At 45.1% G+C, this 71,531-nt stretch overlaps 4 protein-coding genes and 1 non-coding gene across 5 annotated transcripts; all 5 read right to left on the bottom strand.

Annotated features, from left to right (window-relative positions):
• Positions 1-20,542: 20,542 nt before the first annotated feature.
• LOC135390192 (uncharacterized) lies at positions 20,543-22,204 on the bottom strand. Its single transcript, XM_064620158.1, has 3 exons — positions 21,598-22,204; positions 21,127-21,163; positions 20,543-20,843 (listed from the first exon to the last, which is right to left on the bottom strand). The coding sequence occupies exons 1-3, from the start codon at positions 21,940-21,942 to the stop codon at positions 20,713-20,715; spliced, it is 513 nt and encodes a 170-aa protein (XP_064476228.1). The 5' UTR covers positions 21,943-22,204; the 3' UTR covers positions 20,543-20,712.
• A 2,601-nt stretch (positions 22,205-24,805) lies between these two features.
• On the bottom strand, positions 24,806-26,474 carry LOC135388403 (uncharacterized). The gene is made up of 3 exons (XM_064617963.1): positions 25,868-26,474; positions 25,397-25,433; positions 24,806-25,113 (listed from the first exon to the last, which is right to left on the bottom strand). Exons 1-3 carry the CDS (start codon positions 26,210-26,212, stop codon positions 24,983-24,985), a joined length of 513 nt encoding a protein of 170 aa, XP_064474033.1. The 5' UTR covers positions 26,213-26,474; the 3' UTR covers positions 24,806-24,982.
• A 550-nt stretch (positions 26,475-27,024) lies between these two features.
• LOC135388402 (uncharacterized) lies at positions 27,025-47,060 on the bottom strand. Its single transcript, XM_064617962.1, has 4 exons — positions 47,008-47,060; positions 36,489-36,584; positions 29,257-29,471; positions 27,025-27,544 (listed from the first exon to the last, which is right to left on the bottom strand). Exons 2-4 carry the CDS (start codon positions 36,568-36,570, stop codon positions 27,287-27,289), a joined length of 555 nt encoding a protein of 184 aa, XP_064474032.1. The 5' UTR covers positions 36,571-36,584; positions 47,008-47,060; the 3' UTR covers positions 27,025-27,286.
• On the bottom strand, positions 44,407-44,479 carry Trnai-gau (transfer RNA isoleucine (anticodon GAU)). The gene has a single exon. It is a non-coding gene; the product is annotated as a tRNA-Ile (tRNA).
• Positions 47,061-60,456: 13,396 nt separating the features above from the next.
• LOC135389283 (uncharacterized) lies at positions 60,457-67,468 on the bottom strand. Its single transcript, XM_064619346.1, has 4 exons — positions 67,127-67,468; positions 66,513-66,665; positions 65,893-66,103; positions 60,457-62,751 (listed from the first exon to the last, which is right to left on the bottom strand). The coding sequence occupies exon 4, from the start codon at positions 61,735-61,737 to the stop codon at positions 60,457-60,459; it is 1,281 nt and encodes a 426-aa protein (XP_064475416.1). The 5' UTR covers positions 61,738-62,751; positions 65,893-66,103; positions 66,513-66,665; positions 67,127-67,468.
• Positions 67,469-71,531: the final 4,063 nt, after the last annotated feature.

The following is a 71,531-nucleotide window of genomic DNA, read 5'->3' as shown; positions in this document are numbered from 1 at the left end:
TACGTTCACAAAGCATATGCACAAATGAAGTTTACTTTGCTGTAGATCACTGATGATAGATTTCTTAACAAAATTTGTTTGCTTCGCTTTCACATGAGTCGAGGAACGCATGCAATTAAGAAATCTGTGCAGCAGTAAAAGATGAGTAAATGGTTTGTCTTACACGTTACTAACATCTGCAAAATTCATATTCACCCACCCATATGCTTGTTGCTTTTTCCACACAAACGCTTCATGCTTGATAGAAGTGAAATGTGGAACACAGTCATTGCGTACACAAGATGTGTGCACAAGTAGTGCCATTACTTTGCTGGACGTAACTACTTATTTCTTTGAAGTAAAATTTGTTTATATATGGACGTGTACAACATATCTGGCCTGAGCTCTGTCATGTACCATGATCGTTACCTGTGTCTGAATGGCACGTCGTTCCGAGGAACTTTGAAATCACGTGCACTGTGCCTTCAGTAAAATATCTGAGTTGTGCACTTCCAAAGCGCTGTCTCTATGCGAAGATCTAAAATGCACAGGTGACAAGTGGTTGCAAAGCAACATATTCACTTTACCTGTATGTATGCTCATCACAGCGAAGAAGATTTTCTCCAATAAGGAGGGATAAGCTATATTGAGACTGCTTTCCATAAGCAGAAGTATGCTGTTCCCACTGTGGTCAACCATCATACCAATATACGCTTAGTGTAGGCTACTCGTTTTGGTGCAGGAAAGGGCAGGCTACTCACCAGCGTGCTGTGAGAGTTCGTCACGGCTGTACCTTAGAAATGAGCTGCTTGAGTAATCACGATAGAGGAAAAGAGGAAGCATCAAGTCATTGATCTGTAACATTTTGGTAGACGTCTTCTGTTTTTCTTTTTTTTGCTATGCCTTCCCCTCTTGTCCATGGAGGCTTTACATCAGGATTATGCCATCGAGGTATGGTCCAAATTTCGTGATGTATGGTCGTCTGAATTTATCAATTAGGTTTTACCCTTAGCAGTATTGTAATGCGGAGTGTTTAACGTTCCATCCTCCCCCTCCTTTGCAAATATATCAAAAATATTTCAGTAAGATTTTGACTCAACATGTAGTTCCAGAAGTGCCTGCATATGATAGATATGTTTCACGCCAACACCCGCAAACAGGAAACCGAGACTGTCATCCTAGCTTGTGCATGCGTTACAATGCGAGCGTTACGACAATCGCTAAGAATGTCAAAGACAAAAATTATTACAAATTTTTACCCGTTTACTGCATCATTTTTCAATAAATTCGTTTGTTTAAGGAAATATGACAAAAAGACAACAGCGGCGTTTTGTGCCGCCGTAACGGGCGAACTTCGGGTTTCCGGGTCTGGCAACTGCGTTCCACAAGATGGCAGCCTCCGCTGTTTGACGCTGATTTAACGGCAGCTTGACCCACCTGCTTTCATGAGCTGCGGAGCAGTCACAACAGCCTTGAATTTCAGGTGTGCTGGAGAATCTAAGACAGCAAAGAATTTGGTCTTGTCTGTCTTCTTTGATGTACTACTACAGCATATGTTACAGTTTTCTTCTTCAAACTACCACGTTTGAGCCATGTGGATTCTTGGTTGGGCTTGTGAAGGCACCGAGGGTGGTTCGGTGAATGGCCCTCGTGAACATCCACTACGTCGTTTACTCAGCTTCTCCACATATATGAGAACAAGCCAGCATTACCACCACTTACAACAGCGCACCAGTACATGTGGTTCACTGTGGCAGCAAAGGCTCATCATGGTCATTAGAATCACAACACCAGTAAACTACCATTGCTCTTTAAAATAATAAGTGAGACCACTCAACATCATCACCCGGCTTATGTAATACATGACCTTTTCTATGCTCATACATTCGTTGTCTGAGGCTACACCTGCGAGCAAAAAGGCGCGAAAGCCTGGGGGCAAAGTTCCATTCGCGCTCGACGGAGGACTAGACAGAACGCCATTACGGGAACATGATTGCACCGCTACTACATTAATGATTATTGCATTGCAGTTTAGAAAGACTATCACAAAAAATCCGTACTACGCTCAGCTATAATTTAGGAGCCTTAAAATTCTACTTTCTAGGGAAACTATAATTGTCCTGTTACTTGGATCACTATTAATCAAGCGCTCCAATTTTTTCTCTGTTCCCATTTCAGCCTTGTCATGCAGTGAAGCAGACTCACAACCGAAATAATTAATTTACACTGAGGGTGGCGTGCTAGGAATCTCTGTCCTGCGCTCAGATGCAAGCATTTCTGCACAAATACCCATAACAGCTGACTTCCTCAACACACCGTGCTCCTAATTACATCTAACAAACAAAAATCATACAAACCCTCTTCTCACGAATTCAGCTGTACCATGCGACTTTCTTCTGCGTAAAATCGGTGAAAAAGGGAAAGGACAACAAAAAATTGTGCGCACTTGTGCTTGAATTGCAATGACTTCAAAAACCGAAGCACACGCTAATAAACTAAGAAAAAGACACCCATTTCTGCTATCAGGTAATTCTTGCATAATGCTACATGCACAGACGCATTGCCCTTGCGTAAAGAAGCACAGGACAAGGGCACACAAATTCCTTTAAGTGAGGAAAAGGCTTAAAACGGAGCGCTCAGGAATAATAGCAGAGTCACCACACACCGCTACGAAACTCAACGGCTAACACAAGATAACAACAAGACACTAGCGGCGGGTAAAATTGTAACAAGAAAGACACTGCTAAACAAGCCCCAACATGTCATGATGACGTCACAATCCAGGAAAAAAGCACACACACACAGACAGCAGCTCGGGAATGCACAAGGAGAGGTGCTTTATAGGAATTTCTCCTCCACGCTCAGATACCAGCGCTTCTGCACAAATACTTATAACTGCAAACAGCTTACTCCATCAACATATCACACAAATTGAATACTGACACTCAACAACATCTAACACAAAACAAACAACAAAGAAATTCAATTCTCATGTACTCAGCTATATGCCATTTTATTTCTTGGCTTCACCAGCAACAGAGCTGACATTGTAGTACCCTCGCGATAAATTGTTTATTCCAGCGACAGCAGAATATATTCAAAAAGGCTTCGGGTGTGTAAGGTCAGCCCAAGGCGTGTCGATGGGAGCGCACTGCTCTGTTGGGTACCCAAACTTGCAGCCAGCGATGGTGGATTGATTGTTTTATTTTATTTTATTTTGAGTTATTAGCGGCTCACCTATTTAGTGAAGGCCTATGAACACATGTTAAGCGGTTTGGTTTAACAATGATGAGAGCTACAGTGTGTATCGAATGATGTTCACATTTACCCGTTCCACTCTATAGTTATTCTTGTAAAATATATGGGTGCAAGGAAATAAAAGCAAAAAGAAGTGAATTCCCTTCTGTACCATAACTATATAACTGTACTATAGCTATATGCCAAGCGGCTTTCTTCTGCTCTGCCTGGATGCTGACTGTTTCCCCTCATCTACATTTTGAGTAAAAACAGTGAAAGAAGAAAGAGTCGTGAAAAATTACACGCACTTGCGCTCCAAAAGCTGTAACTGCAAGAAACAGTAGCGCACGTTAATAAACTGAGAAAAAGGCACTCACTTCTGATATCAGAAAACTATTGCATAATGCGATACACACAGCTACGTTGTCCCTGGGTAAAGAAAGCACAGGACAAAGGTATACACAAAACGAACAGGGAAAATCACTTCTACTCGCAGCACATAATACGATATATGCCGAATTTTTTACGGGTGGAAATTGCAACCCACTGTTGAGCAATTACACACACACACACGCACGCGTTACCGCACATCGCTACGAAGCTCAACGGCTAACACAAGAGGACAACAACAAGATATTAGCGAAGGGTAAAAATTGCAGCAAAAAAGACACTACTGAACAAGTCTAGACATGCGACATCGCATACAAAATACAGCTCATCGGGGAAAAGGCCTAAGCCTGCGACATAACATCATAGAGCATACACAACTTCATTTTTCTATTTCGCGTAAACTAAACGCGGGTTGCTTGGAAAACGACGTACAAATTTTCTTAGGGAGCAGAGAAATATAGGAATTTCTACTCCGTGCTCAAATACCAGCATTTCTACTCAAAAACCCATAACTGCAAAATTAAGCACTGCTTACTTCATCAACATATCGAGCACCCAACAAATCAAACAAACAACCCCACTTCCACTGATAGAACACTATTCAGCTTTTACCAGGAGGCTTTCTTGTGCGTAAAAATAGAGAAAATAAGAAAAGGCAGCGAAACATTACACGCACTTTTGCTCGCATAGCTATAAGAGAAAAAATAATATAACGAGGCACACGCTAATAAACTGTGACAAAGACACCCATTTCTGCTATCAGATAATTATTGCATAATGCTAAATACACAATTGCATTTTCCCTGCGTGAAGAAAGCACAGAAAAAGGACACACAATTTATCTTACGCGAGCAGGGAAAGTCAGTTCTTCTCGGACAGCTTAATACCATAAGTCTGAATTTTTGCAAAGACAACAAAGCTTGAACAGCGCTACGAACGTGACAGACACATACTAACAAACAAACAAACACTCCTATTCATTTCTACTGTTAGAATTGGAGCTAAAGGCGTGAACCACACTACAAGAACAAAGCACACTGTTTCAGGAAAGCATATCAAATGCACCGCAACAGGACCGGCGTCGGGCACTCATAAAATAGCCTGCCCAAAACAAAGACTTCACCAGGTTCGCGAGGCAATTCCATTAAAAACGCTCGGCCTATCCTACAGATAACAATGCAAATGTGACTACCCTTATTTTTTTAAAACCACTATTTCACGCAATAGTACATAAATGTATCACTCGTGTCACACGAAAAGGCAAACACATAGCATTTACTTGTCAAGTGGGGTCCCTGGTTCAGAAAAAGCGCCCGCGCACACACACAGACACAGACACGCACTCACATTTTCACACTCACAAACGCAAAGTCTATTTTCACAACCACATAAATCCATATTATTCCTCAGGTCAATAATTACCCTACCATCGTCAAAAGACGGTACAGACATGTATGCGAACGCAAAACAATAGGTCTTCGTTCCGGGTGTAATAGGATATCGTCACTTGGCCGGCACGAGCCAAAAAAAGGAAGGAATGCATGTTCGCTATACATCCAAGAGAAAATGGTGCCGCGCTTTAGCGCAGCAGTTATGGTACAGAAGGGAATTCACTTATTTTTGCTTTTATTTCCTTGCACCCATATATTTTGCAATAATCTATAGAGTGGAACGGGTAAATGTGAACATCATTCGATACACACTGTAGCTCTCATCATTTTTAAACCAAACCGCTTAACATGTGTTCATAGGCCTCCACTAAATAGGTGAGCCGCTAATAACTCAAAATAAAATAAAACAATCAATCCACCATCGCTGGCTGCAAGTTTGGGTACCCAACAGAGCAGTGCGCTCCCATCGACACGCCTTGGGCTGACCTTACACACCCGAAGCATTTTTGAATATATTCTGCTGTCGCTGGAATAAACGATTTATCGCGAGGGCACTACAATGTCAGCTCTGTTGCTGGTGAAGCCAAGAAATAAAATAGCATATAGCTCAGTACATGAGAATTGAATTTCTTTGTTGTTTGTTTTGTGTTAGATGTTGTTGAGTGTCAGTATTCAATTTGCGTGATATGTTGATGGAGTAAGCTGTTTGCAGTTATAAGTATTTGTGCAGAAACGCTGGTATCTGAGCGTGGAGGAGAAATTCCTATAAAGCACCTCTCCTTGTGCATTCCCGAGCTGCTGTCTGTGTGTGTGTGCTTTTTTCCTGGATTGTGACGTCATCATGACATGTTGGGGCTTGTTTAGCAGTGTCTTTCTTGTTACAATTTTACCCGCCGCTAGTATCTTGTTGTTATCTTGTGTTAGCCGTTGAGTTTCGTAGCGGTGTGTGGTGACTCTGCTATTATTCCTGAGCGCTCCGTTTTAAGCCTTTTCCCTGCTCGCTTAAAGGAATTTGTGTGCCCTTGTCCTTCTTTACGCAAGGGCAATGCGTCTGTGCATGTAGCATTATGCAAGAATTACCTGATAGCAGAAATGGGTGTCTTTTTCTTAGTTTATTAGCGTGTGCTTCGGTTTTTGAAGTCATTGCAATTCAAGCACAAGTGCGCACAATTTTTTGTTGTCCTTTCCCTTTTTCACCGATTTTACGCAGAAGAAAGTCGCATGGTACAGCTGAATTCGTGAGAAGGGGGTTTGTATGATTTTTGTTTGTTAGATGTAATTAGGAGCACGGTGTGTTGAGGAAGTCAGCTGTTATAGTTATTTGTGCAGAAATGCTTACATCTGAGCGCAGGACAGAAATTCCTAGCACGCCACCCTCAGTGTAAATTAATTATTTTGGTTGTGAGACTGCTTCACTGCATGACAAGGCTGAAATGGGAAGAGAGAAAAAATTGGAGCGCTTGATTAATAGTGATCTAAGTAACAGGACAATTATAGTTTCCCTAGAAAGTAGAATTTTAAGGCTCCTAAATTATAGCTGAGCGTAGTACGCATTTTTTGTGATAGTCTTTCTAAACTGCAATGCAATAATCATTAATATAGTAGGAGTGCAATCATGTTCCCGTAATGGCGTTCTGTCTAGTCCTCCGTCGAGCGCGAATGGAACTTTGCCCCCAGGCTTTCGCGCCTTTTTGCTCGCAGGTGTAGCCTCAGACAACGAATGTATGAGCATAGAAAAGGTCATGTATTACAGAAGCCGGGTGATGATGTTGAGTGGTCTCACTTATTATTTTAAAGAGCAATGGTAGTTTACTGGTGTTGTGATTCTAATGACCATGATGAGCCTTTGGGGTGAAAATCGCTAATATGCACGGTGCTTTTTTAATTTTAATGTAAGAATGAATATCATTAAGAGTCGGATACAATAAATAATAGGAGTCTTTGTCTTTGCCGCTGTCTTCTTCAGACAGGATGTGATGATGTCACGCGGTGTTTCAGGTGTCTGTAGCAATGCATTGACCGTTACTGGAAAAAAGTGTAGCAATAGAAAAATGGAGGATGGTGTGCATTGTCCGGGACGGATTTATGATGAGCACTGTTTTTGAATAAGGGGAGTGTGTGTGTGTTTAGAATAGTTGGATGCTGGTTTTCTGCTTTGTTCAAGTGTTTCTCTTCGCTTTTTTCCCCCTTGTTGTCCGACAAACATGCGCTGACATGCCCTGACCTGTTCTGTCATGCTTTCCTTCTGCATATAGTTTTTTTCTATTTGTCAAGGAACATTATTGTCTTGACGATAGTGCTACCCTGAATGGGAGTAGAGCTAGAACGATTCTTAATAATTTTGCGATTCATTTAGTTCAGAGAGTAACCGCAAGGGGGGCAGGTGTGTGACTTTATTCAGGAGGAACAAAGCGTCATTATTCAGTTTTCTGCCTGGCTCTCGGATGGGACGGGCATGTCTCGATTAGCTCGTCGTATTTAGCCATTGATGGTGTTAGGATATTTTGTTCTTTTGCGAGTCTCATTTAGTAAGACTTTGGGAATGAAATGCTTAATTCCTACAATCAGCTTTCATGCATGGTGTTTTTCTGCAATAGTTTCATATGCAATCGTTATAGTAGAATAAATGAAATAATCTTGGGATAGTGATTAAATAAATAACAGGTCCCCTGTCTAGAGCGTACGCGTCCTTGAGCCACGGAGGTGCATGCCTAGGTGATGACGTCATACCGCGACTCTATTGTTTCAGGTCGACCTTGTCCAGTTCAGCATTAGTGGAAAAAACGGTGTGGCCCTGAGACAATAGGATGACGTCACGACCAATGAGAAAGGTCTGCAGAGGGCGCAAGGAATCACTGCTCTCTTGGACACTGGCGGGTGTGGACGCCTTAATTCTGTTCCTAGCAATTGTGTTGGCCATTAGTGGAAAAGCGCAGCTTCGGTGGGATTCCGTTTGCGTCTGATGGGGTGCGGATGTGTGGTTCGTCACTGGTGAATGGTGGATTTTGTGACGAGCGGATTTACAATGGAGGAATGCAGTGTACGTGTCCGATGATGGTGAGTGTCTTTTCGGGTGTTGTTTCCAATGCAGCCCCCAATAGACAGATTATCTCCGATGAATAGAAGGATTACCCATTGTGTAGGGTACACCACTAGAGGGCGCTACGAGCGACGCCTCACCACTAGGGGCCGCTGCTGTCGCATTCCGCGGATGACGTCATTGCTCCTTCGGGGAGCATGGTGAGAGATAGCGGGAGGCATTGGATGGCGATGCGAAATAGAGCGCCCCCTGGTGCGAGGCTGTGGTGGCGCTGCGGGCGACAGGACAGACGCTCTCGGTGGCGGCTCTCCACGGCGTTGTTATGGTCTCGTGACCGCGATACGCGGCGTCGGCGGCGAAAGGGTTTCGGGTCCAGCGTTGTGTACGAGTCTTTGAGCGAGTTTATATTAATCTCACTCCGTTTATTGTTCAACTGATGGTTGTTGTTTGAGAGCTCAATTGCTATGCTGTAAGATTGTGGTGTACGACACGCATATACGGCATACGACAATATAAATAAATACGTATAAACAAAAGGACGTGCACGATAAATTACGCCACATTATTATAGCTTCCCGTGTTGCTACACTTTGCATTATAAAGGCGCTTTCGCGAACCAGTCCGTTCACAAACAGCCGTGTGCGCCCCGTCGTGTGTATATTAGACTTGGATACTTTCCTTTTAATTGCCTAATAACGCTTTTGCGACTCGAGCGCGTATATTAGCAGGCTCCAGACTCGCGCAATATTATTTTGGTGGTGGTGCATATGTTCAGACAAGAGCGGAGGAAAGTGGTTCCCCCTATTTGCTTTATGTATTTATTCACTTCAGTATATCATTCTCACATACTAGTTTAAATTTAATTAGCGATTAGTAATACTGCAGTATATGCAATTTAGCACACTACAGTGCTGTCAGACATATTGTAAGCACCTTGGCTGCAGAATCACTGGGTGGATATCTGTAAAATTTTAGTGCCTTCTTTTCTGTGGTGGGCACTGTCACTAATAGTGATCCAGTTAAGTGTTGTGGCAATTCCAATGTAAACAGTCATCTGCTATAGTGGAAAGTGAGTGATTATGGTCAAACAAGTCTCAATAAACATGATATCTTCTACAATAATAGAAATTTCAAAAACATGTGGTCTGCCTTATTGTTCTCATGTTACACCGGTGTGTTCGTGACCCCATACTGGCTCAGATTTTGATTCGATATCAGGTGGTGCACACTAGATGTCCAGCACATTGAATATAAAAGATATGGAAATGTTTGAGAAATTTTAAAAATACCTAGATGAGCATGACAAATGTGCAAGATGGAACAGCGGTTTGCAACTTGTTGACATGTGGTCTGCCTTTTTGTTGCTCATGTTACACCGGTGTGTTCGTGACCCCATACTGGCTCAGATTTTGATTCGATATCAGGTGGTGCACACTAGATGTCCAGCACATTGAATATAAAAGATATGGAAATGTTTGAGAAATTTTAAAAATACCTAGATGAGCATGACAAATGTGCAAGATGGAACAGCGGTTTGCAACTTGTTGACATGTGGTCTGCCTTTTTGTTGCTCATGTTACACCGGTGTGTTCGTGACCCCATACTGGCTCAGATTTTGATTCGATATCAGGTGGTGCACACTAGATGTCTAGCACATTGAATATAAAAGATATGCAAATGTTTGAGAAATTTTAAAAATAGCTAGATGAGCATGACAAATGTGCAAGATGGAACAGCGGTTTGCAACTTGTTGACATGCCGTCTACCTTATTCTTGCTCAGGATACACCGGTGTGTTCGTGACCCCATACTGGCTCAGATTTTGATTCGATATCAGGTGGTGCACACTAGATGTCCAGCACATTGAATATAAAAGATATGGAAATGTTTGAGAAATTTTAAAAATACCTAGATGAGGCATGACAAATGTGCAAGATGGAACAGCGGTTTGCAACTTGTTGACATGCCGTCTACCTTATTCTTGCTCAGGATACACCGGTGTGTTCGTGACCCCATACTGGCTCAGATTTTGATTCGATATCAGGTGGTGCACACTAGATGTCCAGCACATTGAATATAAAAGATATGGAAATGTTTGAGAAATTTTAAAAATACCTAGATGAGCATGACAAATGTGCAAGATGGAACAGCGGTTTGCAACTTGTTGACATGCCGTCTACCTTATTCTTGCTCAGGATACACCGGTGTGTTCGTGACCCCATACTGGCTCAGATTTTGATTCGATATCAGGTGGTGCACACTAGATGTCCAGCACATTGAATATAAAAGATATGGAAATGTTTGAGAAATTTTAAAAATACCTAGATGAGGCATGACAAATGTGCAAGATGGAACAGCGGTTTGCAACTTGTTGACATGCCGTCTACCTTATTCTTGCTCAGGATACACCGGTGTGTTCGTGACCCCATACTGGCTCAGATTTTGATTCGATATCAGGTGGTGCACACTAGATGTCCAGCACATTGAATATAAAAGATATGGAAATGTTTGAGAAATTTTAAAAATACCTAGATGAGCATGACAAATGTGCAAGATGGAACAGCGGTTTGCAACTTGTTGACATGCCGTCTACCTTATTCTTGCTCAGGTTACACCGGTGTGTTCGTGACCCCATACTGGCTCAGATTTTGATTCGATATCAGGTGGTGCACACTAGATGTCCAGCACATTGAATATAAAAGATATGGAAATGTTTGAGAAATTTCAAAAATACCAAGATGTACATGACCTACTGACATGATCGTTGCAACTGCAATAATCTTCATGCTTTCCTTATTGCAAATGTGTTTGACTGCACATATCTGCATTTGTGTAGTTAAATTATGTTACCAGAGGCAAACCCAAGACCCATTTTTTTGCTTTTGTTTTCTGGGTGTTTGTAGATGGGGGGGGGGGGGGCGACGTGGAAGAACTTGCTTTGAATAGCATGCACTACGTTAACATTTCTTCATACCTTGTCATACCGACATTTAGGAACCACAGATGGTATTGTAGAAGGTATCATGTTTATTGAGACTTGTTTGACCATAGTCACTCACTTTCCAATATAGCAGATGACTGTTTACATTGGAATTGCCACAACACTTAACTGAATCACTATTAGTGACAGTGACCACCACAGAAAAGAAGGCACTAAAATTTTACAGATATCTACCCAGTGATTCTGCAGCCAACGTGCTTACAATATGTCTGACAGCACTGTAGTGTGCTAAATTGCATATACTGCAGTATTACTAATCGCTAATTAAATTTAAACTGTGAGAATGATACACTGAAGTGAATAAATACATAAAGCAAATAGGGGGAACCACTTTCCTCCGCTCTTGTCTGAACATATGCACCACCACCAAAATAATATTGCGCGAGTCTGGAGCCTGCTAATATACGCGCTCGAGTCGCAAAAGCGTTATTAGGCAATTAAAAGGAAAGTATCCAAGTCTAATATATACACGATGGGATGCACACGGCTGTTTGTGAACGGATTGGTTCGCGAAAGCGCCTTTATAATGCAAAGTGTAGCAACACGGGAAGCCATAATAATGTGGCGTAATTTATCGTGCACGTCCTTTTGGTTATATTTATTTATTTATATTGTCGTATGCCGTATGCGTGCCGTACACCCCAATCTCACAGCATAGCAATTGAGCTCTCAAACAACAACCATCAGTTGAACAATAAACGGAGTGAGATTAATATAAACTCGCTCAAAGGCTCGTACACAACGCTGGACCCGAAACCCTTTCGCCGCCGACGCCGCGTATCGCGGTCACGAGACCATAACAACGCCGTGGAGAGCCGCCACCGAGAGCGTCTGTCCTGTCGCCCGCAGCGCCACCACAGCCTCGCACCAGGGGGCGCTCTATTTCGCATCGCCATCCAATGCCTCCCGCTATCTCTCACCATGCTCCCCGAAAGAGCAATGACGTCATCCGCGGAATGCGACAGCAGCGGCCCCTAGTGGTGAGGCGTCGCTCGTAGCGCCCTCTAGTGGTGTACCCTACACAATGGGTAATCCTTCTATTCATCGGAGATAATCGGTCTATTGGGGGCTGCATTGGAAACAACACCCGTCTTTTCACTCTGTTCAAGTGTTTTTCTGTGTTTGCTTTCCTCTGTTGCCCAGCGCTCGTGCGATTTGTTCTCGTGTAATAGCGCTCCTGACATGCCCCGACATGCATGCTTTCCTCTGTTGACGCATCTAGCTTTGTATTTTTTCTTTTTTGGATGAGAAGAGATTCATGTTGATTATTCTTGTCTTGACGATGACGCTAGTGCTGCCCTGAATGGGAATAGTGGTAGAACAATTCTTAATAATTTTGCGATTAAATTAGTTCAGAAATCAACCGCAAGAGGGACAGATGCATGACTTTATAGAGGAGAAAAAAGCATTACAATTCAGTTCTATGCCTGGCTCTCGGATGGAAAGGACGTAGCGTTCTGCGCTCCTGCGACTGCCGTTGTGGTGGGCCGATTTGTTGTGTAAGCTCGTTCATGCCCGTGCATGTCGGGTGCTGGTTGCTGTTGTCCAGGCATCCCCGCCATTTTCTATCTTCTTCTGCCTTGGAAACGAGAGTAGTGCTGGCCTGATTCTTAATAATTTTGTCATGAAATTAGTTGAGAAAGTAACCGCTAGGGGGTTGCAGTTGCATGACTATATAGAGGAGAAAAAACCATTACGAGTCAGTTCTCTGCCTGGCTGAGGGATGGAGCAGTCGCATCGTTCTGCGCTCCTGTTGTGGTGGGCTGATTTGTTGTGTAACTAATTATTTTTGTTGTTAGCTATTGATGGTTAGCATATTTACTCTTGCTTTCACAGCCTCTGTATTGAGGCGGGGTCCCATAGCCTCGATTTGAGCACCAGCAGCAGAGCAGCAGCAGAGCTGCAGCGACACCAACGGTCCCATAGCACTGGGCGAGAGCAGCAGCGCTGCCGAGCTGCAGAAATTCCCTGCTGCTGTCGTATCCGAATTTTTGGTTGCTGTGCTGCCCTGTTGCTCTGCAGCCTGAGCAGCCGGTCTCGAAGGCCAATCAGGAGGCTGGTTGGTATTGTATTGTTTTCGTTCGACGGTGTTTAGGGTTAGCATGGCGGTGAGTGACGGCAGAAGGTTTGTTTCTGGTTGTTCTGTGATTTGATTCTGAAGACCTGGATACACTTGTGATTGCCAGTAGTTTGGAGCGAGTGTTCAATCATCGGGACTGCGTGAAGTGCGCTTTCAGGACATAATTCAGTTCATAAAGTGTTCGACCGAACCTACGTGATACATATGTTGTGTACCAGTTGTAGCTACATGTTCGCTTGTTTTCTGGAAAGTACTTCAAAACCCGTGACCTGATAACGTACAAGCAAATTACTTTCACGTCCATGCCGTGTGAAAACCAAACCGAACAAATTTCTTGTGGTCGGTATTCCAAGACCTTGCTAGGTAGTTGTAAATGAAACTGACCATTGAAAAGGGTTATATGGAGATAGACAACGTTCAGACAACAAAAAAAGGTTCGATAGAGATAGATAATGAACCCATTCCTTGTGAAAACAGGCAGAAAGCAGTGAGTACTAGCAGAAGGGGCCTTTGTTTTCGTTACAGTTTTATTTCACTATGAGCAACGTACGCATTTGACAGTCACCGTAAATCAAAATATCGAATACTATAGTAGCGAGGCAATATTTATACGACAAAATCCCGTAGAAGAATCTCCACACCACACAGCAAGGACTGTTCTGCACAGCAGTAGGACGAACCTACGTTGAATATGTCATGAAACTGACTACACATCAACGAAGAGCCAGGTAATACGTAGCTCAGACCACCACTACACTCATCTCAAAGTTCACTTATGAGCTCCAAATCCACAATATATCTCTCACACAAACGCCTTTCACCTAGGATTGCGTTCCTAGGTGTGTGCACTAAAACGCTTAGCCGCTGCGTACGCCTTCGGAATGTGCGAAATATAAACAATGCCACAGTTGCCAACCCGTTTTGTGTTTCCTAAGCCGCTGCTGCCGCTAATTCAAAACGAAGCTATGGGACGCCTCCAGCAGCAGAGCAGCGGCAGCAGAAAGCTGTTCTGCTGCCATGTTGCCGTGCTGCTGCTGCCGCACCGCTGCTGCTATGCTGCTGCTGCTCGCATAAAGCTATGGGACCCGGCCCTTATGAGTGTTTCTCTCCTTGCATGTCCAGAGCTGTCCTAACCTGCCCAGACATGCCATGATGACGTCACAGGATGTCTAGAACTGGTGGGTCACAGCTGTGATGCTTTCCAACCTGCCTCTGTGCTCCGTCGCCCAGCGATGGTCAGCGGCCGTTCCGTACCCCTTTCTTCAAAATGGCGTCGTTGATCTTCAACTAAACTCCTTCTCTCCACTCTATTTCTATCTTTTTATCTTATTTTCTACCTATTTTTTATTTTTTATCAGCTCAAGTAGCCGGCAACTCGCACTGTGGTCTGGACACGTCTTAGATGCTCCCCAATTAGTGTAATGACTCACTGAATGATCCTAATTATTGTGGGGGTCCCAAATTGCTCTAATTGCTAATTAATGGCGTCCAGGCTACTGTGTGCGTTGCCGGCTTCTTGAGCTGATCATATTCTACTAGAAAACTCACGCTATCTATCACATTTATCAAATAAATTGGTCCCCTACCTGACAGACAACAGTTGTGACCATTTCAGATGAGTCTACCTCTACTGTTCCTTCCCCATCCATGAAGTCATCACCCTAACATTGTTTTAAAAAGCCATACAAATTGATGAAGGTCTCTATTTTTGATTCAGTTCATTTTGATTTTGCATGTCATACGAGGGGTGTTCAAGTCAAACCGGGACTTTCTGTCTCCTGAGTGGACAAATGTGTCGCGCTACTTCTTTTTCGTCATTTTCACACGCGACAGGCCTCCGCGTTCACCACGTGGTGGTCCAATGTTTGTGCAAAACAGAAGACACGTGCTGGACAAGATGGCCGACAACGAGGTGAGCGCGCACATCGAACAGCGAATTGTCATGAAGTTTCTCGTGAATGAAGGAGTAAAGTCATCTGAAATTCACAGAAGACTTCAGGCTCAGTATGGCCACGATACACTTAGCCGCAGCAAAGCGTTTGAGTGGTGCAAACGCTTCCGAGACGGCCGTAGATCAGTGCAGGACGATCCCGGCCGGGGCGGCTCAGAGCCCAGTGTAAGAGTTGCTGAGAACATCCAGCTTGTGGAGCGCCTGATCCTCAAGAACCGACGGATAACATGTCTCGAACTTGCCTTTCTGTGGGAACGTTGAACGCTATCATTCATGAACACCTCCAGTTTCGGAAAGTTAGTGCCCGTTGGGTCCCGAGGCAGCTCTCCGTGTTTGACCGGCAGAGAAGACTGGAAATCTTCCAAGAGCTAAGGTACCGTTTCGACACTGACGACAGCCGTTCCTTGATCGGATCATCACGTGTGATGAAACGTGGGTTCACCATTTCACTCCTGAGTCTAAACGTGGTACCACCATGAATAGTGCATATTACTGCCAGGTTCTCAGGGATGTGCATAAGGCGCTGAAGCAAAAGCGGCCGGGCCTCATCACCAAAGGAGTCCTCCTACTACAGGATAATGCACGCCCGCATACCGCGCATCTCTCGACACGCACCTTACAGAAACTTGGCTGGCAGTTGCTGCCCCATCCCTCTTACAGTCCAGACCTCGCCCCCAGCGATTTCCATCTCTTCCGGCCACTGAAGGCGTTCCTTGGGGGCCGCCACTTCAGCTGCGACGACGAGGTCAAGAATGCGGTCCGATCATGGCTGCTATGCGCCGGTAATGATTTCTACGCTGCTGGCATCCAAGCCCTCATGAAACGCTGGGACAAGTGCATTACTGCAGCTGGAGATTACGTTGAAAAATAAAACTAATTTCTCGCCTGTAAGTTCATTTTGCTTTTGCGAAAAATGAAAAGTCCCGGTTTGACTTGAACACCCCTCGTAGAAAATGAAATGAGGCTACTAGGCATACGAAGCGTTAGCCTGAGGAGCGAGGTGCAATGCCTGGCACCAATGCAGTGTGCGATAACTGAGATATTGCCACCATGAGCCTATAGCAAGTCACAATCACATAAATAAAATACACAATTGCACGAAAGTGTACACCTATTCACACGGATATACAAAAAATTGATATAACATAGTGGCCTATCCTTAATAAGACTCCAACAAGTTTATGTAACTCTGTTTTGAAACTGGACACAGGAGGGGATTTCCAATCACCTGACCAAATTTGTTCGGAAAAGTCTGAATGAGGAAGGGTGTCCCCTGACTTCCATAGTTGGTCTGGAGCAGTAGGACTTTGTAAGGGGCACAGTTTCGGATTTCATACCGTAATGACAGTGTTTGGGATGGTGCTCGAAGATCCTGATTTTACAAGGCGATTTTGTGTAAATGCCTAATTTCCAAGTCAACACTTTGTCTACTCTAAGTATTTGCATGACTTGAAGGAGCTGATGGGCATGTGCATCTATAGACGTGATTGTGATACGCCAGGCTATTTTTTTTTTGTTCACAGCAATTATATCGTAGTAGCCCTCTCCCCAGATTAGACAACACTAGTACAGTTTGGGGTAAACTAAGGATTTCAGTTGGGCTAAACTGGTTTAGAATCTTGAACCCTCCTTTACTATGTACAGCATGCTGCATATTACAACGAGAACAAACAAAATGAAACTTGTACCCGATCCCTCCTTTCTATTTCCTACATTTGGTTCCACATCCTTCCCAAAAAAAAGTCACGAACTACATTGGTGCACACTGCTGTGACAACAATTAAAAACTACACCTGCACGCAGAGTACACAACTTCATTGTACGTACTGTGGGTATTGCTTACTGCACTGGCATAGCTGCATTGTGAACAACACACAGAGTTGTACAATGTTTTGATTTAGTGCATAAACTGCAATTGACATATATCCTTGTTTTTCTTTGTTGCATAAATGATCTTATAACATCTGCATGCCGCAACGTAGTTCTCACAACCAGAGTAATCATAGTATCCATTATACAGAAGCCACTAACTTCGTCACGTCCAGATGCAACACTCCTGGAAGGTAGATTCAAGGAAGGCAAGGAACTAGTGCGGACTTTCGTAGGCGGAGGTTCTTTGTACTCAAACCCAGTTGTTGCACAACTGACGGGTCCTTCTGATAGTCTGCACTCTTAAAATGGAATTGGCAAAAGCTGCGCCTCTCTACATCACTGCCAGCACACCCTCCAATAATGTCAAGCCATAGCTGCCGCTGCGGTTGATAGTGCGGTATCGGATGTAACCGTCGCCAAGAACTCTCCGTGCGTACACCAGTGATTTTCCCAGAAATTCACTGCTGTGGGGGGTGGGGGAGTATGCTTGGTGAAGGTTCCACTTAAGGAATTTTTCTTAGACACGGAAATAATCGTGGCCCAATGGTGACATCTCTGCACAGCTTTCCCGTTTTATTTGTACATGTTATTACGTTAGAACACAGTACATTAGAATACAGGTTCATTATGAACGGCATTTCAACATTAAGATGCATAATCAAACGACCGACAAAGAAGACGATCATCTGCATGGCTGTGGTCCTACAGCCCAAGTTTGACAGTACAGGATGTAATTCGCTGCGCGAGACTCTCTACCAGAACGTGGGGGGTGTTTGGACATCCCTGGCGGGCACCCTTCGACGACACAACCGAGAGGCATGTCGAATGAAATCCAAGAGTGTAACTCGATAAATTGGTCGGTTGTTCCAAAAGATATTAAAATAGAAGCTTGGAAATACAAACACGAACTCTAGTGAAAGAGCTCGCTCGATCCCGAAAGTTGTCGTAGCTATAGTTTCGCTTTCCACAAAAGTTGCCAATTGGATTATCGCAGTCATAAAATATGACGCAGATGTTGAAGTTTGTGTAAACTTTTTATTTCCAGACATTGTGACAACACTATATTGACGTAGAAATGTCGATTCTTGCAGAAAGTTCTTGTTGTAGTGCTTGATCGCGTGACGGAATTCTGCGCGTTGGTAGCATGGGCGTCTGACGTCATTTCAGCGCTGTGCCCAGATGAGTTTTCTATACATGCGTAAGTTTTCTCGGTTTGACACCAGGTGTGCCAGTGTCGGAGCGAACCGTGATGTTTAAAATTCGAGTTTACGAAAACTACCAAGTGTTAAAGGGACAGTCGCATTATCCGAGGTCAATTTCGAAACTAATGCGAATTCTAATTCCTTGCCGACCACTGAAATGGGCCCGAAAATACCATTTCGATCCGCGGCGTACTTTCCGCGCAATCCGATGAAAAGGAAACCGGAATCCTTGCGCCCTCGCTCTCTAAAAGTGGAAGCAAACGTCACCCGGATAAGGCCAATCAGCGCGCGCCCTGGGTAAATGCGAGCCGCGCGCCTGTTTGGCGATCGCGAAGCGAAGGCGAAGGTAGCAAACATGGAGTCTGAAAACGAGAGTGATGTTTCTCTGTCTGGGGGAGATTCTGACGAACATGTAAGCGGTAGCGGCGACGAGTTAATGCTGGATGATGACCCATACTCTACGGACCCAATGCCTCTGGAACCCGCCGACCATGCACGAGATGTGGCTGCCGCTAACCCGCGGGATGACATTTTCAGGTGACGTATCTCTTTGCATGGTTGCCGTCGGATGTGCGAAACAGTTTAGAATGTTGAAATTGTTGTCGGCAGGTGTCTGTGTGGAGTCTGCGACCCACAGGAGCCCGACGAGCGCCTGTGTTGCCATTCTGTTGCCAGGGTGGTAGAAATGTGCAACAGTGCCGCCGTGCAGTGCATAACACAACACCCATTACTCAGGGACATCTGCCTCCGTAGGGAGTTTCTAGTGGTGTACGCGCCCCAATTCTGCCGCTATGATCAACATTTTAGGCGACTCAATCCCCAGGACCACAGGTAAGCCTGCTGCAGTGCTCTTCCGTTTGCTATGATTACGACCGTAATGATTTTTTCGGTAAATGACCTCCCATCAAGATTCGGAAGGGTAAACTCGGGTGCTAGTCGGGTGTTGTTGGTTACGCAAATTGTCGAACCTAAATTGGACAGGGGTTGTATACAAAAGGGCGGCTATTCTCAGCAGCTTTTTGGCCTACGCAAGTTTGCCCCCCATAAATCATACGCGTGGCCGACAGCCGTGGAACGACCCAGAATCCTGGTCCAACAATTCCATTAGGAAAGGTGATGCAACACAGTCGCCTCAGCTAGTCTCGACATGCTCTCAAAATGCCAGTTAGCCATGGCCTGATTGGCAACACAAAACCCTGATTGACAGATATCCAGTGGGAATTCCGAAGGATAGTCTTACAAGTCTGAAAACAGAAGCATTTGAGGTGCCATTAAAGGGGGGGGGGGAGCATGTTACTGAAGAATGTAAGAGTAATATATTTTGGGAGAAATTGTATTTTGCCGGAATTGGAGGGAAGCTGGTTCGGGAGGGAGTTAGCTGTTGGAATCGGGTTCATCCTGAAATAGGCGGACCATTTTTCTGTTGTACTATGTTGCACACCTGCCAACCTTCCACATTCAAAATGCGGGAGACCCCGGAACTAAGAAAGGAATGCACAGGCTTTGAACTCCAAGGTTGGGATAGTGTCTGTTCTTCTGTTCTGGACATCGTCTTCCCAACACTGTGGGAGATTTGGCAGGTATGCAAATGCCCACAAGATATAATGCTAAACAAAAAGAAATGTCATGTGGATTTGTCTTTTCCAGCTGCCTGAGGTTCACGGCATACTCGTCATTCACGAGATGGGTCTGGGGATACCTTGGTCCAAGGAACAGACGACAGGTTCCTGGATGCGTTGTCCGAGCCATCAGGAGGGAGTTCCCATCTACGTCCTATCAAGGCTATCAGCGTTAGGACCATCGAAGCAAGGGTGTCTTGACAAGAGAGACAAGCTGGTGCATACTGATGGCTGGAACTGGAGACATGTAGTGGCAAGACAAAAATTTTGCTGACATAGGCACACTTTGTGTAAATGAGCCCTTGGTCATCCCCCTTGCCTCCCATCAGAGGTTTAGGAGGATACTATTGGTGTCTGGTGTACGGATAAACCTATCCGTACACCACACACCTATAGTATCCTCCAAAACCTCTGATGGGAGGCAAGGGGGATGGCCAAGGGCTCATTTACACAAAGTGTGCCTATGTCAGCAAAATTTTCGACTTGCTGCAATTTTCGTCTTTTCGTCATTGCAGTGTGGGGGATGTTTTGTCTTGTCACTCTGTATCTCCAGTTGCAGTCAACAGACTGTCTACCCATCTGTACAGCAAAAACTACTACACGTGGCAGTATTAGCTCCTGCATCAAATCCAGACTGTACTGCACTAAGTTAGTGCCAAGGTGGGAATATTTTGAATTCTGTGCAGATTTTCAATGCGGTGTAGTGACGGGAATAAAGAATGACCCTATAATTTATCGATTTATTGTACTGTGGAGTATGACGGAGTGGGAATAACGAAATAGCTTAGGTTTATTTGCCTCCCATTATGTATGGGAGGCAAATAAACCTAAGCTATTTTATTATGTTGTGCTGTGGTTCTACATTAATGTGGTGTGAAGTCTGGGCGGTTACAGGTACGCTGCCACAGGGATGTTAGGAGGGTTCATGTTGGCAGATCCATATCTGGTGTACTAGTACGCTATGCAAGTCTGTGTCCATTGTTTTCCTCTTCCTGGAATCAGGGGATGACAACCCCCTTGTGAGATGCGCCGTGAAGTGGGAAGTGGGTCCCCAGCACTTGCTTCAGCCATGACCTCCACATCTGAAATATGGCCTTGAGTGTTAACACTCAAAAGAATATGTTGAGGGCCTAGCAGGTACAATAACAAATATAAAAATGACTATGCAAATAAATCTTCCCCTTTGCGGTCCCTATTTCACTGGCACAGTTATTTTCCTGTCGACATTACGTTATAAACGCTGGCAGCCGCATCACACAAGATTCCTTTCACAGAACTCTACAATTTTCAGGACTCGTACATATCCATTATTTTGTGGGACGTGCAAAAAGAATTGCAATATTTTCGTGGCTTGACAAAACATACCAAATCCAGTTGATTCCGTTGACGTGCTTGCTGCCGCCTGAAATAGAGCCAGAAATTAGCAACAAGGCTGCAGTAGAATACTGATGCAAGTGTCTCGGACGTAGCCAAACACAGGTTGCGATGCTTTCACATCCCTGAATGCTGCCATCAGGCTTACACTATGAACTGTAGAAACATCCACTAGCTGCAATATGATTAAAATAATGCTGTCATGTGGGAGTGTTACGTTACTCCTGCATAATACTGGCGACAATTAGCACCGCAACAACACACCAATCTTTTTTCTCTAGAGTACGCGTACTATTGCGTCAGAATGCTGCAATCATTGTAATAATTTGTGTACATTAGTAGCCGATGTGACTGTGACGTTACAATCGGCGGCGAGGCCAGGTGTTCGCGATGATGTTTACTGTGACAACTGATATTTTTCATCGCAGCGTATAGCTGTGACCACGCAAAATTGTCACTTACCTCCGTTACTGGTTCCTGCCCTTGTTCCTGATCGAATGTGGTAGGGGTGGTAGGCACGGCGTCAATCTTCAGCCGCTTCTGTTTCTGCCGTAGCCCAACTTGCTCCATCTCCAACTCCGGAATTTGCAATACATCTTCATCAAAATAGGCGTCGTCGGCGAAATGACAGGAACAGACGCGTGAAACATTCAATCCTTGGGCCACACCACAGTAGTGGCTGGCGATCGCTGCCTCCCACTTTCGTTTCGTTTCGCCATTGCGAGGTCGGTGAAATCTAAGCTCGGGATTCGCGTTATAAGTCTTTCTGCACCCGAGCACGTAGCACCGGTTTCCTGGCTGTGACATCGCACGTCAACGGCGTGAAATCCTAGGCCACACGCTGTGGTTCAAAGTACTTCAAAGCAAACGCGACAAGACAACAAGAAAAAGGGGCAGCCGCACGCTCAGACACACACAGAATCTGCGGCGGGAAGGAGCGCCTCCTGATGGTTGGTTTATCCGGGTGACGTCATCCAGTGTCGGCGCCTTGCGGGGATTGCCGTGCGCGCCGGAAGCGCGAACATTTAAAAATCGTTTCTGAGTCAACCAAGTGGATTTGTGGGGAGAAAATTTGCCGGCGCACATTATGAACGACAGGGAACATGACCATAATAGTTCCGGAACACGCTTCCGGATGCGACTATCCCTTTAACACATACATTTTCGCATGTGAAGTTGCTTTCGTGTAGTCTATCGGCGGCAGCTGCGGAAAGGTCACTCCAGCTTCTGGTCAGAGACCCTTTAAAGAACGTACCTCTATAGATCAAACGCAGAATGACATCAACCGAACCAACTACGGGCGATTTTGCATTCGTTAATGGATTGCGCCTATGGGAGTATGCGGGTGAAGCACACTTTAAGTTTATGTCACATAAATAAATAATGACCGACCCATTGGTCATGCGTCCAATGGGGCGGCCATTTGTCCTCGAAGAAAGTTAAATTAGGCCGACCATAGGTTGGAACCCTTTGCACTCAATTTGTCTCCCAATTGGTGGCTTCTGGCAGTGGTCGTGGTCCCTGTAGTCACCCCTTCAACGGGATAAAACTGGGCATTGGTATAGACGCCCTTTCTGCTCGGTGTGCTTCTCAGGTAGCAAGAAACCAAAGCGAGTCTGTTGTAGTTCACATATGGCTATTTATTTGAAAATCGACTCATTTATTAATAAACCAGGCTGCATTGTGCTTTTCATTTACATTCAGTTTGAGCAGCAGAGACACAGCTGAGGGGTTACTTTGCCGAGCAATATTCATTATTATGAGCAACACCGATGGGTTCTCATTGTGGATAACATCAGTGATCAGGGGATGTTCATATTGGTTCGATGGAGTTTCTCTGCGCCATGAGCGTTGTGGCTTCTTATCGCACCGTCATAAGGTTTACTTCACAAGCTGGACAATAGGCCACACCAGCACCTCGTACTCGCTGTGACAGTATTCTTTCCCAAAGTACCCGATGGAGACACATCCCAGAGAGGTCTGCAATTTGCCCACAGTGAGGGTGCCATTGTGATGTACGCGACCAATGTAGAGAAGCTCGCCCGTTGACGTGTTTCCACCCTGAAGGGCACCAGTGGGTAACTTCCCGTCGGCTGCTTTAATCCAAGTGAGCTGAGTGCCGCTTGTACACTCCAGAGCCTGTGTTAAAACAAAGCGTGCAGCAAAAAGTTGTCGAGGTCATAACTTAGAGCACATAATAGTATGTACAACCAAAGCCACGCATCGTCATATCTTCAAAGCCCTCCTCGTGCTAAAAAGGCTGCGGAGTTCATCTTTCTCACAGAGTGTATGAGAAGCAAAAAAAAAAAAAAGTTTTGCTCACTTTGTTTGAGAAGCATTACTGCACGAGTGTTTAAAGCCTCCCACGTGGTCTCACACGCGCTTCAAGGCCCACCATCATGTAGCATCACCCACACAGCCCATCTTATCGCGCTGATTTACAGGCCCGAATGCTGATGGTGCTTAACACACCCGACATTATTTCTCACGTCGCCTCACTTTGGATACCTTGGTTTAGGCTTTTCAAGTGAATCAATTTGCATGCAAACAAACTACTCGGGTTTTTATAAAAGCACGCTTAAATAGCACAAAATCCGGTTATTTAGATAGCAATTAGAATCACGTAATCACAATTTAAATCAGTGACCGATGCTGTAACTACCCTGTATAGAACCTTTAAATTTCAATTGCCATTAAAATTGAATTGAAATTGGGGAGCTCACAAGTGCGATAATTATATTCCAGTTTTGATGAATGCGTATAAAGTGTGGAATAAGGTGGGCATCACATTACTAATATGTAACACTTTTTATGCTCAGGTATTTTGGTACGTAATACTAATGCTTGGTTGTATAGTACAAGCAACACTAATACTAGTAATAATTTTATGCTCAAACCTAAAAAAGTAACAAAAAATAAAAGGATTGACTAGACTTTAAGTAAGAGTAAGGTAATTACATGTTAACGCCTGAAACCTATGTTGCTTATCACGCTTTCATTCGGAGTATTCGAGACTTTGCTCTCTGTGCAGAAGTGTAATGACTCGCCATTGCCTAAACAGCAAAATGTAGCCGTCGAGGGCTGGGTCATGAGTTCATGGCATAAATTCTTGAAAGGGCATACCCCATGACAGGCAAGCCTGAGCTATGGGAAAGACAGTAAACAACACAACACGAAGGCTCAAATGAAGCACACCCTTTCGGACATCCTTGTCGTCGGCAAGTAAAGGAATAATTGAACAGAGTTTTTGAAAACCGGGGTGACGCCATGAATGGGCTAACTTAGGAAATTATGGACGTTTACCTAATGCGGTTTACAGAGGCTGAGAGAGTGTTCTTAAAAGTCAATGTAGGGTGCCTATGTCAGCAAAATTTTCGTCTTGCTGCAATTTTCGTCTTTTCGTCATTGCAGTGTGGGGGATGTTTTGTCTTGTCACTCTGTATCTCCAGTTGCAGTCAACAGACTGTCTACCCATCTGTACAGCAAAAACTACTACACGTGGCAGTATTAGCTCCTGCATCAAATCCAGACTGTACTGCACTAAGTTAGTGCCAAGGTGGGAATATTTTGAATTCTGTGCAGATTTTCAATGCGGTGTAGTGACGGGAATAAAGAATGACCCTATAATTTATCGATTTATTGTACAGTGGAGTATGACGGAGTGGGAATAACGAAATAGCTTAGGTTTATTTGCCTCCCATTATGTATGGGAGGCAAATAAACCTAAGCTATTTTATTATGTTGTGCTGTGGTTCTACATTAATGTGGTGTGAAGTCTGGGCGGTTACAGGTACGCTGCCACAGGGATGTTAGGAGGGTTCATGTTGGCAGATCCATATCTGGTGTACTAGTACGCTATGCAAGTCTGTGTCCATTGTTTTCCTCTTCCTGGAATCAGGGGATGACAACCCCCTTGTGAGATGCGCCGTGAAGTGGGAAGTGGGTCCCCAGCACTTGCTTCAGCCATGACCTCCACATCTGAAATATGGCCTTGAGTGTTAACACTCAAAAGAATATGTTGAGGGCCTAGCAGGTACAATAACAAATATAAAAATGACTATGCAAATAAATCTTCCCCTTTGCGGTCCCTATTTCACTGGCACAGTTATTTTCCTGTCGACATTACGTTATAAACGCTGGCAGCCGCATCACACAAGATTCCTTTCACAGAACTCTACAATTTTCAGGACTCGTACATATCCATTATTTTGTGGGACGTGCAAAAAGAATTGCAATATTTTCGTGGCTTGACAAAACATACCAAATCCAGTTGATTCCGTTGACGTGCTTGCTGCCGCCTGAAATAGAGCCAGAAGTTAGCAACAAGGCTGCAGTAGAATACTGATGCAAGTGTCTCGGACGTAGCCAAACACAGGTTGCGATGCTTTCACATCCCTGAATGCTGCCATCAGGCTTACACTATGAACTGTAGAAACATCCACTAGCTGCAATATGATTAAAATAATGCTGTCATGTGGGAGTGTTACGTTACTCCTGCATAATACTGGCGACAATTAGCACCGCAACAACACACCAATCTTTTTTCTCTAGAGTACGCGTACTATTGCGTCAGGATGCTGCAATCATTGTAATAATTTGTGTACATTAGTAGCCGATGTGACTGTGACGTTACAATCGGCGGCGAGGCCAGGTGTTCGCGATGATGTTTACTGTGACAACTGATATTTTTCATCGCAGCGTATAGCTGTGACCACGCAAAATTGTCACTTACCTCCGTTACTGGTTCCTGCCCTTGTTCCTGATCGAATGTGGTAGGGGTGGTAGGCACGGCGTCAATCTTCAGCCGCTTCTGTTTCTGCCGTAGCCCAACTTGCTCCATCTCCAACTCCGGAATTTGCAATACATCTTCATCAAAATAGGCGTCGTCGGCGAAATGACAGGAACAGACGCGTGAAACATTCAATCCTTGGGCCACACCACAGTAGTGGCTGGCGATCGCTGCCTCCCACTTTCGTTTCGTTTCGCCATTGCGAGGTCGGTGAAATCTAAGCTCGGGATTCGCGTTATAAGTCTTTCTGCACCCGAGCACGTAGCACCGGTTTCCTGGCTGTGACATCGCACGTCAACGGCGTGAAATCCTAGGCCACACGCTGTGGTTCAAAGTACTTCAAAGCAAACGCGACAAGACAACAAGAAAAGGGGGCAGCCGCACGCTCAGACACACACAGAATCTGCGGCGGGAAGGAGCGCCTCCTGATGGTTGGTTTATCCGGGTGACGTCATCCAGTGTCGGCGCCTTGCGGGGATTGCCGTGCGCGCCGGAAGCGCGAACATTTAAAAATCGTTTCTGAGTCAACCAAGTGGATTTGTGGGGAGAAAATTTGCCGGCGCACATTATGAACGACAGGGAACATGACCATAATAGTTCCGGAACACGCTTCCGGATGCGACTATCCCTTTAACACATACATTTTCGCATGTGAAGTTGCTTTCGTGTAGTCTATCGGCGGCAGCTGCGGAAAGGTCACTCCAGCTTCTGGTCAGAGACCCTTTAAAGAACGTACCTCTATAGATCAAACGCAGAATGACATCAACCGAACCAACTACGGGCGATTTTGCATTCGTTAATGGATTGCGCCTATGGGAGTATGCGGGTGAAGCACACTTTAAGTTTATGTCACATAAATAAATAATGACCGACCCATTGGTCATGCGTCCAATGGGGCGGCCATTTGTCCTCGAAGAAAGTTAAATTAGGCCGACCATAGGTTGGAACCCTTTGCACTCAATTTGTCTCCCAATTGGTGGCTTCTGGCAGTGGTCGTGGTCCCTGTAGTCACCCCTTCAACGGGATAAAACTGGGCATTGGTATAGACGCCCTTTCTGCTCGGTGTGCTTCTCAGGTAGCAAGAAACCAAAGCGAGTCTGTTGTAGTTCACATATGGCTATTTATTTGAAAATCGACTCATTTATTAATAAACCAGGCTGCATTGTGCTTTTCATTTACATTCAGTTTGAGCAGCAGAGACACAGCTGAGGGGTTACTTTGCCGAGCAATATTCATTATTATGAGCAACACCGATGGGTTCTCATTGTGGATAACATCAGTGATCAGGGGATGTTCATATTGGTTCGATGGAGTTTCTCTGCGCCATGAGCGTTGTGGCTTCTTATCGCACCGTCATAAGGTTTACTTCACAAGCTGGACAATAGGCCACACCAGCACCTCGTACTCGCTGTGACAGTATTCTTTCCCAAAGTACCCGATGGAGACACATCCCAGAGAGGTCTGCAATTTGCCCACAGTGAGGGTGCCATTGTGATGTACGCGACCAATGTAGAGAAGCTCGCCCGTTGACGTGTTTCCACCCTGAAGGGCACCAGTGGGTAACTTCCCGTCGGCTGCTTTAATCCAAGTGAGCTGAGTGCCGCTTGTACACTCCAGAGCCTGTGTTAAAACAAAGCGTGCAGCAAAAAGTTGTCGAGGTCATAACTTAGAGCACATAATAGTATGTACAACCAAAGCCACGCATCGTCATATCTTCAAAGCCCTCCTCGTGCTAAAAAGGCTGCGGAGTTCATCTTTCTCACAGAGTGTATGAGAAGCAAAAAAAAAAAAAAAGTTTTGCTCACTTTGTTTGAGAAGCATTACTGCACGAGTGTTTAAAGCCTCCCACGTGGTCTCACACGCGCTTCAAGGCCCACCATCATGTAGCATCACCCACACAGCCCATCTTATCGCGCTGATTTACAGGCCCGAATGCTGATGGTGCTTAACACACCCGACATTATTTCTCACGTCGCCTCACTTTGGATACCTTGGTTTAGGCTTTTCAAGTGAATCAATTTGCATGCAAACAAACTACTCGGGTTTTTATAAAAGCACGCTTAAATAGCACAAAATCCGGTTATTTAGATAGCAATTAGAATCACGTAATCACAATTTAAATCAGTGACCGATGCTGTAACCACCCTGTATAGAACCTTTAAATTTCAATTGCCATTAAAATTGAATTGAAATTGGGGAGCTCACAAGTGCGATAATTATATTCCAGTTTTGATGAATGCGTATAAAGTGTGGAATAAGGTGGGCATCACATTACTAATATGTAACACTTTTTATGCTCAGGTATTTTGGTACGTAATACTAATGCTTGGTTGTATAGTACAAGCAACACTAATACTAGTAATAATTTTATGCTCAAACCTAAAAAAGTAACAAAAAATAAAAGGATTGACTAGACTTTAAGTAAGAGTAAGGTAATTACATGTTAACGCCTGAAACCTATGTTGCTTATCACGCTTTCATTCGGAGTATTCGAGACTTTGCTCTCTGTGCAGAAGTGTAATGACTCGCCATTGCCTAAACAGCAAAATGTAGCCGTCGAGGGCTGGGTCATGAGTTCATGGCATAAATTCTTGAAAGGGCATACCCCATGACAGGCAAGCCTGAGCTATGGGAAAGACAGTAAACAACACAACACGAAGGCTCAAATGAAGCACACCCTTTCGGACATCCTTGTCGTCGGCAAGTAAAGGAATAATTGAACAGAGTTTTTGAAAACCGGGGTGACGCCATGAATGGGCTAACTTAGGAAATTATGGACGTTTACCTAATGCGGTTTACAGAGGCTGAGAGAGTGTTCTTAAAAGTCAATGTAGGGTCACTCATCCTGCCAGAATTTAGGTGCTTGGAAAACACGGAGTTACACTCAGAGTCAAGGCGGCTTAGGCGACGTAGGCTCACGTTTGCTAAGCGCGTACCAGATTGACTAATTGACCAATTTATTCAAAAGAACTTCTGCAATAATTGGCGTGTGATATTCGGGATCATGGCAGTTACCTGTCTTCTGGCAGAGTGAAAAGAAGATATAATCGAGTCACTGCTTCAGTGGAAATGACCTATTTGATTATGTAAGTAATTATCGTCTTTAACTATGCTTCCTATATCGAGCAAGTCAAGCGACACACTATTGCTATTGCTACACGCGCTATTGCTATTACTATCTACTACTACGGTAGGTACTGCGCCTTAACATTTGTTAACGTTTTTTTTTATTCAGTGCTGGAGCTTGTGAGTCGTGCTATGCGCTTTGTAGGCTTGCGAAAACTTGAAACGGCGCTAAGTGAATGTGCTTTACCCTACGTTTGTTGTCTCACCTGATATTTATAGAAATGAGCCTCTTTTCCATCAGACCCTATAAGCATGACGACGTCCCAAGGAATAATCTTGCCTGGAATGACGCCGCCTTGATAGCTAATTCTTCCGACGTACATGGCTCGACCATTCTCATGGCCGCCAATAACACCTTTGTCCAGCCATTCGCGACCCTGTTCTTCAACCCAGTGGCATGGCAGAGTTTGGTAGCCCTGGCCTGCGAGAACTAGAGGTATTAACCATCTACTACATTACAACATAGTCATGAACTGTCTACGAAATTCTAGTAAGAAATTCTACTATATGAAATTCAGATTCAGATTTATTTGACAAAAAGCAATATTATACAAGAGGTTACAACATACATATCGGAGTCCCGTAGTTATACACTAGTGTGGGGACCCCCGTTGATTACAAATATTGAGAAGGTACAACTCAGTTAACAATTAGAATAACAAAAACGAGAGAGATTTACAATCAACATGGATAACAATGAGCTAGAAAACAGCTAACACATTTCAAGATCAAAATTTCTATGAAAACATTACGTATTATGAATGAAATGATTGAGCATTGTTCTAAAGCTCCCAGAGCCTTGAGAGTTGCAATAAATAAATAAATAAAGGAAGTAAATGTAGCTGTGTTTCTCATATTTTCGGGTAGAGAATTCCACAGTTTCGATGAGAAGTAAATAAACCGAAAGACACCATAGTTTGTTCTGCATTTTGGTACTGAGAGAAGATTCAGGTGAGATGATCGAGTGAATGCAGTGTTAGTATTGCAGACGACATCGATGTGTGGCATAGAAACCTGGTTACGTAGTAATTTATACGTAAGTAACAAAGCGCGATGCGTCACATGTTTACCCGCAGGTAAAAGGTTGAACAGAGGGTACAGGCGCCGGAAGCTTTCATTGCGTCTAATCTTCATGATGGTTCTGATGCAGTTATTCTGGGCGTTGTAGATTCGAGATTGTGTAGTGATGATTGGTAGGTTGTGCCGTAGACAAGCGCACAGTATGATATTCTCGAATGAATCAGTGAGTGGTAAACAATAAGTAGAGAGTACAAAGGAACTATGTCACCGAGCCTAAATAATACTGTGTTTGAAGAATAGATACTTTTACACAATGAATCAATGTGTTTTTCCCAGGAAATCTTGTGATCCATGGTGATTCCGAGAAATATTGTATGCTTTACTCTATATGTATAGCCGTATCAAAAAAACTTAGCTCTTTATTTTCTGTTGTAAGGTGTTTATTTTTAGGGTGGAAAATGATGTATGTTGTTTTATTGAAATTAGCTATGAGTTTATTTTGGATTAGCCAACAGGATACTTGGAGCATAACGTTGTTTGCAATGTTATATAATTCATCAACGCTTTTGCTGGTTATAAAGAGGGAAGTGTCATCACCGTACAGGACTGATATACAGGTTAAAATGGAAGGCAGATCATTGATGAATACAAGAAAGAGGAAAGCACGTAAAATCGACCCTTGAGGTACACCTAACGAAGTGCTCCTGGTGTTTGAGTTAATTTGTTGAACGTTGCCATATTGGCTTCTTCCTGTTAAACAGCTCTTTATTAAGGTTAGTGGTATGTCCCGTACTCCATATCGATAAAATTTGTGAAGAAGCAAGTCATGATTAACGAGATCAGAAGCTTTGGTTAAATCTATGAAAATCTCCATAGTTAATAATTGATTTTCAATGTTCTGTTTAATAGCTTCCGCCGTGTCTAATAATGCCATTTCCAAATTGAAGTAGGCTTTCCCAGGCCTTCAACAGAAACATGTCGTAAAGGTCCGCAAGGCAACAGTCATCCTTCGTTGTGTTAGGCAAAGTAACATTAGGGACCAGAGTGTCCTGTCATAGTTTTCTTTGAACGTATAAGCAAGATATACCCTTACCTATTAATGGATATGTAATGCTCAACTGAAGAATGGAGGCTTTCTGAAATTTAGTAGGACAGCGGCGAAATTTTAGCGGGATGCGGTGAGGCGTAATGTAGCGTCAGTGAACGGCAGTCACCAAAGTACGGGAACCTGTCCCAAATACTGCTCCGAAAGATGACTCGGTTTCATTGGCTCCTCAGCTAAAGATTTCTATGCAAAATTTCAATGCATTCATAGACTGGTTTAAAACCTTTTGAACAAATCGGAATTAAATACGACTGCGCGTGAAACCCGTAACGCAACTTAAATCGTTGCGGGCGAGAGGCTGGGCCAGGCCGCCCGCAAGTGGCTCATTAGCGTCATCAAGCGACGTATCACCCCACGCGAAGACGAGCGGTTAACCTTCGTTCGCCGAGCGTGTAAGGCTTGCTTTGATTGGCTGATTTCAAAATGGCACTTCACTCCGCGCTTTGGCGGATGAGGACCGTGTGCAGAGTCTCTTTTGAGCCGTTGAGGAAGTTTGGAAGGTGGTTGCCTTGCCGTGGCAACGACAACAACAGTAAGTGATGGTGATGATGAGGTGGCAGTTTATTTCGTTGACCTGCATGTTTATTCTTCGGGTTGATTTGGTACAGGTTTTCTGTGTTCATGTTGTACTGTTCGTCGACTAACGAACAGCCTATCAGGCTTAAGACCAGAACGTGGCCCTAAGTGAGAGAGTGATCAACACATTCGAGCGCTGTCCGACTTGGTGTGTTACGAAACAAGAGCATCGTCTGTGCAGCACTGTGAATCATTATTTGACATGATATACACAGTGATAAGATGTTCACACCACAGAATTTCATTCAACCGTGTGGCGCCTGCTCGTTGTTCGGGATAGTCTGTGAGCACGCCGCGCAAGTTTACTTGGTGACAACACGTTCGTAGCTATGCCTCGGCGATCGCTACTCTGTGGAACCTTCACACATTGCATGTGCACGCGTTGCCATTTTGAATCAATGCAGAGCTTCAAATAAATATTTTTAACGGAAAACACTGCGTAATTATTTTAAAACTGAAAAATATGTGAAGGCTTGAACGTGAATGCAAGCGACCCAAAACCTTTGGCAGAGGGATACCATGATAATCATGCTAGTAACAAGCGAACCTCGGTGGCTACTGAGTGGGTGAGGGAGAATGACCGGTGACTTTCATTGGTCCTGCACCCAGTGTCACCCGATTTTATCTATACCGTGCGCTCTATGGACACCTGCGGAAGCCTGGCTTCAGTGCAAGACGCCATTGCCCGACAGCAGCAGAGTCGCTCCCGAAACCAGCGCGGGGCACATTGTTATGCAGCGGTGGCGTCCAATTAACGACAGGGAAATAAAAGACACAAGCTGCACCGGCACGCCGTTACTCGCAGCCTGCGCCACCTTGTTCGTTTTGAATGAAATATACTGAGCGCGAGCTTTTAGGGGCCTGCTGCCATATCGTAGTCCGCTAATATGTTACAGAAAAAGCTTATGAAAGCTTAAAAGCGCCTAAACTGTGATCGCTTTTTCCAGGACCCTCAATTGAGGGATATGTCCGCACGAACTTCGTTTGTTGAGTTTTGTTTCTATCGGAGAAAATGGGTAAATCGTTTTACTTCTCGAAATGCTCACCTCAGTTGAAAAAATAACACAAGATAAAACGACAAAAAATATATTTTGCCATTTAGCCATTTTTAAACAGAGTTTGTCACTGTTGACGCCAAGCTTCGTGATCTGCTCGCCGTGTTCCGAAAAAAAAAAAGCAGTAGCAGTCTTTTGCTGAGAGTGCACTCTGATAGAAAATGCTCTGTGACATGATTGATTGATGGTATTACGATAAGAGGGAAAGGTTCAACCTGTCGTAACATGCTGTGTCCGTTAACGTGCCCATTGTCTGCATCGACAACGTCATAAAGCAATGGAGCTGCAACGGGCTCAGCGGAATCGACACCACGGCGAAACGTAAGCTGCAAAGTGTACACACGCTAAATTCGAAAAATACGGTACGCACGCTCGCCGCAGAAACTGCGTTGCGTACGGCGCATGCGCCAAGTAGCTTACGTTATTTTCTTGCGCAAGCTTCCGTGATCTTGATTGACGACGCCTCGCAGCTCTGGCGATGCCACTCGGACATTGCTGCTAGAAATGTGGGGGCACACGAGATAAGGAATGGAGGAGTGGTCTCGCAATGTCGTGCACGGGACCTTTATGTCCGCTTATCGTTTCTGTTTCGGTATGTTTGCTACGATGCTTGTCATAGATGAACATTGTACGTGTGATAGTCTGGACTAGGGCTCGGGATCTAACACGTTTTTCCGATTTTCGTTTAAAACGTTTCCGTTTAAACGTTTTATACGCCGTTTAGATTAACGTATAGTCTGGAAAACCTTTCCTTATGAAACGTTTAAACGTTGTGTTTAATGCGAAACGTTTAAACGTTTTGTTTAATGCGAAACGTTTAAACGTTTTGTTAATGCGAAACGTTTAAACGTGTCGTTAATGTGAAGCGTTTAAGCGTTTTGTTAAAATGAAGCGGTTGAACGTTATGTCAAGGTGAAGCGTTTAAACGTCTTGTTAATACGAAACGAAACGCCTTTCGAAACGGATAGCTATCTAAGCAACTTCTTATCTTTATCAATAGGAAACATGGACGCGCCAGGCATTACGGGGACAGCGACAGAAGTTATCCCCGTTATGCCTGGCGCGTCCAAGGTTCCCATCAGTAATTACCAACTACGCCAGTTTCTCACTGTCGTATAAGTAGCTTATTACTTCAGTTCATATTTGGCTTTTAAGCAGCCCTATTTGTGTTCATTTTCGTCGAACATTTCGTTATGAACCGACGTGTTTCACTACAGTTTGAAACATTTCGAGCTCGTCATGGCGGTGATGACGTTTGAATCTTTTGGGTAGTTTATACTAAAAATTCCGCATTTATCTTCTTTACGCGAGTAGCGTTTTGGTGAAAAGACCAACGCGGAAGATTGTGACCTTGAGCGACTACTTTAGCCTGAAGCATGTAATAACCTGCTCTTCCCTACTGGTTCCCACTATTGCACTCTAAAACCAGAACATTTGCCAATGATGCGTTAGGAACCAACCACTGTCCCGAACGATATCATTCTTGCGCAGGAGTGGGGAAAAAATGGATGAGGCATCATGCACTGACACGAATTCCCACAAAGAGCGGAACACCTCCCGTTATGAACTAATTGGGATGGAGAAAAGGATAACACCCAGGATTGTAATTCTGCCGGACGATGTCGATGAGATAAAGCTCCGTTTTTGGAGTGTCAGCGATCCCAATGCCATGAGTGCACGCGGAGCAGAGTTCGGTGTACGCCGCGAACGGGGTCGTGGCAGCGCTCTGTTAACCACCAAGAAACGGAATAAAATGCGCCCTGCGTTGTGACTTTATTTCTTTATTAAACATAAGACGATCAGAAATGAGCTGGTCTTTAACGATACCCTGCACTGTCCTTCAAGGAAAGTAAGCTCTAGCGTTTAGAAGAGGAAAGAAAAAAAAAACAAATAGCGAAAATTTGCAGTTCACTTCTTCCTTATAATAATATCACCCTCGTGGTCATCGTAACATATACAAATAACGAACAATAACAGACCGCGTTTAACGCACATGTGATCTATCGCTTATATAATAACCAAAAAGGAAAAAAAGGGAACGTTTCCTGACAAAAAACGTTTACGTATCGTGCCGTGAGACGTTTTATGTAAAGGAAAACGATTAAACGTTTCCTAGGAAAACGTTTATATACGAGGGACGTTCAAGTCAAACCGGGACTTTCTGTCTCCTGAGTGTACAAATGGCTCGCGCTACTTCTTTTTCGTCATTTTCTCACGCGACAGGCCTCCGCGTTCACCACATGGTGGTCCAAAGTTTGCGCAAAACAGAAGACACGTCCTGGACATGATGGCCGACAACGAGGTGAGCGCGCACATCGAACAGCGAATTGTCATGAAGTTTCTCGTGAATGAAGGCGTAAAGTCATGTGAAATTCACAGAAGACTTCAGGCTCAGTATGGCCACGATACACTTAGCCGCAGCAAAGCTTTTGAGTGGTGCAAACGGTTCCGAGACGGCCGTACATCAGTGCAGGACGATCCCGGCTGGGACGGCTCAGAGCCCAGTGTCGGAGTTCCTGAGAACATCCAACTTGTGGAGCGCCCGATCCTCAAGAACCGACGGATAACATGTCCCGAACAGGCTCGAAAGATTGACCTTTCTGTGGGAACGTTGAACACTATCATTCATTAACACCTCCAGTTTCGGAAAGCCGGGCCTCATCACCAAAGGAGTCATCCTCCTACAGGACAATGCACGCCCGCATACCGCACATCTCACGACAGGCACCTTACAGGAACTTGGCTGGGAGTTGCTGCCACATCCCCCTTACTGTCCAGACCTCGCCCCCAGCCATTTCCATCTCTTCGGTCCACTGAAGGCGTTCCTTGGGGGCTGCCACTTCTGCTGCGACGACGAGGTCAAGAATGTGGTCCGATCGTGACTGCTACGCGCCGGTAAGGATTTCTACGCTGCTGCCATACAAGCCCTCGTGAAATGCTGAGACAAGTGCATTAGTGCAGCTGGAGATTACTTTGAAAAATAAAACTAATTTCTCGCCTCTAAGGTCATTTTACTTTTGAGAAAAATTAAAAGTCCCTGTTTGACTTGAACGCCCCTCGTACGTAAACGAAAACGTTTAAACGTATCCTCGGAAAACGTTTAAATACGTATGCGTGCTGTTGAACGTATATCTAACAGAACACGTTTAAACGTGCTTTAAGAAAATGTTTAATCTGTGAAACGTGTTACAAAACGCGTTTCTTAAGAAAACGTTTAAACGTTTAATAGAGAGCTCTAGTCTGGACCGATGAATTCATTTCTAACAACAACAACAATAAATGATGACGATGAGATGGGGTGTTTCACCGCGGTGGTGCGGTACCCTACCCCATTGCACGTGGAACATTATGTGAAGATGATGAAGGAAGGATGGATGAAAATATAAGAAAGAACTAAAGTGTCTGGAGCAATCCAGTGGACGACAGGAAGGCCATGAACAGGTGAAGAACTCGAAGATGGAGCACAGGATCTTCATAGGGGCCAATGAGTGCACCTAAGGTGAGCGGCCTCTTGCTGATACGGGCAAGCTCGTCACACAATATCCGCCTTTGCGGGCAGTAGAGTGAACATTCCATAAGAATGTGCTGGGCGGTCGCCACGACACCGCAGGTGGACCAGAGGCCCGTGTCACAGCATCTGATCATGCACTTGAATTGGTTCTAAAATGTATATGGCACTCACCTGGTTCACCTACCGCCCTCGCACACACTGCAGGGCCATAAACAGCTGCGACCCAGAAAGCCAAGATCCAGAGAGAAAGCATTGTAGGACCATCAACTGAAAGTAATTGATACATGTAAGCTCATAGTTTCCAACCATCAGTAGGAAGTTTTTGTGAGTAGCTTTTGAGCAGTTCATAAACGGATAGGGAGCGTGACATCTGCCCATGTGCGTTTGGAACTGCTCGGGAATAAGGCGGCACTGCAGCAGGTGACCTTCAGAGGCGTTATGCACCCCATTCTCGGTGAAATTTAGCGCCTCTCCCCTTAAAATTTTAGAGCGGTGGGAACGGACAATGACGCCGCGTCCCATCTTCGCTTCGTTCCCCACCCCAGCCCAGCTCCGAGCGAAAGGAGCTCACAGTACCAGCCATGCAGATAACACCCAATTGCATTATCAGGAAAGTCGGCATACAGGCTGTCCGCCTAACATGAAAAAAAAAGAAAAGAAAAGAAAAAGAAAGTACAGCCCTTGAAAAAATTTATTTGTCGGAAAATTATGGGGTTTTCTGCACTTGTATTCCTCACGCGACTTGGGATGGACCTATCGCCCGAAAAGTGCGTCGAGCTCCCTTTCACCAGCAAGGCCATGAAAAATTGCCCTCTTTGGGTTGGTGCAAAAAACCCCGAGCCCGTACGTTCCCATCCTTGGTGTGGTCGTGGACTCGGACCTGCGGTGGGCTCGCCACATTCAGCACCTTGAAATCAAAGTGCAGCGATGGTTCCTACAATTCAACATCTTTCTGGCTTAGGATGGGGCTGTGATCAGCGCTCCCTTCTAGCGGTTCACGCGGCTTTGGTGAGGGCGACTGTGCCTTACAGCCTTCCAATCTTGCACAGGAGTTCAACAATGTCATTAAATACCCTTTGGACACTGCTTGCCCGAAGCCTTCGTCGCTGCCTTGGAGTTCCAACAATGGCTGAAACACGGCAAGTCCTGGCTGAAGCTGGTGAACTCCCGGTGGAGGTTCTCCGCGAGCGTGAAACGGCTCGACACTTCCTACGCTTGCTTGCGCACATTCCCCGTCACCCACTCCTCAGGAAAATTCGATACCGTCCTGAAAGTGATTTCCATCGCGTAGCGCAGAGGACACGCCAGGCTCTCACTGGCTTCATAGCTAAGGACGTCACACCGCCGGACGCCCCCTGGTCACTGCCTGTGCAACCCACCTTCGTACGTCTTCCGGACATCCAGGAACGAATAGATCAGGTCCTGCTAGCCCATTTTTATGCTTTAAGTTAATTTTAAGTTTAAGTTTTCTACCTGTGCCGCAAGTCCGTCTCGGCATTCGTGATCCCGTCCGAAGGCGTAGTGGAAGGACGTCGCCTTTCGCATCAAACCTCATCCACAGCTGCGGAACTCTATGCATTTCTTTTTGCAGCACATAGTTGATTTTACCCAGCGGGAATGGGTCGTGTTCACTGGCTCTACATCTGCCCTGCAAACAATTGAAAATTCTGGCATCCGAGGCTCATCCGCACCGCTGCTGATGGATGTGTTAATGGGTTACAACCTTGTCTACGAAGCAGGGCACAGGCTGGTTCTCCAGTGGGTTCCAGTCCATTGCGGTGTCGAAGGGAATGAACAGGCTGACAGCGCCGCAGAAGCAGCTGTTTCGTCTCGGAGACGGATGCGTATTGCGCTGCTGAGAGGAGATCGTCGTTCCGTACCTCGATGCCTCGTGACTCCTCTGGTGTCCCGCCAATGGACCGCTAACATTCTCAGCCATGCTGAGCAGAGTTGATCCAGCGCTCGCTTTCCGCATGCCTCTGTAGGAATGAGAGTGTATTCCAAGTTTGTGGACAGCAGTTTATTGTCCGAAGGCTGGACTGGACTGAACGTCCGTGAGGATGAGAAGCTGCGAGCCAGAATGTTAAGCTCGCGCCGGGTGGCGCTGCTGTCTCGTCGGCTTCTTCGTCCGGCGGCTGGAAGCGCCGCTACAGTGCCCCCTCCCCCCCCCCTCGTTGAAAATGGCGAGGAACGATCGGACCAGGTGACGGTTTTGCGTGCTCGGGCCTGGCAGTCGATGGGCGAAGGTGTACGGTCGAAGTCTGTGGTGTTCGAGAGTGACGAGACGAAAGGGTTCGCATTCTCCAGGAAGGCGGGCTTAAGCCTGTCCAGGCTGGCTGTCTCTTCTCATCCGTTGATGAGTATGCGGAAGGTTTTGTCAGGGCGGTGCAGAACGGGATGGGGACCGGTATAGGGGGGAACAAGGGATGGCTTAACTCCGTCGATGCGGAGGAAAACATGGGTGGCAGTGGCAAGTTGTTGCGGAACGTAGGGTTTGCAGGAGGAGTTGGCACGGGTGTGTACGGGGCGGAGGCTGTCGAAGACGCGGTGGAGGCGGTTGAGGAGCTCGGAAGGGGTGGAGGGCGAGGTTGACTCGACGAAGAATTCGGCGGGGAGGCGCAGGCTGCAGCCGTAGGCGAGCTGCGCTGGACTGCAGCCAAGGTCGGCCTTGAAGGCAGAACGGACGCCGAGAAGCACTAGGGGTAAGGCATCCAGTGGGAGCGGACTTGATGCGCTATCAAGGCAGCTTGCGGTGCCGATGTAACCTCTCCACCAAACCGTTCGACGCAGGGTGGTACGAAGTTGTTCTTACGCGCGAGGTGCCAAGTAGATTGGTGAAGGCGGTGAAAATGCGGCTTTCAAATTGAGGACCTCGGTCAGTTGTTACTCGTGAGGGCACACCGAAACGGGCGATCCAACTGCTTAGGAAGGTGGCGGCTACGGTTTCGGCGGTTGTGTCGGTGATGGGCGTAGCCTCTGGCCAGCGGGTGAACCGGTCAATGGCCGTGAGAAGGTACCGGTATCCGCGCGAGATGGGAAGAGGACCAACTATGTCAAGATGGACGGAATCGAAGCGGGCGTCGGGCGGCGCGAACTTGCCAAGCGGGGTGATGGTGTGACGCTGGATCTTTGAGCGCTGACAAGCGACGCAGCACCTCACCCAAGCTCGAATGTCCGCATTCATGGATGGCCACACGTAGCGCTCGGCGATGAGTTTCTGAGTAGGTCGGGCGCCGCAGTGGGACAGGTCGTGAATGGAAGCGAAGATATCGCGCCGGAGCTCTGCTGGCACGAAAGGTCTTGCACGGCCGGTCGAAGTGTCGCAGCACAGCGTGATGTCCGTGCCGGGCAGCGGAATGTCCTCCAGCCTTAGGGAAGACGACTGCGTCTCACGGAGTCGGAGGAGCTCTTGGTCGGAGGGTTGAGCGGATGCGAGGTCTTCCGGCGAGACGGATGTGGCACGTACAGAGAGCAGCGCGATGCGGCTGAGGGCATCGGCTGGACCGTTGGCGCGTCCCTGCACATACTGGATCTGCGTGCAGAATTCCGCCAGGTCGATTTTAGAAAAGATGGTAGCGCCGTGCAAGTTGACGGTGAAATCTTGCAGGCGAGGCAAGGGGTAGCGGTCTGGAACTGTGGCGAGGTTGAGGGCACGGTAATCGCCGCAAGGTCGCCAGTCCCCGGTCTTTTTGGGGACCATATGCAGCGGGGATGACCAATCGCTGGAGGAAGGTCGGGCGACACGAATATCGAGCATGTGCTCAAACCCCGTGCGGGCGATTTTGAGTTTTTCCGGGGCGAGACGTCGAGGTCGAGCAGAAACAGGTGGTCCAGTGGTGCAGATGTGATGCACAATATCGTGCGCGACGGGTCTCGTCCAATCCGGTGGTAGGAGAGAGAAGGGAACTCTCGAAGGATCGAGGCGTACGGCGATGTCAATGCAGAAAGCGTGACGGTATCGGCGCAGGGAGGTCGGTTGCCGGTCATGACGTGTACGGAAAGCCTCGTGCATGTGTCGAGAAGTAGCTTGTTCCGGACATTAACCGTGAGGCCGACATGCTGCAGAAAATCTGCCCCCAATATGGGTTGGCCGACACTGGCTACCAGGAAAAGCCAGGAAAAGTTCCTGCGTAGGCCTATGTTAAGGCTGAGAATCTGCTGGCGGAAAACTGGGATGGTGGTATTGTTGGCCGCCGTAAGGTGGAATAAGGGCGGGAGACGCCGGTCAGAAGGTGTAGCAGGGAGAACGCTGACTTCTGCGCCTGTGTCCACCAGAAGGCGTAACTTGGTGGCACGATCTGTGACATAGAAGAGGCGACGAAGGCGCCGACAGCCGAGGCGAGAGAAGGCAGGACTGGACTGAACGTCCGTGAGGATGAGAAGCTGCGAGCCAGAATGTTAAGCTCGCGCCGGGTGGCGCTGCTGTCTCGTCGGCTTCTTCGTCCGGCGGCTGGAAGCGCCGCTACACCTCGACATACCTCTCGTCAAGATGCTGCATTAGGTCATCGAATGCGCCTCGACGTGGCTTTTACAGCGTAGTGACGTTACCGCTTGAGACAAGTTGACTCTCCCCAATGCACTAACTGCGGTGCTGTAGAAGATGTAGAGCACATTCTTCTCCATTTCCCACACTACCAGCCTTCCCGAAGAGTACTTTCCGGATCCCTTAACGAGCTAGACCCTCGCCCCCTCTCTCTCACAAAATTTCTTGGGCCCTGGCCACGTCCCGCCCACCAAGCTCTGCCCTTAAAGCTCTCTTCACCTTTCTGGATACCATAGGACTTCGATCCTTATTGTGAAGGGGCTCATTATTTCATTCCCTGCATCACCACCAGCAATGGGGTAGAGTAACGCCCCTGGCGATGAAACTCTTCATTCATCATCTCGCAATAAAGTTGTTGTATTCCGAAACTTGTGCCATCTCTCACGATAATCTGTATATTATTCAACTGCGAGAAATTCACTTTTCCACTTTTTTGTTTCGGTTGAACCCCGAAATTCCTGTAACCCATCGTTTTTAACGGAAATGAAATGTGCATTGTAGATTTACCGCAACGCACCATAAAACATGGTCCGTAGTCCAAATGTGGTGTGGAAGTAACTGATACAAATGTTTGAAAGTTGGTCATTTTATTAGTCAAAGTAGATATGAAAAGATTTTGATCTACACAGATCTACAAATCCAGTAGATATAAAGAAGTAGAAAAAGTTTCAGGCTCCACAGTGACTCGGTTGTTAGAGGGTTCCTTTCCTTTTCTTTCCTTTATTCATTTCAGTTCACTACAATGAATACACGCAATGACTTGCCAAAAAGCGGCAATAGTAGCCGCTTGACAGGGGCATATTCCCAAGAGCACTTCATGAGCATATTCGCAAGAGGCAAAACAAAGCAATGTTATGATTTAGCAAACAGCCTTCACAAATCGGCGAGAGAAATACGCTCTATATGGAGACAACATCAACAATGCGGTCCCAAGATAAGTTTTCAGAAAAATATTCCCCCATATCCTTAGACTTGACAAGTTCGATGCGGTTTTGCCCAATAAATATACAGACTGGATGCTGAAACGGTTTGTCTTTGGGGCCTGTAGAGCACAGCCTTAGTTTTATTCCCAAACTAGGTGGTCATTACGAGCCCAATGGTTTATTTTGGATGATGCAACGTTAGCATCAACTGGTACCTGTTCAATCGATGAGGCAGAGAAAAATAGGGTGGTATCATCAGAGTAAATGTAAAACTTGGCCGCTGTAGAAGTGTGAACTATATCGTTTGCGTGTATATTAAAAAGCAGTGGCCCAACAACGCTACCCTGGGGAACGTCGTTCACTTCTGTAAGTCTGATTGATTTATTAATATTTATGGAAACGTATTGCTCTAATGATGCCAAATATGACTGAATGAAGTGATATGCTGTGCCACGAATGCCATAAATTTGTAACTTGCTGACCTACACCGAGTGGTCCAGAAAGTCGAATGCCTTAGTAAAGTATATGTATATTCACACCGTCGATGTTACTTGGAGGAACTTTCATGTGAGAAGACTGCAAGCCGGTATTAACTATTAACGGTTTCCATGCAGATAGTTCTCCGTCTCGACGGTCGCTCATGTGTGCAAAATTGCAACTGCTTCTCACATCGGAGCGTGTCTCCCCACGCGAAATCCCCCCCTGGTGTCACTTCCTTGGACAATCGTTCGTCGGCCATTTCGTCTGAGGAATTGTCGTGTTCGTCACTAAGGATGGTCTTGATCGAGCTTTGCGGTGACTGTCTGTGCATTGGATGAGTTTTGGTGCATGTTTTTGTGTAACGCGAGTGCCTGTGGTTGAACTCGACGGGCACAGCTCATCTGAATCAGAAATTGGACACACATACCCACAAAGACAGAAAAAGAGACATGCACTGTCAATAGATAACTGTGTGTACATTTGTATAAGGGTGAGTGTATACAATGTGCCTTAAATAGCTATAAGAAATGCTCTATACACCAAGGTGTATACAAACACTATAGCTGAGTTGAATACAATTCTATAAAATTTCCATAAGGGGATTCGCACTCGCCACCTCCCAGTCTTCAGCACGACCTTGGCTACTACCAACGAGAGGGACGCCTTAACCCGCTGGTCACTATTGTAACGTCCGACCCTCATCGCTTACCATGGCGCAGTCAAATTAAATTCGTTACCTCTTTCGTTTTCGGAAGGCATTTATTCAGTAGTTTCTGACTATATGTAACTGACTATTAGACAATTAGTCTCTGTCGGCACGTCTTTTAAACTGTTGTTTTTACGTAATTACCAAATTCTGCACAAGAAAGCAAATAGTATGACATTCTCGGATTATACTAGCTTATGCTATGATCCGTTTTCTTCTCTGTATGACGGTCATAGTTATAGCTGCGCCACTAAACTTTGAATTACCATCAATTATTGTCACCTTCTCTGTAGATATGCGACAACAGGATAAATACATAAGGGGAAATCGCGCGAGTAAGCGTTGTTGTAGAACAACTGAGCTACATCAGCTAAACTTTAGAGCAACACTATCTCTTTGTGCTTTTCAAGTGCTCGTTAAGGACAGGAGGGATACCGTCAGATTGGAAGATTGCGAATGTCGTCCCTCTCTTTAAAGCTGGCGATAAGGCCAGTCTCCCTCTTGAGTATCACTGGTAAAATTTTGGAACATGTTGTTTATTCTCACATTGTGAATCACTTATGACTTAACAATTTTTTCTCTCCCGCCCAGCATGGCTTTCGCAAGAATTACTCGTGTACGACACAACTTATTTTTTTTAAAGAGTGATATTAAACGGTAGGAGCAACTTATTTATTTACACATGGTAACAAGTCTTTCGTGCACGAGACTGCACTTCTTCAGGTTAGAAAAATATGAAAATGGTACAGGAACATATATACAGTTGACGGGGGAGTTTTGGTATGAGAGGGTAACAGGGTTATGGAAAGGAACCCTGTTATGGAAGTTATGGAACCCTGTTACCCTCTCACACCAAAACTCCCCCGTCAACTGTATATATGTTCCTGTACCATTTTTATATTTTTCTAACCTGAAGTGCAGTCTCGTGCACGAAAGACTTGTTACCATGTGTAAATAAATAAGTTGCTCCTACCGTTTAATATCACTCTTTGATCTACTCATCACCGGCAACTTGACATCGCCTATTTTTCTGCCTTCGTATTTATTTGTTTTTACCATGATCTTGTACTAAACTTTGACAGGGGAGTTCGCACAGACTGTGTGTTTCTCGATTTTCGAAAAGCATTCGACACTTAAGCACGATCTGTTACTGTACAAGTTATCGCGTTTAAATTTGATGCCGGTCTTCGACTGGATTAAAGATTACTTAAATAACAGGAAACAAAGCGTAGTAGTAAATGCAGTACGATCGACTTTGGCAGACGTGACTTCAGGTGTACCACAATGGTCTGTCTTGGGTCCCCTCTTATTTTTGATTTTCATGAATGACCTTGCTGAAACCGTTGATTCGTGTATTAGGCTGTTCGCGGACGACTGTGTAATTTATAGGGCTATAAACATAGAGAAGGACGACAGATGAAAGTCACTGAAAAGGTTAGCCAGCTGTAGGGATCGAACCCACATCTTCTGGATTATCGGTCCAGGGCTCTACCAATTGAGCTAAGCTAACACACCTCTCCAGCGACTTTCTGGGTGCGTCATCTGAAGGGACGACAAACCAGCCACTCACTCTCACTCACCCTCCTTTCACTCTTACATTTTTAGCTCACTCATACACACATTCATACGACGGAAATCGACGCAAGCGGCACCTGTTGAACAAGAGAGAAACTGATGTTCTGAGGCTGGAACAACAAGGGACAGATACAAACAAAGCCTCAAATTGCCTAAGAAATTGCCAGTCTTAGGCAATTTGAGACTTTGTTTGTATCTGTCCCTTGTTGTTCCAGCCTCAGAACATCAGTTTCTCTCTTGTTCAACAAGTGCCGCTTGCGTCGATTTCCGTTCCGTTCCGTTGTTCCTTCTAAGATTAGAACAGTGGTGCAAATGCTGGGGAATGAAGTTAAATAATAATAAGTGCCAGTCTATTGCTTTCCATACATGTACATACTCCATACATGTCCTAAACTACGAATTGAACGGCGAAGTCCTTCAAACTGTTCAGTATTACAAATATTTAGGTGTCATAATTGATCGAAATTTGAAATGGGAAAAACATGTAGCCGCGATTGTTTCTAAAGCTGGTAGGGCTCTTGGTTTTATGAGACGAAATTTTAAGACTGCACCCAAAGATATCAACGAAGTAGCATACCAGTCATATGTCCGCCCAATCTTAGAATATGCTAGCCCAGTGTGGGACCCCTTTGAAATAGGATTGACGCAAAAAATTGAGAAAATACAAAGTCAAGCTGCGCGTTTTGTTTTAAACAACTATTCAAGGAACACACGATCTACTGACTTGAAAGCTATTCTGGGATGGGCCCCACTTGAAAGACGCAGGATGGAGGCTCGCTTGAAACTTCTTCGTGATATCTATTTTAATCAATCAGGTATTCCACGAAACCATTATTTAATGCCGCCTAATTTCATTTCTCCACGTTTGGATCATCCGTTAAAGATTAAGGCTTATACTTCCCGAACGTCCCTGTTTAAGAATTATTTTTTTTGTTAACACAATAGAAGAATGGAATGGACTTCCATGTGATCTCGTACTTTCTTGTTCTAACCCTTCTTTTATGAATAGTCTTTCAGATTACTTGTGACAATCATCCCTGATGTGTATTTCTTGTTCAGTGTTTATTTTGTGATACTGTACCCTCTCCTCTACATAATGCCACTTGCAGTGGTGCAGTAGAGTAATGCCTTCTCTGTAGATATGTGAGAGCAGGATAAATACATAAGAGAAAATTTAGCGAGTAAGCGTGGTTGTAGAACAACTAAGCTACATAAGCTAAACTTTAGAGCAACACACACAAAATTAATCGCAGAAAAAATACCGTAGCTGATTATTAGGGCCGGGGCCTTAATATCTCAAACTGTACGCGATATTTTTCAGTTCGCCTGCCTTTTTCCCGTTCCCATTCCATAATTTATTTGTTTCTCAACATTGCCACGCCCTCTTTGTCGCGCTTGTAATGTATATTTACACATAAAAACTAAGACTGAGGGCGCAACTATGGTCCATTCTTTCGTGCGATATGCTCTACACTGCTCTTGCAGGAAGGCCTTATCTTCGCATCCAATGACGACGGTAGCGCACGGTAGATATGTAGTACAAGTGTGACCTACTAGGTCCGTACACAATGATCACAACCCTGGGTTGCTTTCATTCCGGTAGTGGAGGCACTTTTGTCTTTTTCGGTGATTTGTTTAACTAGAAGATATTCATATAGATAAGGGGATCAAGGCACACAGCCTTTCTTCGCGTTTCCAAACCTTCAAGGCTTGACTGGTATACCGAAAACATGATTCGTTGTAGTGTTCTTTCAGAGCAATGGGTGTCTAAAACATCGGTGTAAAAGTGGTAACGCCATCTTGCGATCGGCGGCATGCGTACACGTATTCTTGTTTAGTATCATATTATTTAAACGAGCGCAAGTTCCAGCAACGCACATCGTGAAAAGCTTTACCAGGACTTCAACATACGCTGTTTCAACTTCGCCTGTTTTGGTGCTTTTTTGGGTTAAACGCCTGCCTATTTTGGGCCTTTTAGTGCCTAAAAATCCGGGCCCTACTGGTTATAGTTGGGTCCCGACGTAACTCCACCAATTCAAAGTCAAAGATTTTATTCGAAAGCGCACATCAAAAAAAAAAAAAAAAAAAAAGAAAAGAAAAAATCACAAACGGAACTATGAGAGCATGCCCTGTTATATACCATTAATTAATATCACACACAAATATATATTCATAATAAATAAATTATCGTGCGGGCCATATGTCTAACAACATGCAACGTAATTGGTTAACATGTAAGCACAATGAAACTTGAGTGCATATTAAAGCATAGGTTCGTGCATAATACGAATATTATGTATCTAGAAATGTACGTAGTTGGTGCTTCAACTGGGGAAAGTAAGTTGAATTACCATGATCATAACAATAACTGCTGCATTCTGATGACAGCGGACTATCTGTCGAAATGTAGCTGAAAGACCACACAGTTTGAGGGAAGAGTGAAATGTAGAATAGTAAGCTCACCTCAGTGGACAGACGCTCACCCAAAACTGAGTGCCAGCCATCACTGAACGGTCTATATAAAGCTATGGTGGTTATCTCACCATTTGCGATTTTACCATATTTGGCTATCTGCGTGACACACGACGGCACATCTCGACACTAACCGATAAGGAGTTTCCTTGACAACCCCTTCAGTTTATCGTATATTTCTTTTTTTATAATTTCTCCGGTGATGGACAACTTCCTCGTATCCCGTCACTACCAGTGTGACGTTTTATTTCTTGCACGCTGTGGCGTAAGACCCGATACAAAGAAAAAAGAAAGCACTTCAGTTTATGCATTGGGTTTCCCTCTCTACCGCCTTGTGATTTCCTTCTATTGGACTATTCGCCGCTCACAACCACAGTTGATCCGCGGCGGTAATGCGGGATTTCAACAAATACTTTGGGCCGGGTACCGAACGCTCTGCTGCGTGATGTGCAGGGCAGCGGAACGTTAACACGAAATGTTAGCTAAGGATGAATGTTGCTGAACCCTGAGCGTTGGTTGACTGTAAAATGAAACGTGCCCCGTGCTCCAGGCGCGGAGACATCACGATTCTCCACCTCTTCGAAAGTTCAACGCAACATCTGCACTGCATCAGTTTCCTGCTTTGGAGTGATGGGGACGGGAGAGGACTGTGCATTGCGCATTGGTTACCTTTCACGCCTGAAACTACAATAACAGGGACATGCTTCATGCAAATACTCGTTCCACATGTGTCACATCATTAAAGAAGAGCACCGGGATAAATTCAGTCGCAAAAAAAAAAATAAAAAAAGCGGTTCCATGGTGATAACGTTCGAGCTCATACATCCCATCGTAGAAAAGCGACTATACGGGAATGTTGAAGGAAGACTAGTGGGATGAGAGCATGAACATAGACTGTTCTTTTGCGGGGAAGCTAGGACGCTATTTTCCTCATCGCTTCGCTAGATTTTCTATATACAAGATTATGGCTTTCAACGCTACAGCGAAACTTTATTTAGTGATTATGATCGTCGGAGTATATCACCGTGACAGGCAATACTCTAACGCATGAACCAGGTAATTTGGGAAGAATATAACGATGAGCCTCGAGTGAGGAGCGAAGCCCTACAGTGTTCTCAAGGTTCCAGTGGAATGTTCGTAATGCGGGTAACGTGTCTTTCAAGTTGTCAAAGACCCTTCCCAGCCGCTGCCTCGGGTCGTTTGTTCCATCATTTGAATATAATAATAATTGGGGGTTTACGTCGCGAGACAACTGAGTCCATCATTTGAAGAAGCAGTAAGGAGATCATGATTGGCGGAAAATACTGCTTAACACCACCACCACCACCTAAGGCGAGTAGTTTATGCACACGCCGCAACACCCCCCTCCACTTTTTCATGTGTACTACTGTTACAATGTAAGTGCGCCCCAATTTTTTTGCAACGCCCCCCCCCCCCTCCCCTCGAGCTTGCGGTTCTGGATACACTACTGCCTACGGCGCACAGCTGTGAGGCAATATCGGCAATCTGCTAACCTCACCAACACTGCTGCGACCATTTACCGTCATAGGTTAAAGCGGGTCTGAACAGTATCAAGAATTTTACTTCTAGCTTTCACAAGTCATAGGTACAAGACGATGTAAGACATGTCACCTGAGCCGTCGAACCCTCCTCTCCCATTTCTAGGAGAACATCGCGTAAAAAGGAAGACGAATGACTTTGTGGGACAGCAAGAATTTGTTACATTGCCCCACGCAGCGTACACATGCGACCAGTACACTGGGGCTAAAGTGAACACAGTAAATTTAGGTTTTTTATTGTCCCATGAGTTTACAAAATTATTCAGAAATGAGTAACAGTGGCATCTGTGCGAACCAGAAAGTATGTCATAAAACGTTTTTCATCCTTTTTACCTGCGCAGTGAACGCATCTATGAACCGAGAGCCCTCATGTTGAGCGAGCAAACGTGAACTTTTGTTTATTCTCTGTTGTTGCTGTTTCTCCGTAGATGGCGCTTTATTTATTCATTTATGACGGTACATCATATATAGAGACGGGGATGTTACATTAGGTGTGTGTGTGTGGGGGGGGGGGAGGTAACGTAACACCGCAACGCAAACACTAATAAGCATCAAAAGTTAAAAAAAAGGCATGAGAACTGAAGCACACAAGCATCAGGGCTGTAGGAAACAACCTGGCTGGTTATGATATGCAGTGAAGTCGAGTTGTGTTACGAGTGACTGGGGGAGGCCTCTGCAATCAACAATGGTGCGCGGGAAAAGCGTGTGATGGAAGTGAAACGTACAACAACTAATGGGGTAGATCTTACGGGAATGGTCGATCATGTGTAGTGAGGAAAAAGCAACAAGGAGGGACGGATGGATGAGTTGAAGATGAACTTATAAAAAACGCACAGATGAAATAACTTTCTGCCAAGTGATAGCTGAGGTAACCCGAGCGATAATTTACGAGATGTGATGCTTGAGGCTCAAGAATAGTCAGGTAATATAAAGCGGGCAGTGCGGTTTTGAACTGATTCCAGTTCGAAGGCAAAAATAGGCGATGTCAAGTTGCCGGTGGTGAGTAAATCAAAGAGTGACTTTCGTGCACGAAACTCTTGTTTACCATGTGTGAATAGATAAGTTACTCCTACCGTTTAATATCACTCTTTGATTCCCGTTCGTTAATAACGATGAACCTGATAAGGGTCCCAGACACTGGAGGCGTATTCAAGTTTCAGTCTGATTAAAGTTTGGTATGCAAAAAGTTTAACAAACAGAGCGCTAATTCTATGTTTCGGCGAGGATAACGAAGCTCATGGTTGGCATCACTTATGATAATGCGTATATGTTGGTTCCAAGAAAGATATGTGAATAGGTACCCAAGGTATTCATAGGAGTCGGAAAGTAAGATTGGAGAAAGTCCAATATGGTAATGGCATGTCCATGCCCAGCAATTCGGGACAAAACGTAAAGCAGGCTTCACCTCATACTGCTACCATTGAAGCCATGTATTAGGAATAGAAAATCGCGTGCAGCACGCTCCGTTGTTGCCGCTTTGCATTCGTTCTCTAGTGGGACGTTGCCTGTGTCATAGTGAAACATTTAGTGCAAGTTTCGTTAACGAATATTGGGTTCTTCGAGGTTCCATTTTGGTTCCAAATTTCCGACCTGTAAAGGAGGCTTCGCGAGATACACTGAAGCTTTGGTTGAGGTCCTCAACCAGGTGGGTTAACGCAAATGCACCACGCATTTTTCAAGTAACGCGTGAGTTGAATGCTCTGTACGGCATCTCAAACACCCTACAAGACAGGTAAGTTCGCAGAATTTGTTGAGCATGCAAAAATAAAACAAATCCCTCGCCGTCATGAGACTCTTGCTTCGATGCACGAAGCTTGTGAGGGGATATGAGGCCAGTGGCGTGCCAGGCAAGGAATATCGTTATATAAGCGATGGTAAACTAGCACAGAGGCTGATATCAGAGCACTCAGTTGACTCCTTTCGCCTCGTAAAGGAGGCAACATCTACCTATCGCCGAGGGATGCGCGCATTGAAAATCGAAGGGCGCGTGTTGTGCGTTGTTGTTCTTATGGCAATGCCTTTAAATGCTGGTTTACGAATGAATATTGTCAGGTTCCTTTAAGGTTCCAAACATTTCCGCTCGGTTTGTTTGGGAACCCCATTTTATGGGGGGGAGGGGGGGGGGGGTCCTCTGCACACTTCCGCATAAATTTCGCGTGGTCCAAATGCCGCTTGCATGAATTGGAAATATGGAACTGGTCCAGCTCCTCCTATAACCCGAAGTCCTGAATAAACTGTAAAAAGGACAACGAAAATCAGGGGAGAAGATATTGATATTGAAAGGGTATTGGTAACATTCCAGCAACGAACATCTGTTTCCAAAGTCCCGAACGTACAGAATCATCCTCGCCCTAGCTCCTTTAATCTTCTTTATGCCATCTCTCTTCAAACAGCCATCATTGCGTGTGGATGTCTTTGGTTGGGCTACTCTGATACTCGCGTTTCGGATCGTTTTTTCCTCTGTTTGGTTGGTAACAGGTATTACCCAACATTTATTTATGTATAATTTGTCATCCATTGTCCATCCTCCCGTCTCATCCCTACAAGCCTGACATCATGCTGCTGCACAAAAAGCCCGTAAAAGTCAAGCACAACTCCATTTGTTGAGTACATGGTCAATGTAGTGCAGCGCACATTTCAAGCAATTTTCGTTGAAACATTTATTTGCGTAAAGGTGACATAAGGCGCTTTTACAGCACCCTGCTGTGTTTGATCAAGAAGCTCCAAGTGCGTATACAACGTGTTGTGATAGACCTTTAGTTCACCAGTAAAATATCAATGACAAAACATACAACGCCCTCGTACAGTTATCGCATTATCGCTACTTCAGAGACACGTAAGAGGGAAGCAACGCTTCTTCTGACACTTCCAAATCACACAATATCTTCTTTTTTATCTTCAGATTTATCTAACTACAGTTGAAGCCCACGGGTCTCAAGCAATGTAAGCTATGTGCCCAAGCAGCACAATGTACTGAAAGTCGAGTGCAATAGGGGTGGACGGTATGTATCTTATCGATGTTTCTTAGTTTCACGAGTCTGTTCAAGGCCTTCCACCTACCCGTCCACCCCTATTGCACCCGACTTCCAGTACATTTTGCTGCTTGGGTGAGCACCTGCTGTACAACACCTGCGGTCTGTGTATCAGCATCATGATAATAGCACGGTTTATTTTAAGCTCTCTACGAAGCGGCCGGAACTTCAGAGATACATATTACATGATAAGCACTGCTTCTTTGAAACGGGTGACGTCACATTGCTAAGCTTGTCGATTTGATAACTTCCTTTATCGTATCGTTTTCGTAGAATTCTTCCGATGTACTAAACAACACGATAATGCAGAGTTTCAGTTCATCGTATGTTATCGCCTTTGCGTACGTAAGGGATAGCGTGGTGGTCCTGTGCAATGCGCGAAGCTCTCTTTGTGTTTTTGCGCGCGCGCAGAGCGCAGAACCAACAACGAGACAAGGACCACAGACACGCAACAACTGCTTACTAATAACTGAATTAATCTAATGCAACAGAAAACAAGGGGAACACAAGGGGAAGTGACAGGAAAAAAACAGACTTGTTAGTCAATATATTCGTGTTCGGTGGTCTAACAGCGCGAGTCGCACAGGTAGCTAATCTCTTGTGGCGATAAGTCAATTGACCACCGAACAGTAAGATAATGACTAACAAGCCAGTTTTTCCTGCCACTTCCCCTTGTGTTTTCCTTATTTTCTGTTGCATTTAATTCTATCAGTTGTTGGCTAGCAACTGTTGCGTGAAGTCTGCCAACCCTTGTCTCTGGCTGCGTATCTTATGTATCGGATATGTACCAACTACTCCATGAACGCGTTCATAAAGAGAGCTTCGCACAGTGCGCAGAACGATCATGCTATCACTTACGTACGCAAAGGCGCTAGCGTACTTTGCACTAAAGCTCGCTGTTTGAAACTCCGGTAAATAGGTTACTCTTAGCATTGGCGATTGAATGAATGATAGCGAAAAGTTAAGCAGCAAGATGAAAAAAAAAAAGAGCATAAAGTGATGTTTTTTTACAGCCGGAGTGTTGGCTGATTCGATTACAAACAGCTCCAGAAGTATACAGGGTGTCCCAGAAAACGTGTCATTGGATTATAATAATAATAATTTTAAAAAAACTACGCCACAAAGAATCATGCGGTCAATGGCATTTGTTCTACTAGGTTTTTGCCACCTCTTGATGTGAATGTCACTTATCGTAAGTTTAATTATGTAAATATTTGCGAATTGAACTCTGAAATTTGCCAAGTAAAGGTCGCTTTTTTACCCCACCAATATGAGGAGCGTGTCAAATTCACTCAAACTGATGATAATTTACATTGATATTCACGAGCTATCCCATCGGAAAAAATAGCCGAATGTCACGCTTTCCGGAGCACCGGACCATAACGCCCGACGACTTTTTGAACGCAACCACGGCGTCTCGCTCGTGGGTGTCATGCTGACTGGGAGGTGGCGGGTTCGAATTCTCCCACTGGCTGTGCTGTCTCAGGTTTTCCCTGGGCTTTCCGAAGACTTTCCAGACGAATGTCGGCACAGTTCCCCCTGAAGTCAGCCCAGGACGCATACTAACCCCCCTGTCCCTCACTCCTTCCTGCTGTCCTCTCGCCATCTGTCCTCATCTATGCGCCGCTCATAGCCACAGTTGCTTCGCGACGCTAACACGAAAGTAAAATGCGTCGTACTCGTTTCGTCGGACTCTCAGTCCGACGAAAGGAGGTTCCAAACCCAGCCCACAGAGTGATAGTAGAAAAAGTGATAGTTCCTGAAATTGGGAGAGGGAAAGCATGATCCCAGCTGGAGCCGGACGTGATAAGCCATGCCTGTGTTATCTCTTTCTGCGATGTGGGTTTGTGCTGGGTTTCCAACCTCCTTTCGTCGGACCGTGAACGACTGCGCTGAAAAATTCGTAGCACGCTATCCTCTCTGAGCTCAGTAGAACATGATGTACGGCTATTTTTTCCGATGAGATAGCTCCTGAATATCCCTGTCAATTATCATGAATCTGAGAAAATTACACACGCACCTCACACTTGTGGTGTAAAAAAGTGACCTTTACTTGGCAAATTTCCGAATTCACTTCGCAAAAACTTACATAATGAAACTTGCGTTACACAACATTCACATCAGGAGCTGGCAAAAATCTAGTTAGAACAAATGCCGCTGATCGCATGATTCTAGGTGGTGTAATTTTTTAAATTACAATTCAATTATACGTTTTCTGGGAAACCCTGTATGTCTCCCGCATAAGACCAACAGCAATTTACCTGCCGAAGCGTAATGTAGAGTACAATTATGGCTTTTCGTTTTTATTTCTTTTTTACGTGCGGGTCATCTGGAGCACCACACTATTGAGGCGCCTCAGTCTACAGTTTGGGTTGCTTTGGTATGAAAAACACTGAAATTTCCATTGCGCAGGCAATAGATATTTCAGTGCGACTCCGAAGCCGGCCTTGAAGCTATATCTCATCGTTCTTGGAAAAAGGCCGTACGGCGTCAACAGTACGAGACATCCTGTTAGCGTATCGCTAGTGCACAGACAACGGTCACGACGTCATTCTCCAGTGGATACCTGGCCATATTGGCATAAGTGGTAACAAGAAGGCGGGACGAAATGGCGAATATCGCACACCTGTCATCGACAGAACATCTCGTCACGTTTTCTAAGCAGGACGTCAAATCTCTCCTAAAATCTATGACTGATGACATCCGCAGGACAAAATGGCACCAAGCCGACAGGGGTTCGTCACTGCTGCGCACGCTAGACCCGGAGCTGAATTTTGCCATACCTTCAAGAACGCCCAGACACATAGAAACTCTCCTGCATCGTCTACGCATGAATGTGCCCTATGGTCGCCAGTTTTTTTCATAAAGTCGGCAAGGTGGACTCGCCCAACTGTTTACTGTGCGGGGCAGTGGAAACAGCCCTTGGGCTGTTGCTCAACGTACATCCGTGTGCACTTCAGCGTGCGTCATGGAGTTCACGGAAATGTGGTTGCTTCAACCTGAAGAGAGATTAAAAAAAAACGATATCGTGCGATTCGGGGGCATCAGAGGCATCGTTGCTTCCCTCTTACGTGTCTCTGAAGTACCGATAAGCGATAACTGTACGAGGGCATTGTTTGTTTTCTCATCGATATTGTACTGGACACGGTTTCATCAGTAGTGATAGATATAGCACTTGGTAACAATGGGCCGCTCAGGTTACATGCGACACGCACACGCACGATAAGATATATCAGAAAACAATGGAAATCATGTATCGATAGTGTGAACAATGGGTTCCCAGGTTTCAATAACATGCGCCGCCAGGATAAGGTAACGGTTAACTCAGGTAAACAATGGGAACTCATGTGTCGATAGTGTTTGATGGGCACCTGGATGCACGTTTAATGACATTTAATAACACGCAATGACATGTAATAACGCGCAATGACATGTAATAACACGCAAATGACATGTAATAACACACAAATGACATTTAATAACAGGCAATAACATCTGATGACATTTAATAGTATTTTTCCGATCGGGTTGACGTCAGTCCGTCACCTGGTTTGTTTGCCGCGTTAGAGCGCCAGGTAGTTTCGGTTCCCACCAAGCGCCCTCTAGTTTTCAAGCTTTGGCCGTCTGTAGTTTCGGTTTCGATTTTAAATGAATGGACGCCAAGCTTGGTTGGTCCACGTGTAGTTCTGGTTTCAGTTTCGAATTCCTAGGTGTTGCCAGATGCCCTCTGGTTTCAAGCTATTGACCGACTGTAATTTCGGTTTCAAACCACAGCACGCTAGTTTCGCTGTGACAACGTCAACGCATTTTCTGGCGATATAAATTAAGCGTACGCGTAGAAATTTCATCAGAAAAGGAAAAAAAAACATGGTTGACCAGTTCTATGTGAACCTGCTCTCAAATGCATCTTTGGATGTGTTTCCCGACAACACAATGAGCAAGTTCCGAGTAAAGCTAGCCCATCCACAGACGTTGGAGGGTAGGTGGGAGGCCGCTTTAACAGAAATCAACATCCCTTTTGCGATTAAAAATGTAACTGACACAGTCAATAGTATATCGGAAACGACATTCCTTGGTTCTACGATTGAAGCAACAGAGAAGGTCAAGTTCAACGCTAATGAAAACATTCTCTTGCCTTTGAGACAATTTTTAGCAAAACATTTGCAGTATAAGACAAGAATTATACGTGGTAGCGGTCATTATGAGATACAACTTCCTCTGAACTATGGGTTGGAAATTAGCGCAACTCTTGCCGCTAAGCTTGGCATGGCTGAAAAGATAATCGGCTGTGGAGAGTTGGACAGAGGGTCACCCGTGAAGCTACTCAAATACCAGGTGGATACGGAAGAAACGATTAACATAGTTACCTATCGTTCACGAACGGTAAAGTATGAAGTTCCAGAAGGCTACTACGAATCGGGGAAGGACCTCGTTAATTCCATTAACCATGCCTATCGAACAAAACTTCATTTGTCGCAAGATGCTCGTCTCCTTGTATGTAACCCATACAACGGAATTTGTCACCTGGAACGCATGAACGATGGCTATGTGACCTTTCATCCTTATTTGGCTTTGATGTTGGGCTTCAGAAAGAGGACAACTTTCTCAAGTTATGCAGTCGCCGAACGAGACGTTTGTCTATTCCCTGCTCAAAACTATATTTTCATATACTGCGATGTCATCGAGAACGAATTTGTGGGTGACGTGACAGCACCACTTCTTCGATCGATACCGTTCAGAGTCCAGGGTAGGAATGATGTGATGTCTTATTTATTCACAAACCTCTACTATAAATATGTATCTGCGAAGGATTTGACAACCATTCAAATCGAGTTGGCAAACGAGATAGGTGATTTCATTCCATTCATTTCTGGCTCTGGACGTGTCGGGTTGACGATCCACCTACGTAAATGTATATAACAAACCCACCATGTTGCATAGCACATTTTGGTGCAGGAAAGCGAGAGCATCTACCACACTATACTGCTCCCGAGCTTTATCAGATTGGAGGAGGCATATTTGGTGACGTATTGAGGGGTTTCTTGCCCATACTGACCAAGAAGGTAGCGCCATACGTTGGAAGAAAGCTCCTTGATACTGGAAGACATATAGCCGAGGAAGTCCAGCAAGGAGCATCATTTCGAGAAGCCATCAAGAAAGGAGTAGACCGCACAGTGCATAAAACTCGTGACGAGATACTTCAGAGACTCACAGGGAAAGGAAGAAAACGCAAGGCCGTTAAAAAAGCTCGACCTGCGGAGAAGCGGAGGAAATCTGACTTCTTTACTTGACAGAAAAAAAAAAGGTCTATTGCAGTAGTGCATAAAGATTCCTGTCTGTGTACTACAAACCAGCTGGAACTCATCTCTCTTCCACCTACAAACTTTGCTTTGGAGAAGTCTGAATACGTCGAGTTTTTCCCAGTATCTGCTCCGACATCAAGCGGAGTGATCGAGTACAATGTTCCAGGACTCGGTGGGGGCTTCTTTGATCTTCAATCCAGCTTTTTGCATATTCAGTGCAAGATCATTCGAAAGAATGGAGATCCAGCGGTAACTACAACAAGCACTTCAACAACACCTGATGCAGTCATACCTGTCCAAGCGGTTGGTTCATCGTTGTTTCAACACGTACATATCTACCTGAATTCAACCTTGGTTTCGAGTTTCGAACATTATGGTTACCGTTCCTACTTGGACATCATTACGAATGCCAACAATGTAACTCAGACACACACCCTTTCAGCAATGTTATACGGATCAGACCCTTTAGGTACGAGTGAGGTATATGCTCCCACATCTGATTCAAAAGGAGTTTTCGCTCGTTACAAGCGAACCAAAGGATCGGCACTGTGTGACATGTACAGCCCAATCTTCAGCGACATATGTCAACAACAGAAGCTCATTCTTAACGGAACCGACATAAGAGTTGTGCTACGTGAAGCGTCGGACGATTTTCGTCTCTTGCAAGCTGATGGTTCAACAGAAAAGCACACTGTGGAATTTTCACGTATCGTGCTCTATCTCCAACGTGTTCAGTTATCGCCGAGTATACTTGTTGGTATAGAACGAAGACTTCAAACAACACCTGCAGTATACCTTCTCCGAGGCCTGGAAATTAAGTACAGAACCATCGCCCCTAACCAATCTCAGGTGATATTTGACGACTTGTAAAGCGAGCGAGTTCCCTCCAAGTTAACAGTATTGATGGTCAGGAGCGATGCCTACCAAGGTAGCAGACCACGAAACCCATTCAAGCTTGAGAACTTCAAACTAAAATGAGCACTACTGGACGTTGATGGACAACAGTACACGGATGAGTTCGACTTCCAACGAGACATCTATTCCAAAGCCTATATACACCTGCTTCACAAACTAAAACGCAAGGATATACCAATAGCTTCAGCTGCGTATGCAAAAGAGACATTTATGCTTTATTACCATCTGACTCCAGATGCAGAAGTGAATGCTCTTTGTCCTGTTGTTCAAGCCAACGTTCGTCTGACCCTAACGTTTGCTGCCAATCTAACAGAAGCAGTTACGGTGTTGTTTGTATCCGAAACACCTCGTGTGCTTGAAATCAACAAAGACAGACGAGTGAAATTTGTCTGAAAAATAAACATGGAGGAGTGGCAGTTCTATGCAGCATTCAGTAGACACTACTGCACCAGAGAACTGTTTCGGGGAACCTTTGCATGCAATGAAATCGCAAGACAGGAAGCCATACCATGATTAACACAGCTCCAAGGAGCAGTAACGGTGAACACTGGACCATGACTTATGTTTCCGGTGACAATGTGGTTACGTATTTTGATAGTTACGGCATTCAGCCCGTCTACAAAGAATTCTACCAATTCATTCATCCTACCAGGTCATTTTACTATAACAAGAAAAGACTTCAGGGCTATGGATCAGCTACATGTGGCCTCTACTGCCTGTATGTAGGCAGCATGCTGGCTTGTGGATTCTCGCTCCGAGAGTGCACTCAGAGATTTTCGTCAACAAACTTCACACTGAACAACAAGCTGGTACCCGTCCTTGTACGGAAGCAATTCCCAAGAAAGACAGACAACATGTCATGTTGCAGTGTACTTTGACACAATAAAATTGTATTTATTTCCATGTCGTTACAGGCACAATCTTATATATAAAAAAAAACAGCATTACAACAACAACAGCCAGGTAGGGCAACATATGCATAAAAACTGTCTACATCTTTCCATTGGATGCGTACCCAAAGGGTAACGTATGGATACCATCCTCACAAATGAAACGCTTTGTGTCTAGGGGATGTAAAGCTACTTTCGTAACACATACACTTTTATTTATATTTTCCTTGCGCACAATGAGGTTCTGACAAACTTTGTACACTTCACCAAGCTTAAGAGAGTCTATGTACATTGAATAATGCAACTTCTGTGCTTCACATTGTTTCACCCCCTTAGCACGATTGTATCGACCCCCTTAGCACGATTGTATCGTCTTTTACTATGGAGGTCTAGTGCATAGAGCTTTGGTTTCAGGCAACAGAACCCTAGGATGTGGTCGTGGGGTCGTCTTAAATTTTCCTAGCACCATCTTGTTTTTCGTAGAATACATCGAGTCATCACAAGAATGACCAGATGTATCAAGGTGGGTATCGGCGAGCTCCGCAAGGGCCTTCTCATCGCTCAGCATCACGATATAAGAATCTGTGTCCATATACAAGAGCCTTGTGTCCGGGGCTACCCGAAGCAAGTTGTTATAATAAAAGTCATACATCATGACTTTAGACAGCTCGAGAATAGTGAACCCCAGGTACAGAGGCTGTCGCATACGGACTATCGATTGAGCGAACTGAAACAAGACTACGTTAGAGCTTAGAGCCCTGAATTGTTTGAGGTTCGGTTTACGCAAGAATCTCAACACTTGCTCCTCGGAAGTTGCTAAGCGGCAGTCGACGAACTTTCGTACATTCATACATGTTTTCCCATATACGGAGTTAATTAAACACTTGTACAGGTTACGTTCGAAGGTATTGGTTGCCTGCTTGCGTAGTTCACGATGGAAGTCAACATAGGATCGCAGGAATAGTTTTTGTTTGAACCTGAGCACCCGGTGAATTTTCTCGAGCCGAAGACCCAACTGTAGGTACAACTTTAGACTGCGATAATGAAGAAAATACTTCTTCTTGTCAAGCAATGTAAGGAGTAATTTCGGTTCTATATCATGCTGTGGGAGGTTAAATTTTTTCATCAGGTCTTTCTGATAATCCGAAAGCAACTCATACGGGACGCTCATTTTTTCGGGCGCGAGCAGTAAATCTTTATGTCGTTCGTGGAGCTCTTGTACGTAGGCCAGGTCTACCTCTAAAAAATAACCAACGTCTGCATAATCTGCAACAAGGGTTACATCTAAACCTGCAACCTCTTCGGGTGACGGCCATTCAAAGCCTCCGAATGGGAGTGGTTCACGCATCACTGTGCCATAGAGTCCATTTATGTCCATGTAATGAATTATGGTCTTTGGTTTTTCGGGATCGTACTGCTCTGTCCCTGGGACATTTGCAGTGGCCATTCGCGTTGAACACTGGGTTGAACTGGGTCGCGTTGAACCACCACGCAGACCCCGTTCAATTAACAGATAGGCATCGGGATCGTGGATTAAATCCAGATTAATCCGGCTCATTTTTAGTGCGCAAGACATGCTTAGTCCTGGGAGTGACACGAAATGAAGTGGTTCAATTTTGTGCATCTCCAACGCCCATATTCGGAAGTTTTGAAACACGTCTGCCAGAAGCAATGCGTCCGTCAGAAGGTACAAATCCGAGTACTCGCCCAGACTCTTCAGTTGAAATTTTTCAAACACGTTTTACGCATGGCGGTAATCTTCCTTGCTCACTTCTGATCCGTTCAGTTGGTTAAAGAACTGGTCACGTGATGGCAAACAGGGCTCGTCGTAACGTTCAAAGGAGGTAACGTAGTTATAACAGAAAACCCCTTTACGTACAACCAACTTGAAGTAGTCCTCCTCTTCGAAAAACTGACGCAGACACCTGAAGTTAGATTCACCTTTGTCGCATAGATTTTTCGTCAATGTGTCGAGACTAGCATTGAGGAAGCTTAACGAGTCTATGAAGCGGAACACACCAATGTCTATAGCCTTAAACTTTTGACAACTGGAGGCTATCACTCTGATGTCTGTCTTCCGAAGCAGGTGCAGATGAGCTACTATGAATCCGAGGTCATAATTGGCATTATGCGCAATGATGGGCACTTTCCGTGGTATCCGCAGTTTCAGATTACATCCCTGACACAATGATTGGCGAAATTCTCCACTTACGTGATCATGGTCTCGCACTTTCTGCTTCTTAGTGAATGGTTCTTTACAGATGTTACAGTGAGTGGCTTCAGAATGTTCGAGTTCGTCTCCTGGGGTCATTTGCAAGGGCACAGTCTCGTGCAACATCGCATACAGCTCATCATGCAAATTACGCAATAGTTCCATGAAAACGGAAACGCAGTCTGCACCACGGTAAATATGTTTCTTCAAGACGTACGAATCGCACGAGCGTATGACGAGGAGACAGAAGGATGAAGGGATGTGTTCCTCGTAGACATTCCCGCCTCCCGAACACGGTGATAGTACACTCTCAAAGTTGTATACACAGTAGAAGGGAACTTCCGACATCAAATGCTCTCCGGCAAACGACAGTGTCTCACCCTTCTTTGGAAAAATAGTCTTGGACACTTTTTGTTGTTTACACATTAGTAGATGATCGGCGAGTACACCCGGGGTGGTGAAACCCATCGTACATCGTTTGCAGTGAAAATAACCAGGTGGTGTGAACAAAGCATTGAAATTAGTAATGAGTACAAAATGGAAGTCAATCAGCAGTAGGTCGACATGCTTCTTGCACTGGTCGTCGACAACCTTAATCGGGTAAACATATTTTTCATCTTTGTCATAACCGTACACGTTAATGCTCACATCGTTCTGCTTCTCAAACATTTCTACATCTTTCGGGAACACTACAGGAAATGTCTCTGGAAATACATATTGAGACAGGTATGACCTGTAGGATGAAGCTCTGCGTCTGTAAGAACCCTTTGCAGGATGTAGACCGGCAAGTACGCAAAATGCGAAACACATGTTCTGTTCACTATCCTCGTGAAGGTCGACACTCAGAAGACACCGACACTTTTTTTTTCAACTCGTTTGGCAATTCAAAGTCGGTACATCCAATGAGCTGTGGTGCGAGACGACCGACATGAAGAATGCAGGCGTGAATTCGAAATAAGAAAAATCCCGATCCTTGCATTTCAAGCTTTTCTAAATTGTTGGTGACTTCAGTGCCTACTTCAATGACAGCACGTTCTACGTCTCGTTCCGACCACAGCGTATGCACACTCGAAGGAATAAATTGAGTGACAAATATGATCTCATCCTCAGGCGTATGTCGACCGAGTTCCGCCTTCAGCAAAACATAAAAGCGTAACGGAAATCCGAAATGTCGAAGTACACTGGCAAGGTAGCGTCCGTTTTCATGAAAGAATGTGCTGACATCCTGCCCGTCGTCGTCTCTGTCATGTAGATGAAGCTCATAGCGGTTGGTATAGTTGCGGAGCGTACAGAGTGTCTCACAAAATGGGATACAGGGTGTTGCAAGGTTATGAACGTTAGCCAGATGAATTTGAAGTCCCAGCGCTGTTGTGTAGTGCTGCCGATCGGCCGGAGGACAAAGGTGGCATGTCACCATTTATTTTTATTTTTTTACTCGGATTGACCGAACACGATGTCTGGCGAAAGAAGACGTTTCCCGTCTTTTCCAACTCGCTCTTTCTTCTCCATCCAGAGTCCGCTCGTGTTCCTCATGTCTTCGATGTCTTGAGTGCTTAGTTTATGAAACCGAGCTGGAAGGAACACCTTTACGTGCTCGTGATCCTTCATAATTTCTACGTAGACCGCCTCCCTCGCCATACCTCGTTTCAATTTTGTTAACATCAACCACATCATACTTGATGTTTTTAGGAATTGTCGCCATTTTTTGAAACTCTCCACATTTCTTTAGCTTGTCAAGTTTATGCAAGATCGACGAAGACATGATGCTTACTTGTACACTGATGCAATGATGACGACGATGATCCTTCGGACACGTTGGACCGGCTGAAAACAAAAGGAACACATGTTAGAACACTGCAAAATATTTCATCATTCTGAACACCATACCTCCTCAGAAGGAGGTTCGAGAGTGAAGGAGCTGAGCGTCAGACAGTTCTTATATAAGAAGTTGCCAGCATGGCAACCTTGAGGAGTCTTCTTTTTTTACATCGTCAATTCTGCAGTCGAACCTACCTTTGCAGTTTGCTTTTTTTTTTCCTGCACTTTGCAAGCACGGACTTGTTTATCTAACGAAACGTATCTTGACCAGACTTCATTCCCTTGCACGAAATGACAGTGATAGCACCTTTTAGGTTCGTGACGCCTGCCTCGGTGTCAATTTCAGGGGCTAGTCAAAGTGGGAAATCCACCTTCGTGGCACGACTAATTAAACACAGAGCTGTCCTCTTTGACAAACCGTTTAAGCAAATATGGTATATCTATCTTTATAAGCAGCCGGTATTCAATACCCTTCCTGAAGTAAATTTCAGTCAAGACATCCCTGCAGATCCGGAGAATTATAGCCACTCATTATTTATATTCGACGACTGTTTAGCCGACCGGCAAAGACTCAAAGAAATCTGCAAATTTTATATCGCCGGGTGTCACCACCTGTCAATCACGGCTGTGTTCATCTCGCAATACCTGTTGTCATACAACGACCCTTTGTATCGCACAATACAATTCAACAGCACGGCTCTCGTTTTATTTCGTTCACCACGCACTACAGACCAGCTGCGTATGCTGTCCAGGCAGATTTTCGGGCGAAATGATTTGTTGCCCACGATATATAAAGATGCCTGTCAGAAACCATACTCATACTTAGTTATCGACTTGTCTCAACAGAGCAACGATCACTATAAGGTGTGGACCAACATTTTCCCGGATGATCACAGACAGATCGTATACAGGTCATGAAAAGGCTTAACAAACACATTCGTTTCCTTCGTATGATCGCTGAAGCAAAGACAGGGGAAGATCGTTACAACCTGATTCAACATGCCAGCAGGGAACAGCTACGAACAATGAGGGAGATTTGTATGAACTTCTGCAAAGGAAACATCGACGTACCGCCGAAAGTTAAAAAGCAATTGCAGCCTTTTGCAACACCCATTAGGACACTGGCTTCCAGGCAAGACAGTGCAGATGTGAAGAAAGTTAAACGGATTCTTCATCAGTCCGGCGGGTTTTTGCAATTTTTGTTGCCACCCTTGTTAGGTCTCGTTTCAAGTTTATCGGGCAAAAGCATCGCAAAAGCAATCGGCATTTAAATAATGCAGAAATACGAGCTTGTTCCCTATCGGGAGAGCACTATTTCGTCGATATTGAATAAACAGGAGCCTGATGATATCAAGGCCAAGGAGATCATCCAGTGCTTGCACAAGCTATTGCATCCTCCCGCGAACACATTAAGGCAGCCTAGTGCAGCAGGTGAGGAGACAAATCCTGTGGCATCGACAAGAGAGCAGACACAGATTCAAGCGGGCGAGGAGGAAGATGCCATCGTTAATTTTATGAGCAGCGGCTACAAGATGAGAGCAAGCCAATTACTGCGTTTACTAAAACCCGTGCTCAGCTGGAATAGTAAAACGTTTGAGCTCATTGTCAATGGTCAACAAATACCAAATACCAACGTTGTAGACCTTGTTTATTATTTGGTCACAAGAGCGCGAAATGTGTGGCGACCCGCGTATCTCGAGAGGATCCTACCACTATTGGTCAAGCTAAATATACCGACACTTATCGTACATCCATCTCGACTTGAAAAGGAGACTGCAGAGCCATCAGCCAGTAGTCCTACGTTCACACCTGAGACACCTCGTCGACGCATTTCTCCGGTTATCACAAGAGCGGCTAAGAGACTTCGAGAATGGAACCAGTATTGAGTACGTTGGAACCGCAACAGGAACACTGTGGTTACCTTCGGGACGAAAACATTCTGGCGCATTTTCCCACACGACACAGGAAGAAGGCCCTCGCCATTCTGCAGATGCTAAAGACCGTATTTGCGATAGATGAAGAGGGAAGGATTATCTGTCATTCTCGCGTTGTTCCAAGTAGTTCCGTCATCGAGCTTATAAAATTCGAACTGCACAATCGATCGCCCTCTTGGTACAAAGGTGACGTTGCAGCCGTTATAAATGCCTACTTGTCATTCGACGGACTTCGTGTTCGTGGAAGAAAATTGTGCTAATGGCTGCTTACGTGGACGTATACCATCCTGGTGCTCTAGGTGGTGTTCAACGACTCGCACGAGCAATCGGTGAAAAGCCGGCGAAGGTTGCCAAGTTCCTGGAAACCAGTGATGTGTACTCTCTCTTCAGAGAACTTAAGCGACCACGTCAGTTCCGGAAGACCATCGTTTTGGGTGTGAAGGATATATTCCAAATAGATTTGAAAGACCTTCAGAAACTGTCGAGATACAGCAAGGGTTTTCGCTATCTTTTGTTTTGTATCGACGCATTTTCTCGTATGCTTGCTGTAGTGCCTGTGCAGAATAAACGAGCAGCGGAAATTATACGTGGACTGAGACTCGCTTTTAGACGTATTGGGACTCCGAGACTGATTCATTCAGACAGAGGTACAGAGTTCACCAATAAGTCAGTCGGAGCATTTTTAAAATCAAAAGGGATATCTCTCTTCCACTCTAATTCAAATACGAAAGCAAGTATTGCAGAACGATCTATTTGCAGTCTTATGACGCCACTTTATCGTGCTTTTGAATATCAGGGACATAAATCGTACTTGAAAATTTTACAGCCTCTGGTCAAAGCATATAATCATCGTGTTCATAGAACTCTGTCGGCACGACCTGTGGATGTCAACAAAGAAAATGAACATTTATTTAGGCAAAAGCTCTATCCTACTCCGAGCAAACCCCCAGAGAAGCCACGTCTTCGCGTTGGCGACCTTGTCAGAATAGCAAAGTCTAGACACTAGTTAGTCAAAAGCTATCTTGGTTCGTTTACGCGTGAAATTTTTGTGGTGAGAGCAGTCAAGATTGGTTACCCGAATACCTATCTCTTACGTGACCAGCATGAAGAACCTATTGAAGGTCAATTTTATGCAAGCGAATTAACACGTGTGCAGCCTGGAAAGGGCCACTGCATTATAAAAAGACGCGTTCGGAACGGAAAGGTGCAGTACCTGTTGCAACCTTCTGGAAGTCGTAGAAGGACTTGGGTTCCGGAGAACTACCTGCCACCACCGACGACGAAATGACTGGCGATCACTGGTCCGATGTCGAACAGCCAGCCAACGCTGGCGATTCCTGGCCCCAATCGGGTGATGATGTGTGCGGCATGCGGGACGTTACCCAGGATCATCAACTCCAAGGAAAATGTCGCCGTCCTCATACCTGTTGGAATGACATCTTAGAATGCGGTTCATCGAAGTCAACGGACGACACAGTGCTCATCGCAGCATTTAAGATAACCAGAGACATTTTCCTGTTCCAGTCCCTGCCTCTGAACCTTCCCGCAAAAAAGTCTGTGTGGGAGTCTTCAAAAACAATGTATGCCAGGGTACACAGGAAGTGTGAGCACCTATCCGACCACCCGTTCGACCTGGTCTCCGAATGGGGAAAACAGATGAGCTCCATATTCAGCTATTACGGTGATCGTGACGTCGACGTAATGCAACTGGTGACCGAAAGTCTATGTATCATGTACTACGCAATGAAGACTGGCTACCATTACCTGGCTGTGTACATAAACGACATGACAATTGACCTGTTGCAAAATAGGTTGTCACCCAAAGACGCTTACCAATAAATATTGAAATCCATGACGAGTTGTCTCATTTTACTGTAGGTCGTCATGGTAAATAGATGTCCGGAGATGTTCTGCTACACCTTGTCCTTTCTGAGTGCTGTTTCCCTGTTCGTTTTCGTAGCTACAACAGAATTTACACAACCAACACTGAAACAGGGAAAATGCACTACCGTGAGTCAGATTGACCATAACATCTACGTCCACCGATGTCCAGCTGCAGTAACTGCCGTACGCCTTTGGCTCGGCAACAGTCATCCGACGAGATACGGAGTAAATCTGTCGCAAAATGATACACGTCAACTATGGCATTGTTTGAAAGAAGCAAATGTCGCGCACAATTATTATAACTTCGAGTGCTCGAAGCTATGTGAAATAAGCTTCGAACCCAGGCAAGTAATAGAACGATGTCCCGGCAATGTGTACAATATTGCAAGACTCGTTGGGAATGGAAAGCACAGCGGTTACGGTATCACTCTTTCGAAATCGGCTACCATGTCTCTGCTGTCTCATCTGAGCGAAACAATAAAAAGAATTTAAAACAAATACATGCCCGCATTTTATTTAGCTATAAGATACACTGTAACACAAGAATGGTTTGAAATACTCACATCACTTGGCTCTTACGTGGCACTCACTGCTGGAAGCTCGTACGTGGCAGACAGCGTATACCACCAGTCGAAAATGCATCTTGCGAGGGCGATAACGTTTTCTTTTTTTGTGTGTGTGATTGGTGTTCCCAAAGAGCGTTTGGAAAAAGCCAGACGGGTGTTTCGCGGTTGTGTTATCATACCAAAAGAAGAAGCAAAAAGAGCGCGTCGGCAAGAGGTATCGCATTTCACATGCTACTCCTGCGAAAGGAGAAGCTGTCCACGATGCATTCACGTGATCCTTCCTTCCCTTGAAATAAAACAAAAATGAAGGGTCTTATAAGCTAGCTATCGACGACTGAGACCGATCAGACCTTCATCGACGACGCAACTTTGAAAAGATGTGAGTATACCTCTTGTCTTTATGCCTTTTTTTTTTTTGTTACTTTTATTTCGAAACCATGACAGCTGGTAACAGCAATACGTAGTCATGCAATGCTTCTCGATTCGTTGTATGCTGTTGTCGCAATGCGCAACACAAGTTTGGAAATGCGTGTGTATAGAACACCTCTATTTTGTAGTGATTGTTGTCACTGGGTTATTTACTTCCAAACGTCGTACTCCAATGCAAATGCATGACACAGTATCAGAGACATATCGGAAAGTGGAAAACGTTAACCGATTCTTTGATAATGCTGCTTGTTGTTGTTGCGTGGCACCTGATCGAGATTTGAGTCATCCTAGACTTTGTGCTGATTGAGAAGAGCATTCACAGGATGTTTCGTTTTCCCTTTGTTTTTGCAGATTGCTTCTGTACAAGGATGAAGTCAAGCAAGACTCTGGTAATTTGTAACATATCTTTCATTAGTTGTATAAAAGAGTAGTAAAATAATGCGCTGAAATAAAAAAGGAATATATACAGTGTTGTCTGGTCTCTGATATACATCATTATTTGAGTGTACTTATCAAAGTAGCATGGGGGGGGGGGAATCATGCTGTGACGCGGCATTTATTTTTTGTCAAATGAAACCGAAAGTACAGACGGTCAAAAGCTTGAAACTAGAGGGACATCTGGTAACCATTCAAAAACCTGCGTTGACGTTGTCACAGCGAAACTAGCGTGCTGCGGTTTGAAACCGAAATTACAGTCGGTCAATAGCTTGAAACCAGAGGGCATCTGGCAACACCTAGGAATTCGAAACTGAAACCAGAACTACACGTGGAGCAACCAAGCTTGGCGTCCATTTCCGTTTTTTTTTTTTATCGTCCTCGGTCAGCTTCAGAGGGAACTGTGCCGACATTCGTATGGAAAGTATGTCGGAAAACCCTCAGACCCTGTGGGAGAACCTCTGTGGGAGAAACCTGTGGGAGAAAACCCTCTGTGGGAGAACATCAGACATTACAGCCGGTAACGGGATTCGAACCCGCGGAAATCCCAGCCACAATGTCACGGTAGGGAATGTCAGGGAAAACACCGAAATTTCCATTGCGCAGGCAATGGATATTTCAGTGCGACTCCAAAGCCGGCCTTGAAACTATATCTCATCGTTCTTGGAAAAAGGCTGCACGGCGTCAACAGCACGAGATATCCTGTTAGCGTATCGCAAGTGCACAGACATCGGTCACGACGTCTTCAGTGGATACCTTGCCATATTGACGTAAGTGGTAACAAGAAGGCGGACGAAATGGCGAATATCGCACACCTGTCGTCGCCAGAACATCTAGTCACGTTTTCTAAGCAGGACATCAAATCTCTCCTAAAATCTATGGAGGATGACATCCGCAGGACAAAATGGCACGAAGCCGACAGTGGTCCGTCACTGCTGCGCACGCTAGACCCGGAGCTGAATTTTACCATACCTTCAAGAACGTCCAGACACATAGAAACTCTCCTGCATCGTCTACGCCTGAATGTGCCCTATGGTCGCCAGTTTTTTCATAAAGTCGGCAAGGTGGACTCGCCCAACTGTTTACTGTGCGGGGCAGTGGAAAACACTGAACATATCATCATGTATTTTCCAAAACATGCCGCACAAAGAGGCATCTTGAGGCGGACCCTTGGCCATCTCGACAACAGGAACCTCAGCATAGAGAAAGTCTTAGGCGTATGGGACGCTAAGCACAGGGACGCGGCCTTCAATGCTCTTGTCAATTTCATTGTGAAATCTGGACTAGAAACCCTATACTAGACGGTGCGTGGACATTACTATGATCCTTGAGGTAAACGGCGCGCTCCGTCCTGCGTGGTCGCGGTCGGGACACTCGCCGCGGTGAACTGTTGCGGGTGCGCTCGCACCTTCTGTAGTGCGATCGTACCGTTTCTTTTCTTTCGGAGCGGTTGCAAACTCCCCTTGTTATTTAAACAACCAACAACAACAACACTGAAATTTCAGTACGCAAAGGAAGCTAAGACAGAAAATCACAAAAAGATTAAACAAGAAATGTAGCTGGGGCTGCGTTGTTGCGATGTACGTTGAGGAACAGCCCTTGGGCTGTTGCTCAACGTACAACTGTGTGCACTTCGGCGTGCGTCATGGAGTTCCCAGAATTGTGGTTGCTTCAACCTGAAGAGACAAAAAAAGAAAAAAAAAACGATAGTGTGGGATTCGGGGGCATCAGAGGCATCGTTGCTTACCTCTTATGTGCCTCTGAAGTACCGATAAGCGATAACTGTACGAAGGCATTGTTTGTTTTCTCATCGATATTGTACTGGACATGGTTTCATCACAACACGTGGTATCAGAACAGAGGGCCGCTTCGACGAAGAAATACGTCAGCGCCGTGTTCCGTAAACTGTTACCAAAAGCTGCACCAATTGCTCATGTACTATGTCTGAAATGCTTTCTTCTTTCTTTTCTTTTGCGTGCAGAGCAGCAGGGTGTCCGGCTTGACAAAGTGAGACGTGATGATGGACATTGGATGACCAAGGACACATAAACAATTGTTTGATTTTTTTTGTGTGTGTTAATTCCGTGTTAGCGCCGCGAAGCAACTGTGGCTATGAGCGGAGTACAGACATGGCAGATGGAGAGAGGACAGCAGGAAGTAGCGTTTTTTTTTATTCGTCCTGGGTCAGCTTCAGAGGGAACTGTGCCGACATTCGTATGGAAAGTCTGTCGGAAAACCCAGTGAGAACCTCAGACATTACAGCCGGTAACGGGATTCGAACCCGCGGAAATCCCAGCCACAATGTCACGGTAGTTGGCACATAAATAAATATTGGTTAATACACGTTACCAACCAAAGAGAGGAAAAATGACCCGAAACGCGCGAATAGCCAAGTAGCGCAAACAAAAAGTCATCCATTCGCAAAAATGGCTACGTAAATCAGTTTTCTCAAGGACGAATCATAAAGGACAAAGGTGGCGAGGCCGGCTCTGTAGTTTGGGGACTTTGGAAACAGACGTTCGTAACTGGGATGTTACCATTACCGTTTGAATATTGAGCATTATTTGTCCATTAGCATTATTGGCGGTATTTGGGGCACGCGCAGTTGATGCGTAAGTGTGCAGAGGAACCACCCACGTTGGGGCTCCCAAGTGGAGCTCCCTCAACCAGCCCTGCTGAAAAGTTTGGAACCTCGAAGGTACCTGACAATATTCACGCATAAATCTACGTTTAAAAGCATCGCCATAAGAAAAACAACAAACTACACGCGCTCTTCGATTTTCAATGCGCGCATCCCGCGGCGGTAGGTAGATGATGCCTACTTTACGAGGCGGAAGGAATCAACTTCGTGCTCTAATATCGGCCTCTGTGATAGTTTACCATCGCTCATATCACGATATTCCTTGCCTGCGCGCCACTGACCTCAGACCTCATCCCAAGCTCCGTGCATCGAAGCAAGAGTCTCGTGACAGCGAGGGATATGTTTTCTTTTTGCGTGCGCAACAAATTTTGCGAACTTATCTGTGTTGTAGGGTGTTTGAGATGCCGTACAGAGCATTCAACTCACGCGTTTCTTGCAAAAAGCGTGGTGTATTTGCGTTAACTCACCTGGTTGAGGGCCTCAACCAAAGCTTCAGTGTATCTCGTGAAGCATCCTTTACAGGTCGGAAATTTGGAACCAAAATGGAACCTCGAAGAACCCAATATTCGTCAATGAAACTTGCACTAAATGTTTCGCTATGGCACAGGCAACGTCCCACTAGAGAACGAATGTAAAGCGGCAACAACGGAGCGTGCTGCACGCGATTTTCTATTCCTAATACATGGCTTCAATGGTAGCAGTATCAGGTGAAGCCTGCTTTACGTTTTGTCCCGAATTGCTGGGCATGCAAGGCTGCTCTTGAACGGGAAAATGGCAGATAACTACATATAGACACATTCTGTCAAAGAGACAATAATGTTCCTATACAGCTGCCTATCATGCTCTCACTTCGTTCTGTGATCGCGTGTTGGCGAACAAAACATCCTCTCATTTCTT

The sequence above is a fragment of the Ornithodoros turicata genome, chromosome 3, assembly GCF_037126465.1.
Source record: "Ornithodoros turicata isolate Travis chromosome 3, ASM3712646v1, whole genome shotgun sequence".
NCBI lineage: Eukaryota > Metazoa > Arthropoda > Arachnida > Ixodida > Argasidae > Ornithodoros > Ornithodoros turicata.
Note: the sequence above shows the minus strand (reverse complement) of the source record. Positions and strands in the feature narration are given on the sequence as shown.

What these genes read in the sequence shown, in the direction of transcription:
- LOC135390192 (XM_064620158.1), bottom strand. Translation starts at nt 21,942, where the DNA reads ATGTCACAGCCAGGAAACCGGTGCTACGTGCTCGGGTGCAGAAAGACT. An exon ending in GGCAGGAACCAGTAACGGAG is followed by an intron (nt 21,164 to 21,597) that starts GTAAGTGACAAT and finishes GCTCTATTTCAG; the next exon opens with GCGGCAGCAAGCACGTCAAC. An exon ending in AACGGAATCAACTGGATTTG is followed by an intron (nt 20,844 to 21,126) that starts GTATGTTTTGTC and finishes GCCATATTTCAG; the next exon opens with ATGTGGAGGTCATGGCTGAA.
- LOC135389283 (XM_064619346.1), bottom strand. Translation starts at nt 61,737, where the DNA reads ATGTGTTTCGCATTTTGCGTACTTGCCGGTCTACATCCTGCAAAGGGT.
- LOC135388403 (XM_064617963.1), bottom strand. Translation starts at nt 26,212, where the DNA reads ATGTCACAGCCAGGAAACCGGTGCTACGTGCTCGGGTGCAGAAAGACT. An exon ending in GGCAGGAACCAGTAACGGAG is followed by an intron (nt 25,434 to 25,867) that starts GTAAGTGACAAT and finishes GCTCTATTTCAG; the next exon opens with GCGGCAGCAAGCACGTCAAC. An exon ending in AACGGAATCAACTGGATTTG is followed by an intron (nt 25,114 to 25,396) that starts GTATGTTTTGTC and finishes GCCATATTTCAG; the next exon opens with ATGTGGAGGTCATGGCTGAA.
- LOC135388402 (XM_064617962.1), bottom strand. Translation starts at nt 36,570, where the DNA reads ATGCTTTCTCTCTGGATCTTGGCTTTCTGGGTCGCAGCTGTTTATGGC. An exon ending in GAGGGCGGTAGGTGAACCAG is followed by an intron (nt 29,472 to 36,488) that starts GTGAGTGCCATA and finishes TAGTTCTCGCAG; the next exon opens with GCCAGGGCTACCAAACTCTG. An exon ending in CTCATTTCTATAAATATCAG is followed by an intron (nt 27,545 to 29,256) that starts GTGAGACAACAA and finishes GTTTTAACACAG; the next exon opens with GCTCTGGAGTGTACAAGCGG.